Genomic DNA, 72,089 nt, shown 5'->3' on the forward strand with positions numbered 1-72,089 from the left:
CCACATGATCTACTGGGGCCCATTTGAAAATAAAAGTAGATGCTATTATTAATTACATTGGGGCAATAGCTGGGCAAACCAGAATATGTAGTCACTCTAACAATAGAGGAAGTAAAGGACCTTCAGTAAGTATATAGGACTTCAGGAGTGGGGAGAAAACGCTTATTTTAGGTAAAAATTTGAAGTAACAATGGAAATGAAATAGAAAATTTCTTGGAAGTAGCCAAAGATGAGGCACTGCAGGTCAGAATAAAAAAAAAAAAAAAATAGAACCAAGGTATCAGAATTAGTTGCCTTGTAATTACACTTGGAACCTGAGACTAGGAAGAGAAAAAAAAAAGTGGGCCTTTGATAATGATGTATCCACATTTAAAAAACAAGAATTTAATACACAGCCAAAGACACAAATAAGATAACTTGGTATCACAGAAGGCAAGAGAGAAGATTCCAAGGAGGACAAAACAGTTACCTATATCAGAAATTGTTGAGAAGAAAGGGAGCTTAGATAGGGCTGCTGAATTTGGATTTAGTGGGGACTAGGTGAGATGATTAGAAAATGAGGAAATGAAATGAGAGAAGAAAAATTAAATAAAGATTGTTAGGTCAAGTGAAGGATGGTGCTTTATTCAAACTTCTTGCTATTTCTTGCCCCTAAAAGATCCTTTAAGGGTATGAATCAAACATTTTTATAGGATTATGGATAGTCAGTGTCAAAAGAGACCTTAAAGGCAATCAACCCAGTCCATTGTTTGGACAAAGTTCTCAATCTCCTGATACTGTAACCCACGCTTCAACATCTCAAGTAGTGAAGGGACACTCACTCTCTCAATAAGGTAGAGAGCATCTCTAGTTGTTAGAAAGTTATTGAAATGAAGCAAATATCTGCCTTCCTGCCATGGCTCCCCTCCTTTCGCCCCTCACCTTCACTAGTTCCATATTTCTACTTGCAGAGTGAAACAAAATCTAATTCATTTACTTGAAAATTCTTCAAACATTTAAAAACATTGATTCTTCTCCTTTTCTCCTAGTCCAAACCTTCCTCTTATCTTATTTCTTTGTAATAAACAAATTGCCCCTTCTTGCCTTTAACATTTTTTTTTTTTTGCCAGATATTTGTGTGTAAGTGAGGGTCAATGTTCTTTGGCAACTGCTTCACAATGAAAATCAAAAGGAATCTAATGACATTTTTAAGGTTTAGTGTTCTAATTGGTATGATTTTCCATCTCTGCATAGTATCTACTGAAGGCCTGTCTGAGAATTTTTTTTCATGTCTCCTTGAAGGCTCACTGAGATCCCTAAGATGGATTCTTGTAGTTTCATAGCAACTCTTTACTGAAAACCTTGGAGAAAGAGGAATCATGAATGATTTATATATTCTTAGAAAGAGGCCATCTTAGCTGAGATAGAATTTAAGTCAATTGGGAAAATGAAGGATCGAGAATATCTGAATAAAATAAAAGGGAGATGGAGAGACTAAGGAAAATGATGGTAGACTAAAACAGAACATATTTTAAGAAATATAGCCTCAAACACTTAAATAAGTAGTAGGAATCTTAAGAGTTCTGTTAATCTAACCCATTCCAAGTGGAAGCACTTTAGGTAGAGTAACATTCTTGGCCTGTCTCAACACAACATCCCTCACTCATTTTGCCTCAAGAGGAAAAGTACATGAGCTGTTTTGTGAATTTGAGAAGATAAACCGAATAAGTTCTCCTCAGCCCCTTCTGAGCTCTCTTTCTTGGAGGCAGCCTGTCTGTAGGATGCATATATTCTTGTCTGCTCACACCTGCTCACAAAGGCAGGCTGTCCTCTTGTCAGAAGGCGTGAGAATGCCAGCTCATTGCAGCCTCCTCCTTCTTCTCCTTCTCCTTCTCCTCTTCCCTGCTTGCTCCTCCTCCTCATTGTTATAATGATAATAATAGCCAATGTTTATTGACAACTTGCTAAGTGCCAGGCATTGTCTTGAGTGGTAGTCATGCATTAACTCATCTGAAGTCACATTTGCTAATCATCTTCATCAGTAATAGAGATGACCCTTTTTCTCCATTTATATGATATCTGTCTATCTCAACATTGATTCCAAACTCGGAAGGAGCAGAGCAGGTACCATTTACTGCCCTCTCCCTGAAATCCCAATACTTTCCCTCCCTGGTTAAGCATGCTCCAAGAATTTAAGGAATTAAATTCTCTCCCACAGCAGTTTCACAAGTTCCATTGTTAAAGAGCTCCAGGTAGAAAGTTATTGCGCATTAAACTCCTTTTTCTTGAAACTAGCCTGTTCTCATTCTGGTTCTTCTCTCTGAGTGGTCTAATTCTTCTTCCATGTGGCATTTTTTCAAATATCTGAAAATAACTATCATTTCTATGTGACTTTTGATCATGGACAAGTCACTCAGCTTGTTAAAGTGGAAACTCACTAGTGTATTGGATTGTTGGGAAAGTGAACAAGATAATTTCTAAGGTCTTTTTTTCCCATAAAATTCTCTGTATCTAAGTTTCCTTTTCTTTAGTTATCTATTACATGACACATGCTCCTTACATGCCCTTTCCACTGCTCTCCTCTGAACACAACCAAGTCTGTCGATGTCTTTTTTTTTTAATTTATTTAAATATTGTTGGTATACAATATTATATTAGTTCAGGTGTATAATGTAGCAATTCAAAATTCATATACCTTATAATGTAATCACCACACTAAGTCTAATAATAATTATCTGTCACTGTAACAAGTCATTACAATAGTATTAGCTATATCCCTCTTAGTCTTTTTCACTGATCTCCCCACCCCTGCCCCTCTAGCAACCATCAGTTGAGAAAGATAAATACCATATGATTTCGCGCTTATGTGGACTCTAAAAAATCAAAACAAAACAAAAAACAAGAAACAAAAACAGACTCATAGAAACAGAAATCAAACTGTCAATGTCTTTTAAAATTTGCTTCTCAAGACTGAACTCTGTTTCAGATGTAAAATACACCTATGCAGACAAGAGTGGACTTATCTTCCATGATATGAAAAATATACAATCTTTTTCATTTTTTGTTGGACTTCAGGTCCACAGAAATGAATTGATAGTTAATTATATTCCTCAATTCATGGCATATAATTATAACTAGTCCATGTACTACATTTTTATTATTTTATCTTTATTTTATTCTTATATTTTTCCCCTTCATACCACATCCTGTTCTCTTTCTGGGCATTAATGGAAGTGTATTCTGCTGTTTTTCCAGAAAGAAAGTTTTTTATATAAAGGTCTCTCTTTAGCCTGAAGGTGCTTTTCTTTCGGTTTCCAGTAGGTGGCGTCTAAGCCTCTTGGATCTCTCTTTTTAAAAGCTTTTTAAAGCCTTTTAAAGCCTTAATAATGCCTCTTTTTTTTTTTCTTGTAGATGTTTAATCATGTTCACTACCCTCAATCTTAGTCCTTGTCAGTGTTAGCGGAAGTTTCAGTAGTGTTTGCTCAGATTCCCCTTGGGGCTCCACGGTGTTCTGTCTTGTAGGATATGGTGGGGAAGGGCCCTCTTGGTTGGGCTTTGGGAGCTGTGTCTCAGCCTCAGTTGTAAAAATCAACTGTTGTTTCTCTACTGTCCCGCTACTCTGCTTTCTGCCCTGATGATTGGGTCCTGCCGCGGGCCGCATGGAGCTCACAACTCTCCCAGGCAGGGCTATCTCCCAGGCAGGGCTATTCAAGGTATGCGCTGCCCCTTCTCCCATCCCCCTCCTCCTACAGGGAGGTCTGGCAGCTGCGAGAGGCAACTTCTTTATTTCTCCCAGTCCACTGCCGGACACTTGGTGTTCTGTCCTGTGGTAGCTCTTATGCACAGATCCCACATTCAGATGTGCTGGTGTGAAGTTTGGGTGTTTTTTGCTGAGTTTTAGATGTTTGGTTTATTGTTGTTTCAAGGGGAGATATCTGGGAACGTCTCTCACTCTGCCATGTTTCTCCAAACTCCTCTATTTTCTTCCAAATATTAATCATAACTAATTTTAATCTCTATGTCCTAACGTATATCTGCAGGGTCTGCTTCTGAAGTCTACTTTTTCTCTTGATTATCACTCATATTTTTATCTGTCTGGAATTTTTAAAATTTAATGCTGTACATTGTATATAAAAGAACCAGAGTCTTCAAATTATGTTTGATTCAATACTGTACATTGTATATTAAAGAACCAGGGAGGTTTCAAATTATGTTAACAGAGAGGGTTCCCCCCATTTTCTGTTAGGTAGATAGGCTAAGAGGTTGATCACATCAATGCAATCAGAAAGTTAGCTTTTTTGGGCTGGGTTTCCATTTAAAAAGACTTAATCTGCCTCTGCTTCACCCTGTCACTTGGATATGGTCCTCGTGGGCCTTCGATTAAGGGGCTTTCAGTCATCCATATCCTCAAATCTGAAAAACAGAATTGCAGGACTATAAAAGATTTCACTCTGCTTTTAGCTGTCAGTCTTGCTCCTCACTGTCCTGTGTACTCCTGGAACCAAGAAAAATCCTGCTGAGAAAATCAGCCATGTTTAGAGACTGTCTCAGATTTACAATTTTCCCTAGATTTTCACAAAGATCCTTAGTGTCCCTTCCACCCCCAACCTGGGCCAAGCTCAGTATTCAGTTCATGAAAAGAATCAGCCAATCTCTCACTCCACCCCCAGTGGTAAAAATGGCTGATGATTGTCAGCTCGCCTCAGAACAGTTCTGCCTCTCTGTAATTTAAGGTCATAGTGTTCCATTGTTTCCACAGCTTTCTGATTCCTGTAAAAATAGGACTTTTGTAATTCATCTGGCCTTTTAAAATTTGCTTTGGTAGGAGCATTGACCTGCTGCAAATTGTTACAACCCACTTGGAAGTGGAAGATCTACACTTTGTAATATCTTGACTTTTCTTGTTTCTCGAGGTAAGCATTTATCACTATGAACTTCTCTCTTAGAACTGCTTTTACTGCATCGCACAAATTTTGATGTATTTCCATTTTCATTTATCTCAGGGTATTTTTAAATTTCGACATAGCTCTTTATTCCAGCAAGGGCAGGCACCACCTCACAGGGCGGCAGTGTTATCTAGCAAGGGCATGGCACCATCTCACATAGTGGCAGTACTCCCGCAAGGGCATGGCCCCCCTCACAGGATGGCAGTTCTCCAGCAAAGGCACAGCCCACCTCACAGAGTGGTAGTGTTATCCAGCAAGGGCACGGCACCACCTCGCAGGACGGCAGTGTTATCTAGCAAGGGCACAGCACACCCCCTGCATGGCAGCAGCGCCTTTTATACACTGGTTAAACAGTAGTCGCATACTGCCAGATAATGGGAGCTCACGCACAAGAACTGAGTACATGGTTAAATAAGGGAAGAAGTGCTGAGTTTTCTTCTGCTTGGAAGTTAGCTACAGTATGGGAGGGAGCCTGATTGTGGTTATCTTTTTTCTCTGCATACTCTACTCCTCCAGGGTTCCTCCCAAACACCTATTGGAGACAATACATGATGACTACAGCGGGGCAGAACTCTGTACCTATATGCCACAACAACAATATAGGGAACACCATGCCACTAGGAGGCAGGCTCCACCTCCTGGGAGAGCTAAGACCCAGAGCCAAGCAGACATTAGACCTGCATATGTGGCTGCACAGGGCTATATAAACAATAATTCGGTGGTCTACTGCCATAAGGGCATACAATGCCCTTTGAGCTTTTGGAAGAGGTCCCATATAATCTATCTGCCACGTAGCTAATGGGACCCTTCCCATTGTTACTTGTGAATGCTTCTGCTTCATTAAGCAAGGATGCTGCGTATCCCAGCTGCATACTGGACACTTGGCACAGGCATCTGTGACATCTTCCCACTTCAGGGGAAGGTTCCACTCTTGCTTCACTGTCTACACAGTTTTAGCACCCATGTGCTGCAATCGTCTGTGGAGCCAGTGCACCACATCAGTGGCAGGAGCCTTTTCTAGCTATCGCACATGCAAGAGGGCATCTTCCTCATTATTTCCTGGAGTTACCAAGGGGACATGACCTGTAACATGATAGACAGTAATATCCTTTTCCTGTTCTATCTCCCATACATCTCATCATATGACTCTATGGCCCACTGGCCAGATTTGCCATTTTCATGTAGGCAACCACAATGTTAGGCCTTTGAACACCATCCAGCTGTTAGTACAAATAGTCAAGGGGCCATCTTCACGGGCTATAACTATCTACACAGCCCATAGCTCACCCCATTGGCTGCTTTGGCCCGTACCTGTATCATACTAAATGTGGTCAGTAGCTTGTTACACACCTATAGCTACCTACTTGGCTCCCTGTGCCCTACTGGACCCATCTGTATACCATACATCAGCAGGTATGGGTGGCTTATCTTCTTTGTAGGAACTTCAGCATCTGGTATATTGTCAGCGGTAAACTCAACTGGGCCTAAAAGCGTCTGTAATTCCATGGCCAGAGGGCTAGCAGCTATGACACACTGTTCTTCCTGATAGGCACTCTATTTCATCAGAGTAGATGTTTGGGCTACCTCTGTTTTGGGAGCCTGTATCCATGTGTGTAACCAACCTCATATAGGTAAGTAGTGCACACCTGCACTTTGGCCATGCCAATCACTGTCTTAGTAGCCTACAAGGGTGCACACACAACTGCTAATTGTTTCTCTATTAGGGAGTACCAGCTCTCTGTACTTTTCTACAACTAGGACCAAAAACCCACTGAGGTCCTAGTTCATTCTGAACGTTGCCATAGGCCCCAGATATATACTTCTGCTATTACACACACGTCCAGTTCAAAGGGTTTACCTGGATCTGTTATCTGTAAGATTTGGGCTTGCTGCACTGCCCGCTTGGTGGCAGTAAACGTCTTCGCTATCATTTTATCTTAGTCCTAAGTAGCTCCCTTCTTGATCAAGCCATACAATGGGTGTGCTAGCTGTGCTAGGTGGGACACAAACACTCTCCAGTACACCAAAGGCCCACATAACTCAGCAATTCCTTAACGGCAGTGGGTCATGGATATGTTTGTATCTTATCAATTATAGCATCAGAGATAACTTTCATCTTATTAGACAACACCCAAGAATTTGACAGATAAGCCAGGTCCCTAAACCTTGGTTGGATTTACTGCCCAGCCACATGTTTTTAGATGCAGCAACAGTGCCGGTGCCACTTGTTCTAGATCCATAAGGGAAGCAGAGGTTAACATGACATCATCAATATAATGAAACATTTCTACCATTGCCAGTTGGTTCCAGGTTGCCAAATCCTGAGCTACCAGCCCATGGCAAATTGTTGGGCTATGTAAGTAGCCTTGGGGTAGTACCACAAAAGTCCATCGTCTTCCTTCCTATGTGAAGGCAAATTGATCCTGACTTTCAGAAGCCAAATCTATGGAGAAAGAAGCTTTAGCCAAATCCAAAACATAGTGGTACATTCCCAGCTTTGTAGTCAGTTGATCCATTAGATCATGGATGGATAGTACTGCTGCATGCAGTGGGGGAGTCACTTTATTCAATTCCCGATAGTCTACAGTCATTCTCTACAAGCCATTAGGCTTCTTCTCTGGCCACACAGGGGCATTATATGGACTATGGGTGGGGAGCACAATCTGAGCTTTCTCTACTTCCTGAATCGTAACCCTGATTTCATCAAGTCTACCAGGCAAGCGATATTGCTTAACATTGACAATGCGCCTTGGTTCTGGCACTTTCTGTGGCGGGTGATGAGTACATCCCCACACTTCAGTCTTTACCACCCAGACTCGCAGGTGAAATTCATCAGCAGAAGTCTGCAGATTGAGCCCTTGCAATACATCCACCCATAGGATATATTCTGGCACCAGAGAAATATATACTTTATATGGATGTGGGGGCAAATGTCCTATTCCAAGAGGCAAAGTTACAGCTTTGGCCCCAGTAGTCTTTCCCCCACAGCCATCTACATAGGCAGCTAGTCCAGAGAATCTGTCTGGATTTCCATAGATAAAACTGCGGTCAGCCCCAGTATCCACAAGAACTAGGACTCTTTGCACCTTGTTTGGAGATCAGTGGATTGCTAATTCTACATGCAGCCTCAGATCCCTGCCTATCCCCTCCAAACGGGCACCTCAGCCTTCTCCCTAATCATATAGGATCAACAGAGAGTCCTAGGGTTTCAAAAAGTCCTTCAAGGCCATAGGCCTGGCTCTTTCAGTGGGAGGTTTCTGCCCATGCCTAAATTGCTGCTTAGGTTTCAACTGCTTTTACAACTCTAGCAACACTGCATTAGACTGGTGGTCTAGCTTGTCTTTATCAATTCCTACAGCTCACACATCGGTCTACATTTGCATTCAGGTCACCTGGACAGGACCCTGCCCCAAATTTCTTTTTCTTCTTGCCCCTTTGGGGTCTGGGTGTTATTTCGCAGACACTTTTGCCCCCTCTACATCCCCCAGAACAGCCATTGCTGTAGTCACTTCATGTATACGTTTCCCCACATTGGGAGCCAGGATAGCAGCCAACGAGCTAAAAACAGTAGAGAGGGTGGTTCCTAACATTAGGTCCCACATGCCAGTCATAAATCATTCATCATCCAGTCCCTGTGTATTCAAATTAAACATAGCCTGTCTCATGCCCAGTTCATGAATAATCTGCACTAATTTAGCATATGTTTGCCATTTACTCACATGCTCTGGGAGTCCCCTGACTCTGGGGGTGACTCCGAGGGTGGACGTCTTTAGAGCTCAGCTTTCAGTCGTTGCACCCTTGTGTCCAAGGCATCTGCCTTTTGCTGCAGTTTCTCTACCTGTGCGGTCTCTGCTAGAGCTTCATATTCTGCTTCAAAGCTGTTAAAAGCACCCAGCCCACTCTGCCAACTGTGGCTCAGGTTTTTTCTGGCAGCTGCACCTCCAAGGAGCGGAGGGCCTTCTCAATATTTATCAGAGACCTATAGACTTCCTCCCATGGCTCATGTGGGGTCCCAGTCATCAATACCACCACCACAGGATACCACATACTCTCTGGGAGCCACAGGTCTCTCCTGTCCTCCAGTGGGGCAGATAGCTCCCTTACCTGAGAATCCTGCTGTGACTATGCCAAGTGTGTTGCTACAGGTTCGAGGTTCTGAGATAAGGAGTATGAGACTGAGGCAGCTGGAATAAAATGCAGGAGGCTGTAGGCAACTACAACATAGCTCTTGATTCCAGCAGGGGCACAGACTGCCTCACAGGGCAGCAGTTCTCCAGCAAGGGCATGGCACACCTCCAGCATGGCAGTAGCGCCTCTTATACACTGGTTAAACAGTAAAATAGTGGCACACTGCCAGATAATGGGAGCCTGTGCACATGTACTGGGCACAAGGTTACATAAATGCACTGAGTTTTCTTCCGCTGGTGAGTTAGCTACAGGCGTGGGATGGAACCTGATTACTTTTCTTACTTTTTCAGCACACTCCTCACAGAGGCAGAGAGTGAGAGGGACAGGAGAGAGATAGAATAAAGGCACTGAGAGGGACCCTGAGTGTTCAGGGAATTCAGTTTATAAGTCATCCTTTAGTTCTCATTTTCTTTGATATGGACATACAATGAGGAAGGGAAAGAGTATATAGTGTGTAAAGGTAAGTGTATGTAGAGTGCAAGGCCTGCTGGCAGTTTCCACCCTTAAATCCAGGGTTCCTCCATGGTTTTAGCCATAGGGAATGACACTGGGTTCCTGTTTCCCCTTCACAGATGTAGAGAATGGATTGTTAACAATTCCAGCAGAAATCTTCCTTTGTTCCGAAGGTGTCCTTCTGGCCTAGATACAGGGCTGACGCAGTCTCTGATTGTGGCTTGATCAACATTTTAGTTTTCTTGACTCCTCCCTACATTATTCCCACCTCAGAGATTTTATTCCCTTATTTTTAAGGGGATGTTGAGACAAGAAGGTCTGTCTTCTACAACTTCTTCAAAACTGAGATAGGGTTGTAGTCTCTACCTACTAGGAATAAAAGTCTCTGGAAGCCTATCCTAAGGGCCCCAGAGGCCGAGAGCATGAGATCGTTGCAGCATGTAGAAGTGGTAGGAAGCCTTGCAGCCTAGAAGATATAAATTTAGCAAAAAGATGGAAAAGACAAAAGTCAAAATTAATAGTAGAGGTAATTGACGATGAACTTACTTTTTTATGGAAGTTTGTTAATTCAAGGTAAAGAAGCTAGTGAAAGGAAATTGAATCATTTTGAAGAGTAGTGGTATAGACACTAAGCTAAAAGAATAATTATTCAGAAAAGTTCTCTGATTCCCTAGGACATGCGGACTTATCTATTCTCCAGAACAAGAGCTTAAGATCTTCCACAGGTTCAAAGAAATAGGTCACAATTCCCATTTCATTTTCTGGAAGAACCTGTGAGGACTCATAAGAAACTGGTTTAATTCAAGACAAATGTACCCTGCAGTTCCTTGTAAATTGACAGCAGTTGGGGAACTTAACAAAACTTGGTAGGGCCCTCTCTGTTTGCATTGATGGCTGACTTTCAATAGATCACAGGGAGGGAGCTGCTCTGCTCATAGGAAACTCTGACATAGAAGTGGGTCATCTAGAATGGTTTAGCCTTAGGTTTCCCACAAACACGTTTTGTGTGATGGGCAAGGGGACTGCCCCCTTTTTTGGCTGTGTCCCAGTTTCCTTGGATGAGGGACTCTCTGCACCAGACCCTGGTCCTGATATGTGGCAGAGAATTCATTGCTAGTCTCAGTCTCACAATGGGAAAAGTAAATTGGGTTAAGTTAGGCTGGCTATTTATTCCTGTCACTGTGCAGTTAGCATTGGAGAGAGGCCCATAGGATGGGTCATGACAGAGTGGGTAGCTCAAGTATGTAGTAAAAATTCAGTGTTTTTTCTCTTCCTTGTCAAGGGTGACCTGAGGCTCTCACATAAAATTCTTAATCTTTTAGCAGGAAATGAAAAGAGACATCTCTTACAGAGTTCTTAATCTTTTTAGTAAACCTAGTTAAGTTTTCTTCTCTCCTTTCTTTAGGTAAAAGGCCCTCTCCTTCAAATCCCAATAATTGCATGGAAACTGGTGATTCCTTAGATCCTCCGGCTATTGATAAGGGTCATCAGCCCATTGTTAGCAGAAATAGTTTTAAGCCAGACAAGGCCCTTAGAGTCTGGGAGGGGAGGCCAAAGGTCTTTTTTTTCTCTTTAAGAAATATAATAATTAAGCCTGTTTCCCTTTACTCACTTAATAAGCAAATCAATAATAGAAATTAAAAGATATATGATTTAAATAACAAGTTTGTATCTTTTTCTTGTCTAGGGATGAGGTGGCACTTCAGCAGGAAACCCAAGACCCCACCCTGACTGAGGCAGAAAGGGAAAGAGCTCCATGAAACCCCAGTAGGCAGGCACTACAAATCTCTTCAGCAGGAAGCAGATATGGAAGAGACCTCCTGTCCCTCAACATCCATACTAATAATAAGGGAGTTCATGGCTCTTAGAAAAGAGTTAGGCAGGAAAGCTAGTTAGGGGGTTTCTGGTCTACCCGCAAAGACACTGAAGTCATTCTATTTGAGAAGAGGTCCTCCTTAATCCGCCCACAATTAAGCAAGCCAGAAGGCATTTTTAGGCTAAAAGTAACTTCTACAAAGAAACAAGTAAGCAGAGAATTATGTACCAGTTTAAGCCAGTCACTCGCATCTGCACAATGAAGACCATAATAACCTCAAACTCACCTTCATTATACTATAATGCACATACCCAGAAGTTCATTAATATTATTATAACAGACTGAATTCTGGGAACAGACATGTGCAGAAAGTAAATGATGATTTACTGAGTCCCATCCATTTTAGTTATCTATTAAGGAAGCCCATGCCTCTAAGAAAGGTAACCATGCACAGTAAGTAGGGATAAAAACCCCAAAGGCTTTGTTTCTGGGCCCTTGAGCTACCTTTTGTAAAAGTGGAAATTCTCCAGTTTCAGGGAGGTGGTATCTCCAGGCGCCAGTGTTATGGCGCAAACGATTCTGAGACCCACGGAGCCAATTGAGATTAATTATGAGCCTTTATGAGCCTTTATTAGCCGGCGGGGACTGACTCTCTACCACGCAGGGCTAGAGGAGATCAGCCCCGAGCTTTCAGAGCAGGCAGCTAATAAAGCTGAAGACCATATCCTGGTGGTCTCCTGAACAAGCCAGCAGATTACAGAAGTGGAAGTTGGCTTTTAGCATATCTTTGCCCGGAACAACACCCTTAATTAACAAGTAAATGGATTACAGAAACAGACATTGGCCATCTACATATTTTATACAATACACTTCCTAAACCACACACAAGCAAGTAGGACAACTTCTGCTATCTAAAGATATTTCTTCCCTGTAGCTGACTTAGCTAGTTTGCTCACATGAAAATTTTCCACCCTTAACACCAGCCCCAGGAGAAGCGCAACATTCCAAGGTGCAGATGATAAAACTGTCTACTAGGCTCTGTTTGATCTGAGAGTTCCCCGGAAGGGCAACATTTATCTTTGTACAAAACATTACCGGCTAACTTCTGCTTCTTGTAATCTGCTTATTCAAGGATGTAGTAGTATAAGCTGCCTCCTCGGGAAGCTCGGGGCTGATCTCCTCTAACTCTGCGAGGTAGAGAGTCAGTCACCAGCCAGCTAATAAAGGTTCATAATTAATCTCAATTGGCTCCGTGGGTCTTAGAACCATTTGCACCATAATACTTTCTCTTGCTCGGGCCCATTTCCATGGAAGTGTACTGTTGCTTTACTCTTTTTTCCAGTAAAGCTGTTCTTTTTGCTGCTGTACTTTGGTGTCTTGTTCAATTCTTTGTCTGAGACATCAAGAGCCTGGACAACAGGTTGGGAGGTAAATAGATACCCAACTCACCGGTAACACATAGAGCAATGTTTTCCCCACTTGTTAGCTCGCACTCACTTCCTTTTGTCATGCAGCTATAAAAAGGAACTAGAATTTTCAAGTAAAACTGACTCTGCTAGAAGGGTGCTAGACTCCGGAAGAAGATGGCTTGGATCTTGCTCCTTTGCCTGCAAACTTGTGAGTTCTGACTCTTGTCAATCCCCTCCTAGTTTTCTATTAAGTTTGGAAATTGTCCTTAAGGGAGACCTTGAAATGCCTTTTGATCTGTTTTAACAGAAATATCTTCAGTATCAAAAGGAATCCAATTGTCTGAGGAGAGACTTAAGATCCAAACCTGGTTTTTAGCTTTAGAGTTTATATTTTTGAATTTTGTCTGTGTTCAGTTCTCTGAACAACTGAGACAAATCCTTCTGCTCAGGAGTCATCACTTGGTAGACCTACCCAGAAAGCACAACAAAAGAATAAATAAATAATACAAAACCTTGGATAACTTAAAAACAATTTTTTTAGTATTAGAATGTGTTGCATAGTTTTTGACAGAGATATGACCTTCCAATTTCATTTCATTTCTCTATCAGACTGACTATAATTATCATTGTAAAAACTTCATCTCTCTTTTATTTTTAAAGACCATTCAGAGCTATTATTTTTCTTCTATCTTCCAAAAGCTCTCTAAAATAAATGAGGAAGGGGTTATTATTCCTATTTTACAAATATGTTAGGTCTCAAAAAAATGAAGATCTTGAACTGAAACTTTGTTTTTCTTATGGCTTAACAGTAAATTATAAAGAACAGATAAATATTGTTTGTTGTTAGTACAAAGAGAACTAGGTAACACTAACATAAATCCGCGAGTGTTTTGTAGTTGCATATATTATTTCATTAAATCCAAAAATTGCCTTGTTTATTTAAAAATTGACTATGTTTCACATTTCTAAATCTACTTATATTATCTCTTACCAGCTCTAAACATGCACAAGCACATTCTTGGCATGAGTTAGAATACAGAGAATCTAGTAGGTTAGGATTTTCTGAAAAGGTAGAATAAATGCACTTTGGTCTCTCTGGTTTCCTTGACTATTAAAGTTGTGGCTTTTTCAATTTGAGCTTTATGGAGATTGCAACCACTAGGCAGGCCAAGCTTTTAGAGCCTGTGCTAGTCACCCTGACATGGCAGATAGAAAATGCAAGTAGATGGAGAAAAGAGTTGGACAGAAACAAAGTGGAAATCTAAGGATGTCCCCGATCTTCCAGAGAAGGGTGGCATTTGCTATCACTTAGTTTGCAAAACATTCTACAATTTTTATATTCTCATGTGACCCATACTGAAACCATGGAAATAAACAAGATAAATATTATTAATCCCATTATGCAAAAAAGTACAAACTAAGATTCAGGTTAAACAATTCACCTGAAATTCTACAACCTAAAAGTAGTAGAGCTGAAAACGGACATTGGTTCTCCTAATCTCAAGGCTACAGCTCTTTCTTCTCTACTCTCTGACTTCCTCATTAAGTTTTCAAATCCTTGATGCTCTTCAAAGGGCCAACACATGTTAAAGTAAAAAGACAGCTGTATGGCACACTTGCCTCATCTACTAAACCTGAAATCAAAGTTGTCAAGTCAACTATCAGCAAATCATTCGTCCACTAGCTTTATGACTTTGGGAAAGTTGTATGAGCTTGACATGTTGTTCTGATTTCAAAATCGGGAAACTTTTTTTATTCCAGCAGTTGATACATAGTACAATAGGATTGTTTTGAGAATCAAATGATAATTCATGTATAACACTTGCATATAGTTAGTGCTTAATAAATACTAGCTAAAGCTGTTATTTTTCACATTCACTTTTCATGTGGTATCAAGAAGAGCCAGGGTTTTATGGCACAGAGATCCTGGGCAAGTCTTCTCTATTTGGGATGATCCAAAGAACGTGAGCAGGAGAAAAGGTGATGGGCATTTGAGCTCAGGAGTGAGCTGTTGGGGTTCTGGAAGGGGAAACCAGGGGTGGAATATTCACTTTGTTAGGTACTCTAAAATCAGGTGAGGGTTCATTTTTATAGAAGTAAAACCAGACGTACTTTCACATACCATTTGCCTTTGCTGAATAGATCTGTTTACCACTTAAAGGTTATTCCACAGACATCTCCTGAGCGCAAAAATACATCCTAAATTTTTCCTGCTGCTGATATTTCTGGCAAAGGTGGTCCCTTATGTTTAGCACTAGGCTATGAATCAACAGTGATTTCATGCACTTCCCTGAAACTCAGAGAAGTTGAAACAGCTGAGAAGCAGTGGAGAAAAATTAGAAATCCCCATTTCCCTTGAAATCACTAAAATAAGAGAAGTCTGAGTATGTGAACTCATGCTTCCATGTTGGAAATTTTTTCTCTAGGAACCAAGACTCATAGCCTTATGGTCTGATCTCAACTTTCTCATCATGACTTGTGAACCCTATGACTCTGACTGTCCCTCCAAGTATCCTACTAGCCACCCACCCTGCGGGGTGGAAGACAGGAAAGTACATCACTTTTGCTCCATGTCCATTTCCCTATCCATGTTTTCTCATGCAATTTTAATTCTTTTTCTCTACATCTTTCTTGCTTCAGTTTCTTCAACCTCTCCCCTTCCTCCCTTCTCCTATCTCCCATCAATAATAGTAATAATTAATCATTTATGAAGCAATGTCTGGCATTACTCTAAGTAGTCTACATTTATTTTTTAATCCTTACAATACCCTATGAGATGAATACTATTAACATCTTGGGTTTACAGGTAAAAGCACTGAGACACAGAAAACTGGAGGTCATTTAGCCAAAAAGTAGAGAAGGTTGGATTTGACCTCCAGTGTCTTTAGACTTAACCACTGGGTAACACTGCCTTTACCCACTTTGAGGCTGAAGTGGAATAAAATACTGTCCCTATTATTAATTATTATCATATTTGGGGATTTGTCAGTGAAGAGTGGTGATTTAGTCCCAGCAAAACAGAATTATTCAGGGAAACACTGGGCCTGTCTCTACATCCACCTATAGAGGAGAGTGGGGGTTGGAGGAGAGTAGGGGTTGGTGGGCAGGCCTTCAACAATAACAAAAGTTTAGGCAGTCCAGCAAGGCAGAATATCTAAGGAAATGATCATATCTAGATATGGTTCGAGTACCATTCCCATCAATATGATTTGGGTTGACCTGAATTAGCTTCTAAAAACAAACAAGTGTTCAATATCAACAAGCTTTTGATGTCCTTTTTAATATAGAGCACAGTCATGGGGCATTCCAGCAGTTGATACTTAAAAGTCTAACAGGTGATTGGGCCCATCTGAATGTGAATAAGTAGGCCCCAACTATCATCCTGGAGGTTAGAGTCAGGATTTCGTGCCTGGAGAAGAGTCCTGGCAAGGGCCATTTGCCACTGTTCCAAATGCAGAGAAGAGACTTTAAGATGAACACAAAGCCTCTTTTCTAGGAAGAGATCCGAGCAGACACTCAGAAAGGGCTCAAAAGCAGAAGCCAAGTTATAGAAATGGAAAAATATATTCTGTGTGGAGAAAATTGGATATCAGTTCCAAAATCCAGTTTCCAAATAGAGGCTGGGAAGCTGCATCCTTGTGATAATCCAGTCGTAGGGAGTAGAGACCCATCACATCAGCCTGATGTGCTGAAACAGCGCTGGAGATCAATATGATGGCTGACAAAGTAGCCAGAGTGCCTTCACAATAGGAGCCCAAAAGTCAATTCCTGGCCGCTCAGGCTACTCGAGTATTTCCTGAATCAAACTTTTCTGTCTTGAACTCTCAGAGAAGTATAAATCTGCAAGTTTTGGGGTAACTAGGCTCGTCTATATGGAAACTGAAAAAGAAAGAGGTATGAGCAGTTAGGGGACTGATGGTGATGGAGCTTGTACTCATATTTTCTTTGTTATAGTTCATTTTTGATTATATGCTAAGAGAGGAGAGTGGTAATAAAACAACAGTTGACCAGGATCTTATCTCTGTTTTGAGAATGTATGTGTGTGGTTGTTTGTTTGTTTTGAAGAAGCAGATTCAAGTCAACCTAAATCTCAGTAAATATGATATAAAGTTAAAAATGCAGCAGAATAACTATAGTATGGGCGGGGCCAGGACAAGTAAGGCTTAGTAGATGATGGCAGATTATGAAAGGAGACTTGGGAGCTCCCCTAACCCCAAGTGTACTTTGTCTTTGTTTTTAATAGACTCTATGGAGAATTATTAGGTTTTAGGTCAAAATGCCAGCTTCACTGTCAGAAATATTTTATATTTCAAATTCTCTTTGGGTTCCACCAATACTTATTTAGTAAGTTTCTCTTGCTCAGCTCTGAAGATTTTCTCTCTAGCCAGTTAAAATCCTCCTATCCCATCAATATTTCTAACCCTGATGAAGTTTCTGTTCTTCCCAAATGCTTTTATTTTTCTCATAATCTCTATTGGCTTCTCCTAATCAGTGGTTTGGGGCAGCTACTTTATCACTAAATGTTCATATGTAAAGTCCAGCCATACGTATGGGTTCATCAAGGGAAACAGGAATTGTTACCTAAAACACAGAAAGGTAGGTTAGGATGGAAAAGGTGCCCAGCTTTCCTCCCAGGAGAGGAAGGCCACCTCTAATAAACAGCCTGTTAACAGTACTCTCTGTCCAAGCTGGTGACATCCTTCCCCTTGTGCTCCCTCACCATAACTACCTAAGGGGCACAATGAATGTACTTTTCCATTTAAGCCCACACCCCAAGGTTTCAGCATTTTCTTGCATTTGCTTCTCCTCGAGAACTACTGCCTTTCTTCTAACCTTCCCTTCTGTGGTCTGGCATATGGTAGGAAACCACACTCACTTAGAGAGGTTATAAATGTGGGTCACCTCTTCTTGACTGGATTCCTAAGGATGCTCAGCAATTCTTTCTCTTTGTCCCTTAATCAATCTCTGGTAGACTCCCCAGGGCATTTCCTCACAATTTTTACATTCATCAAAATAATAATAACAACTACCATATATATGTGCTGGGCATTGTGCTAAGTGCTTTATTTTCATAATTGCATTAATAGTTATCCACATTTTAGAAGTGAGGAATCTGAAGATCAGAGAATTTTAATAATTTTCTCAAGATAATACAGCCAGGTTCAAATATATCAAGATTCAAAACCTGTGCTCTCAATCTTTTTACTTCCTAGCTAGCCCTACCCTTACCTCTTCACTTCTTACCAAATAGTCTCAACTGCTACATTACTGAAGAGATGAAGACCATCAAGCATGACTGTCTTCTATTTTATCCACTCAACTCCAAAATGTCCACTATGTATCAAGCACCTTGTATCTTCTTTTACAATGCTCTATGAGGCAGGCATTATTATATTACATCTTATAGTAAAGTAAGACAAAGTCCTCAGTAAATGTCAAGGACTGAACCTGGCTCAAACCTGTGTTCCCTTCACCTCACCAAGAAGCTTTTCTTCTGTCCCACTACAACAACACTTCAAAATACCCTTTTCCTTTTACTTATCCTTTCCTTTTCCCCTTCCACTTCAGATGAAAACATGGCCCTCTTCTGATGAGAAACCTACACCTCCCACTGCCCACCACTTCCCTTCCATCTTTAGTTCCATGACAGGCATTAGTGGCCTTTGCATACTTCATCGTGCTGGATCTGGAGATTTGAAGGCAGGGTCACTGGACTCAAGTCACTCACAGTGCCCAGAACTAGACACATGGATTCATGACTACCACACAGTTTGGCAAGTGCTACAAGAGAGGAATGTAGAGCTACAGAGGGCCCATGAGTAGGAGCACCTAATCTAAAGAAGGGCAGGCCAACCAGGGAAAGCTCTATCTACTCTCCCTCTATAACACTCCTTTCCCACCAGTATCTCTATTTTTAAAAAACCAAATCAATTAGTTTTACTTTACCTTCTCACTACTGTTCTATTTGATCACCTTTCTTTCACTGTCAAGCTTCTCTACTTCCTTACCACCTATTCCTTCCTCGATCATCTATACTCTGTTCTCCATTTGAACCATCTTACTGGCACTATATTCTCAAAGGCCATCAATAACCTCCTAGACAAATCTATGGAGCCATTTTCAGTTTTTATCCCATTGAACACTCTGATCCCATTGAATCATTAGAAATCAGTAATAATCCCCTTTCCAAGATTCTTTCTCCTCTTGGGTTCCATGATATTGTCCACAATTGGCACCTCTCTTGCCATTCGGTCTACTCATTTTTTTAAATCTTTTTTGATAGTGCCTCTTTTATAACTGTGAGCACTGTTCACAGGCTCAGCCTTGGATTTCAGCATTACTCTTCCTGAATGACCCTCCTCTCTTTCAATCACCACTCTGTGGATGATTCATAAACCACTTAGATTTCATTTTGATAACAAATGACCAAGACTTAAAAATAAGAACAGCTTAAAGAAGAAAGAAGTTTATTTCTTGTTCATGTAAAAAAAAAAAATCCAGAATTGGCAGTTCCAATTGGTGAAATAGTTCACAAAGTCATCAGAGATCCATACTTTTTCAATCTCCTGCTCTGTCATTCTCAGTACTTGGCTTCATCTTCTTGATCAAAATGTCTGTCTGAGATCAAGCTGTCATGGCATTCAGCCTGAAAGGAGCAAGAAAGAGACAAAGAATGCAAAGTGAGCCTTCCTAAAGACATAGAAGTCATATAAAACATTTCCACTGTCATCCCATTGACCTAAACTTAGTCACATGACCAAACTTAGCTAGTAGAAAGCTGGGCAAGGTAGTCTTTATTCTGGGTGACTATATGCCCCGCTACAAATTTGGGATTCTGTTACTAAGAATGAAGGAGAGAAAAAATATTGGAAAACAACTAGAAGATTCTGCCACAGCCCTTAAACAATACTTCAAGACCATTCTCTCTTCCCATCATCCATCCTTCCAACCGTTTGCTTAGATGGCTCACCATCATCTCAAATTCAATATTATAACATTAAACTTTTTTCTATTTTTGGTTTTCTTCTAAAATAAATTGAATCGGTTTTCCACTAACATGAAATAGACACTTAAAATATATTGTTGAACAAATGAATTCTGTTAGATGCCTTCTTATCCCTTGCCTTTTTTTGTGCTCTCAAATTTAGCCCTTCCTTTCCATTCCCATTATCATCCTCCAGTTAATGCCCAGATGACTGTGACAACCTTTGAAATGGCCTCTCAAGCCCAATTTCTCTTTCTTCTTATACCTCCCACACATCATTGCCATATTACTATAGCCCTAAAACATTATTTTAATCTCCATCCTCAGAAACCTTAATAGCTCTCTTCTGTCTGTAGTATAGACCTCAAACTCAAGACTGTCCCAAATCTAAACTATATCTCTTTAAATCTCCGGCCCTATCTCTCTCTATTATGCAAACCTATATTCATTTAAACTACATCACACGTTCTCCTGCTTTTAAACTTATATTCAGGACCTGAGGCACCCATTCTTTCCTTTTCGATCCAGTAAAATTCTACTTGCTCTTCAAGATCCCCCTCAAATTCTACTTATCTTCAGGAAGTTTTTTCTAACCTCTACAGCTCAAAGTGATCTTTCCCTTCTTTGAATTCCTACTGCTATTATTGTCTCTACCATTCACTTGAATTTATCATTTACTACCTCATATTGCAAAGAAGAGTTATGTGTATGTGTGTGTTATTTTTCTAACCAGATATATGAAATCTCTGAAAAAGATAAGGAACCTATCTTAGTCATAGACTTAGATAGTGCATTTCATGGTAATGTCCTCAAGACATTTTTATGTCACGTTCTCTCTGAAACTGAATTTTCCTAAGGTCCCCTCCAACACTAATATAATGTTTAAGTCCATTTAGCACCTAGAAAAATAAATATTGGGATCGGTTGATATAGAGATTCTTTAAAAAAAAAAAAACTGAAGTTTTTAAGAGAAAAATAAAATCCACCAAGTGTAGTGGTACCTAAAACTATCCCCTGGGCTTTATTTGAATTAGTTCTTAATAATGGCTCTTTATATAATCTTATTAAGATGATAATAAAAAAGGTGATGAGGGTGATTCTATCCTCATGATGATCATTATCTACCTCAGAAATAACTTTTATCTTGCCTTGATGGTTAACAAAGCATTTCCATTCATATTATATGATTTGTTGATCACTAATTAGATAGGGCAAATTTTATAGCTATTATTTCCATTCTATGAATGAAGAAACTGAGATTCCAAAAGTTTTGTGATTATATTAAGGTTGTCCAACTCATTAGTATAAGTACTAGCACCTACATCTTCAGCCTCCCTATCTTTCTACTTCATGCTATGGTTTTGCTGCCTCTATCATACCACAATTGGAACTTTTGAAGGTGGCAGGATCTTTATCTTATGCCTGTACAAACCCTGTGTTTTTCTCAGCAAGCCTGGAATTCTCATCAACAACATCAGCACAAACAGCAGCAGGACTTCCTCCAGCTTATTCTATCTACCACCCCCTCTACCTCATCATCCTTTGATACTTCAGCATCACTTCCTGAATAACTTGCTGTGGAAAATAAAACAGACTTCAAAAGCCACATCACCCACCAATCATTTTGTGGCTGCACAACTGCTCTAATACTAAGAAGATCTTTGCCACCTTAGCAAACTGCCTACACACTTACTGAGGTTTGATGAGAAAACCCAGAAGAATTATGAGTCTATGAAACCAACTTCTTACACTGACCTGAATCCAGAAAGTAGAATGGCAAGTAGGCACAAAGGCCTGACTTCAAAACAAAGCCTTAAGACAGACATAGGAGATCTGGCACCAAGAGCAGCTGTATGATTTGCAGAAGCCAGTACAACATGAAAGTGCGGGATTCCTTGTTCAAATAATGTTAAGAATTTCAAGTGCACAGTACTTTAATGGCACAGTACATTAAACTAGGTCCAGGGTCCTTCTGAGCTCAAATCTCTGTGCAACTGTATGTCACATACCCTGTCTGGGACATCCAGGAATTCAGGCTGGCACATTCCACATGCCCTTCTTTCAAACCTCATCAGCCCAGTGGAACAGTTTATGTGGAGAGAATTAATGTTCAAGAGAATAGATTTTGGTAAACTACGACTCCTGCCACTCAAGGCAACCTTAATCTCTCCCTTTGTTCCCTAACAGTGTGTTCCTTCTGCTCTTACCACATACCATTCATCACATTGCATTACTTTTCACTTGTATATACACGTGTCTTCCTCAGGACTGCAACCATGTCCTATTCATCCCTGAGTCTCTAACACAGCATCTGGCACATAGTTAGCATTTAATAAATGTTCGTAGATAAGGATCCTTAGTCTCCCTTTCCCCGCAGGACCCTGTTACATCTACCTCTGTACTTAGCTCACACTGACTAGGTCATCAGGCCTTTTCTGGAACAGTCCTCCTAAGGGAAAATCTTGATTGGTCTGAAAGGAAAGTAGTTTATGTTCATAGCTCCTGGACTCATTCAAAAGCTACTGGGCTGGAGGGCAAATGTGGCCTTAGTGAGACAGCACCAGTAGGTTAAAAATTCCCTTTGCTTTACTGACATTTCAAAATAACATGTATTAATTATCCTTATTCTTGCCCTCTTTATACCAAACCCCGGATAAATTTTATAATTAACCTGAACCCATTTATGTGGAAAATTTGTGTCCAGTTCTTTTGGGCTTACATGTAGCCACGACTCATCAAAATGGCATTGTTGTGGTTTATGGCTGATATCCTTACTGATGGGTCAGTGCTTGTATCTGTTGGTTATTATATTGCCTTTTATTTTACAAATTATATATTAAATCAACTCATCTTCATTAAGTAATGGAGGAGAAGAAAATAAACCTTTATTTTTTCCCATGCTAGATTTTTTAAAAACATTCATCCTTCAGCTTTTCTACAAAGAGTACCTAAGTTCCCAGAACAAATCAAGACCCCTTGCTATTCTCTCTCAAAGCACCATAATAGTATTATATTTTGTATCTAACCGGTTGTTGTTATCTGATCCATATTGGTCACTTTCTTTAACTGTTAAGTTCTGGAGGGCAGGGACTATATTCATTTTTATTCACCATTGTATTCCCGTCTTCTTACATCATGCTCAGAAGAGTAGATGCTCAACAAACATTTGTATTATAAATTAATATATACTTGCCAGTATATCTGGAATGAAGCTGATCTTGAATAAAAACATGTATTCATTCATAAGTGTATGAGTGAATAAATAAACTTTACTTCAGAAGTTTTTCTAAGAGATTTTAGACAGCACATAAGTGAATTCTACTTATTCATTTGTCTCAGAAATATTTACTAACCACCTACTATCTGTCAGATACTCTTCCAGATACTGCGGATATAGTAGTGAACAAAAAGTCCTCCCCAAATCACCAACTTAGGGAGTATTTTCTCCACAGCTTCTAAAGCACTCTCTACCTATATTTTCCAGGAATAGAGGCATAAATTTCTTTTCGCAAAGACCATAGTAGCCATCCCAGGCTCTTGACCCAGCTCTTCTACAACTTGGCAGTATGATCTTGGGAAAGAAAGACATTTAATAAATCAGATCTCATGGAGGCTTATGGTCTTCATCTCTTAAACCCTTTCTAGCTCTCAGAGTCTGTCAGTCTATAGATGAACATGTTTTTAATGAAATGGATCACTAGGAAACTTAGTTTTTTAATGAGAATCCTTTAGAAAATTTAGCTATCATAACATTAAATATATCTAGAGTAGAATGCCAAAAGAAATGGCATCCTCAGGAAACTGGATGATCTGCATCCATGTGAGCTCCTCAGGGAGACTTAAGCTTGGGAGATAGGGAAGTCTAACAAGTACAAAGCAAAATGGCTACGATTTTCTATTTATGATCTCAGGTCTGGCAGCAGCTGAAAGCAACACAGACATCACCATGGTGAATGGGATTCTGGGGGAGCCAGTTACTTTCCCCTTAAATATCCAAGGATCTCAGGAAATTGACAACATTGCTTGGATGAGTTCCAAAACAACTTTTGCTCTTGTACAACCAGGAGACTCAGGAAGAGCACCCCACGTTATTTTGACCCACGAAAATTATAATGGGCGAATAAATGTCTCACATCAGAACTACAACCTGGAAATCAGCAATCTGAGGATGGAAGATGAGGGGATCTACAAAGCCAACATAAATACAAAAGTCTCTGGGAAGGTACTCACCACCACCAGGAGCTACAACCTTCAAGTCTACTGTAAGTTGTGGGAAGATAGAGGGCTTGATTTTTTATTTTTACTTTGCAAATTTGCTATTAAAGAACACTTATATTTCTGACAATTGGATACCCTAAATCTTTTTATATTTATAAATACTGATGTAACTATATTAATACTTATAAAGAGGATGTGGCTTTGTTTTTAGCTATGAAATCTTCCATCAGCAGTGTGTCCCATGGCCTTGTTTTTCTCTTCTATAAAAGGTGAATGATTAATCATACTATTCACCTCCCATAGGTATTGTGAGAGTCAAGTGAGACAATGTATGCAAAGTACTTTAAAAAATAAAAACTTTTTTTATTTCAAAATAATTAGAGATGCATAGAAAGGTGTAAAGACATACACAGGGAGGTTCTATGTGCACTGTACCCAGCCTCTACTGAGGGTAACATCTTACATAACTACAGTACAATATCAAAACCAGGAAATTGACATTGGTAAAATAAATAGAGCTTATTTAGATTTCACCAGTTATACAGGCACTCATTTGTGTGTGAGTGTATGTGTTGCTCTGCACAATTTATTCACATATGTAGCTTTGTATAACCACCACCACAGTCAAATACTTAACTGTACCATTGCCAGGAGTCCCTCATCCCTTTAAAGTCACCCATTACCACCCCCTTTCCCCAAACTTCCAGGAGACATTGATCCATTTTTCATATCTATAGTTATGTTATTTCACAAATGTTACATAGATGGAATCATGTACTAAGCATGCTTTTGAGAAAGGCTTTTTTCACTTGATGTAATTTCTTTGAGAGTTATGCTAATTGTTGCAAGTATCAATAGTTTATATCTTTTTATTGCTGGGTAGCAGTCCATGGTATTGAAGTACTAGTTAGTTTAACCATTCACCTATTGAGAGATATCTTAGTTGTTCCCAGTTTGGGGCTATTGCAAATCAATCTGCTATGAATATTTGCATACAAGTTTCTGCTTGAAATAAGTTGTTGTTTCTCTGAGATAAATGCCCAAGAATGAAATGATATGGTTAATCCATTTTTCTTTTTTTAAAAAATTTTATCATGATAAAATATACATAACAAAACACTTGATATTTTAACCATTTTTAAATGTACAGTTTAGTGGCATTAATATATTCAAATTTTGGGCAAACATCATCACTATTCATCTCAGAGCTCCCCCCCTTAAATAGATTCTATATTTTAGAGCAGTTTAATGTTCTTAGAAAAATTGAATAGAAAGCACAGGGAGTCCCATATGCACTCTGCCCCACACATGCACAACCTTCTCTATTATCAACATCTCCCACCAGAGTGTTACATATTTTTCAATTGATAATGTACATTGATGCATCATTATCACCCAAAGTCCATAGTTTACATCAGGGTTCACTCTTGGTATTGTAGAGTCTATGAATTTTAACAAGTATATAGTGACATGTATTCAGCATTATAGTATCATATGGAATAGTTTCACTACCCTAAAAATCTTCTGTGCTCTGCTTATTCATCCCTCCTCCCACCCGCTCCACCACCCCTGGCCACCATTACCTCTGGAAACCACTGATCTTTTTACTATATCCATGGTTTTTGCCTTTTTCAGACTGACATGTAGCTGGAATAGTACAGTATATATAGCCCTTTCAGTTTGGCTTCTTAAACTTAGTAATATGCATTGAAGTTATCTCCATGTCCTTTCATGGCTTGATAGCTCTCTGTAGAACTCAGAACTTTTAAGAGTCATTTTTAGTTTTAAAAGAATTGCCTAACTATTTACATTCCCACCAGCAATGTATGACTGATCCAGTTTCTCCACATCCTCACTAGCGTTTAGTGTTATTTTATTTTGGCCATTCTGATTGGTATGTAGTAATATCTCATTTTGGTTTTAATTTGAATTTCTCTAAAGCTAATGCAAAGTACTTATAAAGGGTAAAATATTAGAACTAGCATCATCATTAAAATTTTCATGATTCACTGGGAGATGTGTGTTGTGTGTTATGCAATGCTATTCCAAGTGTTGTCTGTAGCCTGGCTGCATCAGCATCAGCATCAGCATCACCTGGGAACTAGTTGGAAATGCAAATTCTTAGGTCCCACCCCTTACCTTTGGTGTCAAAGCCCAGAAACTGTATTAACGCTCTCTCTGGACTATTCCTATGTGTGCTCAGGTTTGAGAAACACTAATTTAGAACTGCTCTGTCCAATATGGTAGCTACTAGCCACATATGGCTCTTGAGTATTTCAGATGTGGTGAGTTCAAATTAAGATGTACTATAAGTGTAAAATACACACCATATTTCAAAGTCTTCACACAAAAAGAACGTAAAATACTTCATTAATAATTTTTATATTGGTTATAGATTAAGATAACATTTTGGCTAGATTCAGGTAAATAAAATACATTATTGAAATTTTTATCACCTGTTTATTTTTATTATTTTAATGTGGCTATTAGAAAATTTTAAATTATATAAGTGATTCACTTTTTATTTCTATTGGGCAGCACTAATTTCTAGTATAGAAAGTATTTGAGCCATGTCTCAAGGATTTTTACTGTCCATCTGCCCCACAGCACAAAAACTACAGAAATGTGGCTAATCCATGTTGTGATAGGTACAATTCAGGTGCATAGTTAATCCACTAAATTCAAGTTCCATAAAGTCAGGGCCCTTGTATATGAAGCTCATCAGTGTATTCCCAGCACTTACATTGTCAGGCACATAGCGGATGCTCCAGAAGTGTTTGTTAAATGAACGAATGAATGAATCACAATAGTCCCAGGTCCTACACGGTGCCTGACAATTGTAAGTGCTCAATTAATACAGCTTGATTGAAGCAGGTAGTATCTGAATGCAAGGCATAGTAGAAAGAGCGTTAATGTTGAAATGAGACCTCTTGCCAGTTGTGTGACCTTCAGCAAATTGTTTACCCTCTCTGGACCTAAATTTCCTCATCTATAAAATGTAGATTATAATAGGTGGGATTAAACAATAGTGTTAGTTGAGATCTCATGCCTTAAAGTAGATGCTCATTAACTAGTAGTCATTATTAATTTTTTAACCCTTATCTCCCTCTGAATAGAGTGTGAGTGACATAGTCAAAGAACAAGTGTGAACCTTTTAGAAAATATTTGGCTCATTTGAGAAATTTGGTTGAGAAAATAAAGAGGGCATTCAATTCTAAGATGTCTGTTTTCATCTCTTTACACATTTAGTTTTACCCACTCAGTCTTTGGGAGGTGTTGTGTTATCTGCAATTGGGGCAGACCACTGTAAAGTCTTAGAGAAAGCTGTATTGCCCATACAACAAAATCTGTACTTTTTGGGTAGTTAGCTGAGAAGATAAAGAGAAGAGAACTGCATTTATTGAACACTATCTATGTGTCTGGCATTCTACCACCTAATTTTCAAAAATATATAAAGATTATACATATTTAGGCAATATACGCAGAAACAGAGCTAAAGATAAAACAGTGAAAGGCAACTCTCCATTCTCAGGGTTAGTCACTATTGTCAGTTTATTTTGTCTCATTCATAGATAATTAACACACATGCAATTGTAGACAGATGATGGATGGATGGATGATAGATCGATAGATTAGATAGATAGATAGATAGATAGATAGATAGATAGATAGATGATAGATAGATAGATAGATAGATAGATAGATAGATAGATAGATAGATAGGTATTAGATATATAATAGCTCATTTAGTCCTCACAACAACCCTAGCAGGAGAACACTGTTAGCCTCATGTTGTAATTGAGAGAACTAAAGCTCAGTGAAACTGTATACCTTCTCCACCATTCCATAGAAAGTAATGGAGTCTGGATTCTGAACCAGGTCTCCAATGGCTTCCACACTCTTTGGGTTGAGAAAATGAAATCCTCTCTGCCACAACTCTGACCTCTGCCCAGCAGCTTTGAGCAGGTAACATCTCTGTTCCTGCTGAGAAAAATGAGATGGGATCCTATTTTTCACTTCTACTCATCACCTTGACACTCCCTCCAAAGCTTTCTAAAATAAGTAAATACCAAGCAGAGATTTAAACATTCTTGCAAATCAAGTTTCTAAAAAACAAAAACAAAAAACAGAGACACATACACAATTTGGTTCATTTTACCCTATACATATTCATATCTCTCACTGTTATAGCTAATCAAGTTCTTTTCTACAAACTTGTTTAGTTTTCTTGCCAAGTTATCGCTAATTCTAATCTGGAATAGATAGATCCCTCTAAGAGATATTTAGAACTAGGGTTTCTGGTTAAGTTAGAATTGAAAACCTTTACGGCTTCTTATTTCTCATGTTCTCCTTCTTTACAAGCACAGACAAATGATTCCTATATTTACACTGCTGAATATATTGCCTTTATAAATGTCACATTAATTAGAAAGTTAAATGCCAGGTCCTTCTGACTCTTCAATTCCCTTCTTCATACAACTATAGTAAAAGGAACAAATCCCATCACAACAGCTTTGACAAGAATGAACTAAATTTAGGAACTCTGAATGTAGTCATTTTCTTATCTCCTGATAAAAGAAAAGATCTTCCCTTTCCTTCTGCTACCTCCAGATCTAGCTATTACCTCAATTTAAATATAATTATTCTTTTCTAACCTTGTTCTAGCCTATGACTTTTACAGTTTATCTTTTGATTTCTTTAGTGAAAATATTTTTCAAAATGAACTTTCTAAGAGGTTTTGTGCTGGCTGGAAAATTATTGCTTGGCTATTGCCCATGGGAACATAGGCTATCACCCATGGGAACGTAACATTCTAACAATAAGTTCTATAACCCCGCTTGCACACCCGACCTGTGGGTTGACAGGTAGTGAGTAAGAGAAAAATAGACTTTTGTGTTTAAGACAGAATGAGGAATGGAATTTAGAGCTTAAAAACCCTGTACCTCTACATTTCGGGGCTGCTTAATTTGGGGTCTGCATACCCCTGGCAGACCCAGCTGGCTGAATAAAGACCCAGTTGTTCTCACTGGTTTCTGGTGGTCCATGTGTCTTTTGGGGGCTGGCAGCTACAACAGTTTTAACTTTTCACCATGAGCACTTTAAAACAAAACAAAAATGATAAAAAAAACACACATATACCAGAAAACAAGGCCAAAAACTTTTTAAAATATTGTCTCATTCAGGGGTGTGCTGATATATGTTCAACTGGTTCTTGATGGTGTGTTTGTGTGTGCATATACATTATACACATAATACTTTTTATTGACATAATGGATGTATGGCATACTTTTATAAATGTCAATAAAAGTCTTTTTTGAGCTTTAAACAAACTTTTATTACACAAAGGTTATCGCATAATTACATATTTTTCTACTTTGTACATAATTATTCTTACTCTCCAGAAAAAGGCTGCTTCTTAACTTCTCGTCAGATGATGGCAAACACGAAAATCCTAATTTTAACAAAATGCTAGTAAAAACGCCTTAATGATTTAAGGTAAAAGCAGTACATTGGTACATGGCTCTTGCACTTGTACATTAGGAATATACGAATGTCTTTTTATTCAAAAATACAAACTAAATGATTTGTAGGCATGGACAGTGATAGCAATAAACCATTATAAGTTGTCAACTGAAACCAGTAACTGATGGTTATAGTGATTTTCTTAAACATCAGCCAGCCCTTTCTTCAGCCATTTTCTTCAACCGACTTCTCTGAAAACATAGATGAGAAGCACTGCCTTGAGCTTCCTGTCACGGTTCTCATTAATAACAGTAAAGCACTATTCTAAGAATTAGAACATGCCACTTCCCATACCACCTCCCATTCTACTCATCCCCAGGTGTTCTGCACATTCAGAGAAACTTGTCTAGTAACAAACTGTAGAAATGATCCCTGAAAGTATGGTCTTCACAGTAGTCTTTATTGTAAATTCAATGTAGCCAGTTGTTCTCACAGAATGCTTTCATCGACTTTTGCTAAACATTTACATCCCTATCCAACCTACGGTTGCAATTGATGAATGACCCAACATGAATATTGTTTGATATTTTCATTTAAGTTAGCTAATAAGAAAAAAGTGATTCAATAAAGACATATATTGGAACTTCACTTGTTTGTCAATGATGTGAGCAACTTCTTTGCTGAATTGGAGAGTGGTTTTCAAATACTAGGAGAATATTTCCTAGTCTGTTTTTTTGTTGTTTTGTTTTTTGGAGGGGTTGTTTTTTATATTATTATTGTTATTATTTATGATTTTGCTATTCACAACGTAATGGCTATGAACAGAATGAACTTTTAAGTTTAATCTGCTTTTGTAGCCTTTCCTCCGTTGCTTTCTTAAGTCCAGAGAGACAATCAACAAGGCAGTAAATCAAGCCCCAGTTTGTAGCGTTTGACAATTCCCATGGTGTAAATACTCCCACTATGGCTGATTCCTTAAAATTAACTTTATTGAGGTAACATTGGTTAATAACATTATATAAATTTGTTATATATCTTTATAATACATCTGTATACACTATTGCATGCCAAAATCTAGTTTCCTTCTGTTACGTATTTAAACCCCTTTACTTTCTTCCCACCCCTTTCCTCTCTGGTAATCACCATTCTGTTTTCTGTGTCTATGAGTTTGCTTCTGTTTCTGACAGTTTATTTGTTACTTTTTGTTTTATATTCCACATAGGAGTGAAATCATATGGTTTTTGTCCTTTTCAGTCTGACTTACTTCACTTAGCATTATATCTTCAAGATCCATTCATGTTGTTACAAATGGCTGAGTTTAAGACATGCAGAGTTGGAAAGACTTTGTACATTACTACAAATAACAGATACATAAATGTAAATAACTTCTAGAGCATAGATAATGGTAAATTGTCAAAAAAATTAGAAAGTAATGAGTTTAGGATATTTATTAGCTTTGTTTTCATATAGTTTATTTTACTGTAAGTTTTTATACTTTGATTTTTCACAATGGCTTCATTAACAAACATCTTGAAAATGTTTTGAAAATTTAACATTTGGCCCTCACAAACTGGTATAGGCCAACCCTAGCTTACCACTGACTAATGTGTTTTCCCCTCACAGGTAGACTTGGAAAGCCGAAAATTACTCAGAGTTTCATGACATCTGTGAATAGTACCTGTAATGTCACACTGACATGCTCTGTGGAAAAAGAAGAAAAGAATGTAATATACAGTTGGAGTCCTCTGAGAGAAGAAGGTAGTGTCCTTCAGCTCTTCCAGACTCCTGACAACCAAGAGCTGACTTACACATGTACAGCCTGGAACCCTGTCAGCAACAATTCTGACTCCATCTCTGCCCAGCAGCTCTGTGCAGGTATCCAGCTCTGTCCATCTTTCCTGGAATCTCGTAAATTACTTCAAAGAGCTATAATGAATGTGGGCCTCATTCTTCAGAGTAATATGGCTCCCTTATGCCAGGACTGGTCCCCAGGAGTATCTTCTCCTAGGAAACCCTGGAAATGAATCCAAAGCCTTCTGAGAGATGTTCTGAGTGTTTTTTTTTTTTTCAGTGTGTTCTGAGGTAACACCCACTTGGTTCCTTGATTCAGTTTCTTATCCTGACTTTTAATAGCAGAAAGTACAGTTTCCCTTGAAGATTTGGCACTCCTGTGTAAGACACCCAATTTTGATAGTGCCCCTTGAATGTGGGCAAGCTTACCCAGGATCTTGAACCTATTTCCTGAGTTGTCTCACTGCATCTTCTATTTCCAGATATTGCAATGGGCCTCCAAACTCATCACGCTGGGTTACTGAGTGGCCTAGCTGTGGTCTCTCTGTTTACAATCATTCTGCCTTCAGTGCTTTTGTTTCTTTTGTGCAAGAGAGAACAAGGTAAGATTTTCCCAATGTGGAAATGCACCTTCCTTCTCCTTGGGACTGAAGTCATTTATCCAAGTTGATATAGAGGGGTCCTTTGTTCCAAAGAATCAACATTTCTATAATCCCCACTTTACCACTTCACGATCTCCCAGAATGATGGCCCTGAGAACTGTATGACATCAAGCTGAATGGTCTTCAAAATCTGTTTATGGGATCACCAGTATCTGATGGGCCCAGAGCTTGGGTTCAAATTTAGCACTGCCATTAACAAGCTGTGCTTCATTAGACATATGTCTTTACCTCTCTGGCTCAATGTTCTCACATGTGAAATAAGGTTTAGACCAGAGGGCCTCCAGGGTCACTTTCAAGTCCTCTGTATTTGACTATGACTTTTGGAGTCATTGAGGTACACGTACTAATTTTGTATTTTATGGTTAGCACTAGATCCTTCTGGATCCTTCTGTACTTGTGCCATTCTCAATTCATAAAATCTGATCTTAGCACTCAGGGAGATCATGACACCCTCCTATTTCTCCTAACCCCATGTTCAACTAGCTGAAAAACCAAGACCCTCACATGAGAAGACAAGTAGTCATGCAAAACAGTCATTGCTAAGTGCCAGAGACACTAAGAATACCCTGGGTGGAATTGGGGAGACTCTCTTTAACCTAATGTGGACTGTAGAGTAGAAAAGAATCCCCACTGAGTTCTGGGTAAGGCTTGAGCTAGGTGCCTCCCATACTACATGCAATCCTTAGAAAAGGGAGAAATATTCCAAACATCCATCTCAAGAGGATAGGAACCATTTAACCTCTTAGGGCTTCATTTCTTCATCTTAAAAAGAAAATGTTAGACTAGATCATCTCTAAAACTTCATTCACCTTTTGCATACTGTGGTTTTATGTTTGTGACACAGATGCTACCTCAAAGAAAACAATATACGCATATGCAATGGCTTCAAGAGACATCCAGCCAGAAGAGTCCCGAATCTATGATGAAATCTCCCCATTCAAGGTGAGCTGATCCCACTCATGAATGACCACCAGCACCTCCAGGACAAGGAGTAATGGACAGCAGGTCTTTGTTTCCTGTTTCTTCGCAACAGCCAAGATGCTAGAGGTCCAACTAGAAAATACCATATCAGGAAAATGATGTCACAATTCTCTCTTGTGAGGTCAGAATGTGGCAAATTTTTACCCTATGGCAGCCTCCAAGGCTGAAGCCCTAACCTTCCAAGCAGGGGCCTGGCTCAGGGTTAGATGAGAGCCCTGACTAGGAGTGAAGCTCCCTGTGTAGGAGACAAAGAAAAAGGGAGCCCCTTGTGTGAGGTGAGGGCTGTTCTGTGGCCACCAGCCAGTAAACAGGTTGCTAAGGGAGCTTCAAGGGCACAGAAATGAGAAAGGGACCCTTGAACTTGACTTTCTGGTCTGGCTACAGCAGCAGCTTACTTTCCTCAGGTTCAGAGTCACTCTGTACCACACCCTTTCCTCCCACCAGCCTTTTATGTGCTTGCCCTTTTTTAACCTCCACCCTGAATCAAGATTCTCCATGTTATCACCTTCCTCCGTACCTCTACCAGCCTGCTCCCCTGAAGTCTACAAGAAGTGAAGGGGGAAACAGGTCTGCCTGGTGAATCTAGCATTGTACTCGGGCTGATAAGGCAGCTGGGTGCACAGAAACACAAAAAGCTAAAACTCTGACTGAGCAAGACTCAGTCTCAACCATGCAGAACCCTCCTTCTTCACTCCTGAGATTTTTGCCCACCCCACTCCCACCTATTTTTTATCCTCTCCAAAGCTGGATGGAAGCAGAGCCGAGTCCTGGAGAGAAGGCCACCTAGTAAAAATGGGACCAGGGAGGGGTGATGGGCAGGGGCAGAAGTAAGAAGGGGGACTTATAACATTTTGCCTGGGCTCCCTCACTGAGGGGAAGATGGGTGTTTTATAGGTGCACCCCATGAAGGAGAAGCCAGTAAACACAATTTATTCCATAGTGCAGTACTCTGATAAGGTAAATACTTTCTGGTTTTTTTTTTTTTTTATCCGTGTTGTCCTATATGTTCCAGTCATTCTGCTGTACCCTGTTCATCTAACGGGGGGCCAGCTGGTTCCTTTGGGACTCTAGACCTCAGGATCGATTGCTAAAGGCTTTGGTCTGTAGGTACTTCCACATACATACAGAGCCCTGTTCCTTAGGTCCATGGCCATATATGGCTAGCCTGCCTGAGGTGCTCATCCCACCCTTTAAGTGCAGGAGTCCCTAAGCCCCTGAACTGTAATGTGGAAACTCCAGCCTCGGCAACACCCAGGGCCACTGCTAGCTCAGTGTGAAAATAAGAAAAGAGGTGGCTCCTTATGAGCAGACACAGGCCCACACCAGGTACACAGACTGGCAAGTAAAACACAGGCTGAACTTCAGTTCCTGTTTGCTCCTTCAGCTGACCTTTATGGTATGCAACCTGCACAAACATTTGTAGTGGTCTAGTGATACACATCCCTCTGCTTCAGCGTCCTACTCTGGAATGTGCAGGGAGATGGTAAGCCCTGTCTTTTAATGGGAGTTTCAGTGAGGGGTAATCTGATGATGGATTGTCGCTGTCTGAGGGCCCTTATTTCTGCTATAGTCAGAAGGACAGCTTTGGGATCTCTAATATTTATGCCAAGATCTGAAAGAGAGTGGGAGGAAGCAGAGTAGATAAAGTTGGAAAGGACTAGATTTGAAGAATTAATCAGGGCGTTCAGGACTGAGACATCTCAAAGTTAATTCTCTAAACAAGTTGGATGACAATTGTTAATTGGTCAGTACATAATTTAAAACTTAAGACTCCTCAAGCCAGTAGGAAGGTTATCTGCAGTACTCTAAGTAACTAAAGCACATGAGATGGTAGTGAAGGTGACCATCACTGTGTATAAACAAAGGTACAATTATTAGGGTACAGAAGGAACTGAGGTTTGACTAGGAACAAGGAGGGCAGGTAGCTTAAGTCTGGATGTTGCCTCAAGCCTATAATCAAAATCAATGCAAGTACTCTTATTCCCTCCTGTTTTTCTCTGGACAAAGCAGTTTATGATCCAAGGGCTTCCAGGGGTAGCTGAAGCAGAAGTGAGGGACTCAGCAAAGGGCAAGGCCCTGCTACTCCAGTTATCACCAGCACCAGGGAAATCTAAGGCATCTCCCTGTGCCATTTGCACAACTCTCCTGGGTACCTTAGGGAATTCCCCAGCAGCACCTTCCAGTTTATATGTCCTCCGTCTCCCTCTTGAACACAGATAGAAAAAACCAGCACTCGGGACAGCAAACCTCCTGGGACTTCAAGCTATGAATTTGTGATCTAGGCTGCCAGACGACAGCATTCTCTCCATGGAAACTGGAGTACAACCACAGTTAATGGCAGATGCCCCAGACCCAGATTTTCTTTGTCCAGATCTCACCTGAAGAATGCAAATCACCACATCCCAACATGTAAGCAAAGCAGGAAACCCTCTGCTGCTGGGCATAGCTTATGACTGTTTAGACAGATGGACACGTACCCTTTCTGAAATGACTGCCTTCTGGACGAATGATAAAGCAGGTCTTCCAACACAGTGTTTTCCAATCTTCTTTACATCACAGCACATGTAGAAAATATTTTCATGGCACAATGGGGTAAATAATCAAGATTGCTCATGTCCAGAGGCTGCATGTGGCTGGAGGCTTCTCATGACTGCAGGTGATGACCCTTCTCAGCAATTCCATACATAAGAGAGGATCAGTATTTTGCACACCTATAATATGCCATGGCACATCATCTAGAATGCTCTTCTCACATTCAATATATGTAAGTAGACCTGGTTTTTTGGCTTTCGCCAGTCCATACAGCACCTTGGACAAATTAGGTAAAGGCACCCTTTTCCTGAGGCAGATGTAGCCCCTCACCCAAGGGCATGGTTTGGCGAGTAGAGTGTGGGCTGCATTTCAGTCTCCACTTGCCCCTTTGCCCAGAAATCTTCATTCAGGGTACAACTGGCTGGACTAATGCAACCATACATGACCGTGCGGCATGGGAAGTCATCAGAGTTGTGGCTGTCAGCAGTGCACACTCTTCAAACGGTATGTTGGAAAATGGTCTTTCTGTAGGAACTAGACTACTGGAGCATTTTTTTCTCAGGCTCTACTTCAGAAGCCTCATAAGATTTTCTTTCTGGCCAAGTTTTTCTTCTGTATTACTCTGTGATGGTTAATTTTATGTGTCAACTTAATGGGCCATGGAGTGTCCAGATATTTCATTAAACATTACTCAGAGTATGTCTATGAGGGTGTTTCTGGATAAGATTAATATTTGAATTGGTAGACTGAGTAAAGCAGATCAATCTCCTTACTGGGTGGATATCACCAAACTCACTGAAAGCCTGAATAGAACAAAAAGGTGAGTAAGAGAGAATTCATTCTCTCTCTCTCTCTCTCTGCCTATCTTTGAGCTGGGACATTAATCTTCTCCTGCCTTCAGACTTGGACTTGAACTGGAACTTAACTTATACCATCAGCACTTCTGGCTCTTAGGCCTTTGGAATCAGACTGGAACTATATATCATCATCTCTCCAGCTTGCTAACTCCAAATCTTGAGATTTCTCCATTTCTGTAACCACATGAGCCAATTCATTATTATATTTACTATTGGTTCTGTTTCTCTGCAGAAGCAGGCTAATACATACTCCAAGCAGCCTCAGCAACAAGAAGCCATGCCCAGTACCCCATTCTCCAAAAGGAATTGACAAGCTACATTTCTGGTGCTTTTAGAGAACTGAATGTAACCCGACAATCAAAACAAGAGACCTTGACAGAAGTGAAGTCATTCTCCAGCAGGAACTTGGGAGATGATGTTATAGATGGTGAAACTGGGCTCAACCCATTTCCTAAGCCTCTGCTCAGAGAGTTGTGGAGTTTAAGCTGAGGTTAGATGACCACCTCCCTCCCCTGCCCAGCTAAGCAGAATATTCAAGTGAATATTTGAAGAATTGCTTCCCTTATGTGTTAGCAAACATAACCAGTTAAATTCTAAATCCCCACAAACATCCTATGCTGTACAGGAGAAATAAACTGCACTTTGGCAGAGTGAGGGTGTTAGTCCCCATGAATGGGTTCCACTCATGGACATCCACCATTAGCACTGTGTTGGGGCTAAAGACCCCCTAAGTATGAAATAAACATAATGTCTGTCTTGTGCTAGCTGAGGAACCAGTTCCAGCACAGATACTACATGAACCACATGCTGCCAGGAGGGGAACAAGCTGGCACAGTCAAAACCTTATGGGAGAGGTGAGGCTAAAGCTGGGCTTTGTAGAATGGATGGAATTTGGCAAAGAATGAAGAAGACAGGACATCCACGTGAGGAAAGCATGAACAACAACAACAACAACAAACAGGCTTGGATCCATGTGGTGTATCTGGGGTACCTCCCTAGATACACCATGCATGTTCACAGTCCCTTGCCTATGTGTGGCATAGCACCTCAGCAAGAATATGTGCTCCTACTCTCCCCTATCCATTTGCACATTCTTCAATGCCCAGCTCAAATATTACCTCCTTTATGAGGCTTTTCCTGGTCTCATCAGTCAAATTAATTCTGGCTCTTTTTTCCACTTCTTTTTTCTCTTGTTGGTCCTTCAATCACTATAACTCATTTCATTCTGCCTTATAGTATAGACAATTATTTGTTTCCCTCTACATTGTACATTACTAAAGGGCAAGATCCATGACTTTATGATTGTGAAGAGGTGATCATAAGAGGTAATAGCTCTATTCACCTCTTCCTCCACCAGCAGCCAATATAGTGCCTTGTACCTAATTGTGAGCAATAAATGCTCACAAGAGAATTGGAAGTGACAAGCCAACTCATATAGAAGGTACATATCAGAAATATCAATAGATAAAAGCCAGTAAATATAATGGAATAAAATTATGGCAAATATTAAATATCAGGATGCTAACAGCAGAGGCTACTCCCAGTATAAGGACATTCTGGAGAGAGAAGAATTTCAGAGTTAAACCAACTAAGAAATCAACTGAAGCAAAGAACCAGGTGTGAGAAGATGAAAGGCAGCCACCCTAGGGAGGCATGCAAAGGAAAAAATAAAGAGACTTGGTGATAAAGGATAGAGAAATTCCAAGATGACACTGAACAAGCAAGCTGAGTTTCTCCTAAAATAAAAACCCTTAGGTGAATTGAGGGATTGAACATCCTCCTTCTCTAAACTGTCCCTGTCTTCTCCTGGTGTGTTCACTCAAATTCCTAGTCTCCTAATGCCCCAGTGAAAAATGTGTGTGTTGAGGGGAAAGAAAGAAAGAAAGAGGAGAGAAGAAACAGAAGCAAGTGTTTTAGGTCTTCCAGGAAAACAAACCTGAGATGGAATTAGCGCACAGGAATTCTTAAAGTTGCCTTCAGGACTCAAGACTGCCATGTTGTTATTATTATTTTTGTTACATTCTTGTCTCTTACTCTCTTTATAAAATCTTTTGATTTATGAAGATGTAAGCTACTCACCCCATTCCCCAGGGCTCAGATTCTCCTTCTGTAAAATGAGTGAGATCTTATTTTCCCCTTCACAACTTTCCAGATGAACTAGATTGTGACCAACAGATCTATAAAATCAAAATATTCTTTCAATGGAACAAGATCTTCAATCAGACCAAAGATGTGTCAGTTTTGTCTAAATGCGCTTGAAGCTGAAATTTCCGGAGCAGGGCCCTCTAGTGGAAAGTGATGGTAAGCCAGGACAGTCCCTCTGCAAGTCAGCGTGGGCTTAACAGGTAACTGAGAAAATTGAAATGTTGCAGCTCATGCTTCTCAGAAAAAGAAGTCAAGCTGATTTTAAAAAAATCTACAGAACACTCTAAACTACTTGGCTGGGTCACCTCTGGAAACTGGGCATGGGAAAGAAGGAGCCTGGCTGGTATAGGCTGTGTTAACACAGAACAGTTCTTAGGTTCTGCCAGGAGAAAAGAAATGGCTGGGCTATATTTTCTCCCAGATCCAGTGCTTTTCTTCTGTTTGAATTTTCCCTGAATTTCTCTTGGTTTGCATGATTTTCCCAAGAATTATCAGTGACAGTCTCTATGAGATGTGACATGAAGCTTGAAGAAGGAACCCTAGAAAGAAGTATAAGGAGGGTCAGAAATGTGGGCTCTGATGCTAGAGTGCCTGGGTTTGAATCCTGGTTTCTTAACTATGTGACCTTTGCTAAGTTTATTTTAACTTCTCCGTGCCCAGTTTGCCCATCTGCAAAATAGGGATAATAATAGTTCTTTGTAAGGATTAAATAAGGTGTTACATGCCTGCATGTGGAAAAGCCCTGGATCATTGTATTAGCTGTTCTTATAGGCCTGATACCTTCATAAGATACTAAAACAGACTTACAAAATAAGGCTTTTAAAACAGAAATGTATCTGATATTATGCTAAATTATAATGTTGTCTATCAAACTTTTAACTCTCAATCCCCCTAACTCAATGTCTGTTTCTTATCACACTACAATCTAATTATCTACTATATATGTTTCCCTAGCTAGACTGAGATAGGAAAATTGGGCATTTAAATCATGTTTTTGCTATCCATCTCCCTCTAGACAAAAGCTTTGTTTTATTCGTCTTTGTACTCATGGCACCCCATCACAAAAGCCAATGCCTCACAGAGCTTAATAAATATTCGTTGAATAAGAGCTAAACTCAAGGACCTTGGACTTAAAGAGGATTTTATGAATTTAACTTCAAAGGCAAGGGAAGTAAAAGCAAAAATAAATGAATAGGACTACATCAAATTAAAAAGTTTCTGCTCAGCAAAAGAAATCGTCAACAAGGTAAAGAGACAACCGTCCGAATGGGAATATATATTTGCAAGTAATGCCTCCAATAAGGGCCTAATATCCAAAATATACAAAGAACTCATATGACTCAATAACACCATGAAAACAAACAATCCAATCAAAAAATGGCAGAAGACCTGAACAGACACTTCTCCCTAGAAGACATACAAATGGCCAACAAATATATGAAAAGATGCTCAACATTGCTAGCTATTAGGGAAATGCAAATCAAAACCACAATGAGATACCATCTCATACTTGTTAGTATAGCTATAATCAACAGGACAAGTAATAACAAATGTTGGAGAGAATGTGGAGAAAAAGGAACCCTCATACACTGCTGGTGGGACTGCATATTGCTACAGCCACTATGGAAAACAGTATGGAGGTTTCTCAAAAAACTAAGAATTGATTTACCATATGACCCAGCAATCCCTCTACTGGGTATTTACCCCAAAGACTTGAAAACCCATATCTGAAAATATTTGCACACCGATGTTCATAGCAGCATTATTCACAGTGGCCAGGACGTGGAAGAAACCGAAGTATCCTACGATAGATGATTGGCTAAAGAAGTTGTGGTACATATATACAATGGAATATTACTCAGCCATAAGAAGAGATGAAATACTGCCATTTGCGACAACATGGATGGACCTCAAGATAATCATGCTAAGTGAAATATGCCAGACAGAAAAAGTTAAAAATCACATGATATCACTTATATGTGGGATAGAAACCTAAAAGCAACAAATGAACAGGACAAACAAACAGACTCAGGGACATGGACAATGGACTAGTGGTTACCAGAGGGTAGGGGGTGGGGGAGGAGGGGAAATGTAGATGGGATAAAGGGGGTCAGATAAGGGAGGTAGGGAGAGGGTGAAGTGGGTAAAGGGAGTCAAATATGTGGTAGCTGAAGGAAACTGGATTTTGGGTGGTAATCACACAATAGAATATATAGATGTCAATTTATAATGAATACCTGAAAATTATATAATTGTATTAACCAATGTTATCCCAATAAACTAAATAATAAATAAATAAATGAATGAATGAATGAATGAATGAATGAATTTGTTGAACTGAACTTGGATTGTGACCCAGACATAGAAGAGAGGAGTCCTAGAAACCACTTTCAGAGTCTGGATCTAGGGAATTGGAGAGTAGGAAATGTCTGGTCACCCACAGAGCCACCTAGAGGAAAGGGAGAAAAGAACCTGGCTTTTCAATGAGAATGAGGCTGTGGTTCCCTCAGAATTATGGGTGCTGGGCCTTGGTATGTTTTTTGTAAAACCCTAAAGGAGAAGTGACTTGCCAAGAGGTGGTGTGCGAGATAGCAAATGGAAGCATTAGATCTGAAACCACTTCCTTTACTCCTTGCTTATCAAAGAAGCACCAAATCTTCTGTTTTGAGCAACTCTTTGCAAAGTGCTTGGGCTCCCAGTTCCCTTGACATCTCTTTGTCCTTTTCTTGTTGAGCTGAAATTGAATCACCACTCTGAAGAATTCCAGAGCCTCTGTGTAAAAACTGTAAAAGCAGATACTGAAACTACTTGAGAAAATAAAAACAATTTTGGTGGTGTTTCTTCAGTACACTCTGAGGTTCTGGCACATTTCGTTTAATTTAATCTATACATTAGCCCTAGGACTCTCTCTCTCTGACTGAAATACCCAACTCCCGCCCTTTCCCTCACTACCTCCAATACAGACCTTCACCTATTAATGACCACTCATCCCTCAGGGCATAGTTCAAATGTCCCTTCCATATTTTCTCTCATTGTACTACCTCTTTCCTTCATAGCAGTCTTCAAATTTTGTTTTTAAATATTTATTCTGTGATTACTTGATTAGTGTTTCTTTTTGACCACTAGACTGTGAGTTCCATCAGGACATAGACCATGTGTAGTTTGGCTCACCATTAGTATCCAGAATGCCTGACTCTGTGCAAGTTACAGAGGAAATGCTCAATGTACAATATTTTGATTAATTAGTGAAGATGCAAGCATTCGTGCAGACTTTAACTGACTTACCTGAAATGTGACAACACTTTGGCACATATTTCAGTGACAAAGCTATTTATTCCTAAGTATATTTCCTTAATAAGTTTTCAAACTTTGAATATAATAGAAAAATATCGATTTCATTTCCCGTGCAGAAAATATAGTTAAGAGTTAGAAACCATAGAAAAGAGTTAACATTATAAGTCTAAGACTGCTATCCTTTGAAGTCGTGCTTATAAGGTTGGCTCTTGGCTGGTGTCTGGGCACTTGAATTTTGGGAGAGTTAGACCATTTCCTGATAAGAATGGTTCATTGAGCTTAAACTCTTTGTACAAACAATTCAGTTTGTGCTGAATCGCTGCTTTTCTTCTGGGATTCTGGAATTTTGATATATGCTAGACAGACATTACCTATGTTACTGACAATAAAAACTCTGGAATCCTAGGCTCAGGCAAACTTCCTTAATAGAGATTTCACGTGCCTTGTCACAGCACTTTGCTAGAGGAATTAAGGACATCCTGTGTGACTCCACTGGGAGAAGACTCTTGGAAGCTCATATCTAGTTTCTTCTGGATACCATTCCATGTACCAGTCCCTTTTGCTGAATTTGTTTTGTATCTATTCACTGTAATGATCATAGCCATGGATATGACTATATACTGAATCCTATAAGTCCTCCTAGCTAATCACTGAACCTGAAAGTGGTCTTTAAAACCCCTAAAATGCGTCCTGAATGTTATTACAAACTACCTAACTTATCTTCTTTCATCCACCTGTAGCTACAGTAGTCTAACCCACCATCATCTTACATGGACAGTAGCACTTCACTTTCTACAGTCACACCTGCCCCAGTCTAATCCATTCTCTACACCACAGCCAGAGTAATCTTTCCAAAACACAAATATGATAATGCTATTTAGTGGCAGAAAAAACAATGTCTTGCATAAGGTGAAAGTTTGTAACTAGAAAAACTTCAATCAGAGAAAAAAAGTGGAAAAGGTATTCAATGACCTAATTTCTACCACATTTAGTGAAAGAATAATTCCTATCTAATTTTAACTCTTCCAATGCATAGAAAACAGGAAACTTCAAAATTCATGAGCACTATTAATATAACACTGATTCCAAACTAGGTAAGGATGATTCCCTCCAAAAAATACATAGACCAGGATTAGCAAACTACAACCTGTGAACAAATCCTATCTGCCAAGAGTTTCTATGTGGCCCATGGGCTAAGAACAGTTATTACAATTTTAAAAGGTTGAAAAATAGTCCAAAGAAGAATAATATTTGGTTACATGTGAAAATTATATGAAATTCAAATTTCAGTATTCACAAACAAAATTTTATTGAAACACATCCAATACATTCATTCATGTATTGACTATGGCTACTTTCATACCCCAACAGCAAAGTTGAGTAGTTACGATGGAAACTATGTGGCCCACAAAGTCCAAAATATTCACTATTTTAACCTTTACAGAAAAGAATTGTCAACCAAACCACTTATAAATATAAATGTTAAAAATGTTAAATATAAATGTTAAAAATCTTAATTTAAATTTTAGCAAATTGAACCAAGAAATGCATTGAAAGCAAAAAATGTAATTACTTATGTTGTATACCCAGAATACAAGGATTATTTATCTTTAAGAAGTCTTCTATCACAACTTATTATTTAAACACATTTAAGAAGATTAAAAACAAAAACAAAAAACAATAATCTTGACAGATTCCAAAAAATACATTTGAGAAAATTCAATACCCATAACAAATGAGAAAAAAAAATTAGCAAGCTAAAATTAGGTCAATGTTCAGTCAGAAAAACTGAAACTATATTAAATACTACAATTTCAACAAACTGAATATAAGAAATTGAATACAAAACTGATAGAAATTATTTGAGGAGTAAAACAGAGAAGATGAGGGTACTGAGCAATTTATAATTCCAGGAAGTTGTTACCACTCCTAGGGAAATTTGGAACCAATATTGCTGCATTGCAGTATTCCAGGAGTTTATACTCCCACCAAAACATGAGAATTTGGGAGCCTAAAGCTACTCACTATTGCAGATGCTACCATGGGTGCCACACTGCCAAGACTTCTGGAATGACTCCTGGAACTGCATTGCTAGACAAGGAACCCGGGAGCTGCACTCATTTCTCACTATTGCTACCACTGCTAGAGATATTATCAGAAACCAAGATGAAAAACAAAACAAAACATTTTTCTTCCCTTCCTCTCACCTTCCAGTCTTTTACCAGTATCATTCATTGATAAATCTACAAAACAATATCTTTTATAAATATGGATGCAAAATTCCTCAATAAAATACTAGCAAACCAAATTCAGCAGCATTTTAAAATGATTATACAACATGACCAACTGGATTTATTCCTAGAATGAAAGGATGGTTCAACATACAAAAACCAATTAATGTAATAGAGCACTTTAATAGAATAAAGAGGAAAAACACATGATCATCTCAACTGATGCAGAAAAAGCATTTGACAAAGTTTAACAGTTGTCATGATTAAAAACAGTAAAAAAATTAGGAATACAGGAAAATTACCTCAACATAATAAAAGCCATATATTCATCTGCTAGGGTTGCCATAACCTGGGAGGCTTAAACAACAGAAATTTATTTTCTCACAATTTTGAAGGCTATAAGTCTGGGATCAAGGTGTTCACAAGGTTGGTTTCGTTCTTAGGCCTCTCTCTTTGGCTTGTAGGTGGCTATCTTCTCTTTGTGTCTTCACATGATCTTCTCTGTGTGTGTGTCTGTGTTCCAATTTCCTCTTCTTATAAGGACACCAGCCATATTGGATTAGGGTCTGCCTATATGACCATATCTTAACTTAAATAACTCCTTAATGATCTTATCATTTTTTTAACTACAAATCATTTATTTTATTTTTTTTTTAATTTTTGCTGGTGAATAAGCAAATTGTAATATATCTATACAATAGACTACCATTCAGCAATAAAAAAAGAACTACTTAAATATGTAATAATATGAATGAATCTCAAAAGCATTATACAAAGTGAAAGAAACCAGACACAATATGATTCCATGTATAAATTCTAGAAAAGGATAAACTATGATGTAAGAAAGCAAATCAGTAGTTCCCGGAGGCTTGGAGGAGAAAGCTGACTGCAAATTGGCAAGAAGGATGTTTCTGAAGAAACAGAAATTCTATATCATGTTTGTGAATAAATAACTATACACTTGTCAAACTCATAAAATCATACAATTTAAATTTTTTGAAAAAAGGATCATTTATGAGTTCCATCTGAAGAAACTATTAAATTGTCTGATTTTCTTTAAAAAATGCAAATTCTAGCGCACTGAACTTTTAAAATATTACAGTTCTTTAAAAAGAAGCAGACATTCCAGATTACCATAAGCTTTTTGTGAATAAATTCGGTGTAAATAGCCTTCAACATAGTTCTAAAATGAGAATCTATTGTTCTTTTTTTACATTGTGCAATTCTATGAGTTATTTTCAATTATAGTTGGCATACAATAATATATTAGTTTCAGTTGTACAGCATAGTGATTAGAGATCTATATAACTCATGAAGGGATTACCCCACTAAATCTAGTACCCCTCTTACCCCATACATATTTATCAAAACATTATTAACTATTTTCCTTACACTATACTTTATATCTCCATGTCTATTTTGTAACTATCCATGCGTACTTCATAACCCTTTTCTCCATTTTCACCATCCTAACCATCTAGTAGCCCTCAAAATATTCTCTATCTATGAGTGTATTTCCATTTTTGTTGTTGTTGTTTACTTTGTTCTTTAGATTCCACATATATGTGAAATCATGCGATATTTGTCTTTCTTCACTTGACTAATTTCATTCAGTGCAATACTTTCTAGGTCCATCAAGGCAATTTCTTTTCCATCCCCTTCCTTGTAGTTTGTATGTGTCTTTCAATCTGAAGTGAGTGAGTCTCCTGTAGGCAGCATATATAGGGGTCTTGTTTTCTTATCCATTCAGCCACACTATCTTTTGGTTGGAGCATTTCATTCTTTTCCATTTGAGATATCTTTTGATGGGAATGTAGTTATTACCATTCTTTATTCATGTTTTTGATACATGTTTTTTCTTCTTAAAGAAATCCCTCCAACATTTCCTGTAATACTAGCATGGTATTGATAAATTCCTTTAGCTTATTTTTGTCTAGGAAGCTCTTTATCTGTTCTTCAACTCTAAATGATAGCTTTGCTAGATAAAGAATTCTTGGTTGTAGATCACGGCTTTTCATCAGGTTGAATATTTTGTGCCAAGCCCTTCTGTCCTGAAAAGTTTCTTTTGAGAAATCAGCTGCCAGTCTTATGGGTGCTCCCTTGTAGGTAACTAGCTGCTTTTCTATTGCTGCTTTTAAGATTCTTTCTTTGTATTTAATCTTTGGCATTTTAATTATGATGTGTATTGGTGTGGGCCTCTTTGGTTTCCTCTTTCTTGGGACTCTCTGAGCTTCCTGGGGTTGTATGTCTATTCTTTCATGAGGTTCAGGAAGTTTCCATCATTATTTCTTCAAATAGCTCTTCAACGTCTCATCTTCCTTCAGGTACTCCTATGACACGGACATTTTTACATTTAATAGTGTCCCATAGGCTCCTTAAATCATTATTATAGTCTTGGCTTCTTTTTTCTTGCCATTCTGATTGAGTGTCCTAGATGAAACATGGTGGAGTGAGAGATGTCCCCAGATCTCTCCCCTTGAAATAACAATAAGCTGAACATCTAAAACTCAACAAAAAACACCCAAACTGCACACCAGCACATCTGAGCATGGGATCTGCACATAAGAGCTACCAAAGGTCAGAACCTCGAGTGTTAGGCGGTGGACTTGAGAAATAAAGAAGCTGCCTCCTGCAGCCGCCGGAGCTCCTTGCAGGAGGAGGGGGAGGAGTGAAGGTGCAGCGACTTCCCTGATCAACCTGCCTGGAAATGCCAGAACTTCCAGCAGCCAGCAGCAGGGCCCAGTCATCAGGGCAGAAAGCAGAGAAGTGGGATGAGACAGCAGAGAAACTACAGTTAATTTTTACCAGCCCCAGTTCCAAAACCAGGCTGAGCTGCAGCCCCTCAACCCGCAACCCAGAGGGCCCCTCCCCCCCATACTCTCTGAAACCAAACACCGTGGAACCCCAGGGGAATCTGAGCAAAAGCTGCTGAGACTGAAGCTACCTCTTGCAGCCTCTGGAGATCCCTGCAGGAGGAGTGGGAGGAGAGAAGATGTGGTGACTTCCCTGATCAGTCTGCCTGGAAGTGCCAGAACTTCTAGCATCAGCACCAGGGCCCAGTCATCAGGGCAGAAAGCAGAGAAGTGGGGTAGGACTGCAGAGAAACAACAGCTGATTTTTACCGGCCCCAGTTGCAAAACCGAGGCTGAGCCACAGCCCCCAACTCTCAATCAGGAGGGACCCTCCCCCCATATCCTCTGAGTCGGATCACCATGGAGCCCCAGGGGTATCTGAGCAAATGCCATCGAAACTGTTGCTAACACTGACAGGGACTAAAACTGAGAGTAGCAAGTGTGATTAAATATTTACAAGAAAATAAAAAAGACATTTAGGCTTTACATAAAGCAAAAATCCAAGACACCACCTACTGGAAACCAAAAGAAAAGCACCTTCTTTGCAGTAGGCTAAAAAGAGACCTTTATATAATAAATCTTTCTGGAAAAACAACAGAATACACTTCTATTAATGCCCAGGCACAGAAATAGTCTACTAAACATCATGAACAATCAAGGTGACAAAGCATCTAAGAAAGAAAGAGAAAAATTTCTAGAAAATAAGCTTACAGACATAGAATTATGTGTCTTAAATGACAGAGAATTCAAGATGGTACTTCTGAAAAAACTCAATGAGATTCAACACAACTCAAATCAATAATTTCAGGATTTGAAAAAGCAACTATATAAGCAGAGCAAGGAGATTGAAACCCTCAAAAGAAACCAATAGAACTTCTGGAAATGAACACACTGAAAGAGTTGAAAAATGAAATAGCAAGCTTGAGAAATAGAGTTGACCAAATGGAGGAAAGGATCAGTAATATCAAAGACAGAAATCTAGAAATAAATCAGAAGGAAGAATAGAGAAACCAAAGAATAAAAAATAATGAAAGAGAAATTCAAGAACTAGCTGATAGCATCTGGAGAGGAACATAAAAATAATGGGCATTACCGAAAGCAAGGAAAAGGAACAGGGACTAGAAAGCATTTTCATACAAATAGTGGACGAGAATTTCCCAAATCTAAGGAATGAGTTGGAGCTTGGAATTCAAGAAGTCAACAGAACACCAATTATCTCGACTCACAAAGGCCTTCACGAAGACACATTGTACAAAAGTTATCAAAAATCAACAACAAAGACAGAATTCTAGGGGCAGCCAAGGAAAAGAAGACAATAACATATAAAAGAAAACCCATTCGATTATCATCAGACTTCTCAGCGCAAACCTTACAAGCCAGAAAGGAATGGAATCAAATATTTAAACTATTAAGTGAAAGGAACTGCCAGCCTAGAATAAAGTATCCAGCTAAGCTCTTTAGATATGAAGGAGAAATTAAGACCTTTTCAGACATACAAAAATTAAGAGAATTCTTCACTACGAGGCCTGTGCTATAGGAAATACTGAAAGGTGTCAGCTCATCTAAAACAAAATAACAAAACAAAACAAAAATACATAATTAGGAGTAAAGTGACTACCAGGCAAATAGAAGCAACCCTTACTAAGAACAGGGCATTATAAGCTTAAATAATAAGAAGAGAATTGCTATAGCAAGATAGTAATGAATGTTCAGCATACGTAGGGACATATTGAGATAACAATGACTGAAAAGGGGTGTATTCAAAGATCCAAATTTGCAAAAGGGAAAGGAGATAAGGTACATGTAGAAGAAAATGGACAAATATATATATAACTATCCCCTACATATTCGGAATGGTAACCACACCCCAAAGATTCAGAACTGAAGTATATAACATAAAACAAGAAGAACCAGAGGCAAAACCAACAAAAGCCAACCAAAATAAAGAAAATAGAAACACAAGGACAAGGAAGCAATGGAAACACCGAGCTACCAGAAAGCAAAAGATAAAATAGCTATAAGAAGACCTCATATTTCAATAATCACCCTAAATGTAAATGGACTGAACTCACAAATAAAAAGGCACAGAGGTGCAGAATGAATCAAAAACAAAACCCAACCATATGCTGCCTTCAGGAGACACATCTTAGCTCCAAAGACAAATATAGACTCAAAGTGAAAGGGTGGAAAATGATATTTCAAGCAAATGGCATTCAGAGAAAAGTAGGCGTAGCAAAACTAATATCAGATGAAATAGACTTCAAAACAAAAAAGGTAAAGAAAGATATAGAGGGACACTTCATAATGGTCAAAGGAATCATGCATCAAGAAGACATAACACTTTTTAATATCTATGCTCCCAATCAGGGAGCCCCGAAATATGTGAAGCAATAACTAACAGAACTAATGGGAGAAACAGACCAAAACACTATTATAGTAGGGGACCTAAATACCCCACTGCCAGATATGGACAGATCATTCAAACAGAAAATCAATAAGGAAATAACTTCCTTAAATGACACTTTAGTCCAGCTGGACATAATCGACATTTATGGAGCTTTCCATTCCCAAACAGCTGCTTATACATTCTTCTCTATGCACATGGAACATTCTCAAGAATCGACCACAGACTGGGACACAGAGATAGCCTCAACAAATATTCGAGGGTTGAAATCATACCTACCATGTTCTCTGATCATAATGCTCTGAAACTAGAGCTCAACTGCAGAAATAAATCAGGAAGAACCACAAACACATGGAGATTAAACAACATGCTACAGAAGAATAACTGGGTCAAAGAAGAAATAAAAAGGAAGATCAAGAGATACATAGAAACAAATGATAATGATAGTACAACATATCAAAACTTTTGGGACATGGCAAAAGCGGTCATTAGAGGAAAGTTCGTATCATTACAGGCCTATCTCCAAAAACAAGAATGAGCTCAAGTAAACAACCTAATGCTTCATCTTAAAAAACTAGAAAAGGAAGAATAAAAGAGGCCTAAAGTCAGCAGAAGGAAAGAAATCATCGAAATTAGAGCAGAAATAAATCAAACTGAAAGCAAACAAAAAAAAAATGGAAAACATAAATACAACAAGGAGCTGGTTCTTTGAGAAGGTTAATAAAACTGATTGAGTGTTTTTGGCTTCTCCATCCTATATTTTGGTGGTTCAATCCTTTTTATCCACTCTGTTGATTCCTTCTAATATACTCTTCATCTCAGATAATATGTTCTTCATTTCTGACTAGTTCTCTTTTATAATTTCCATTTCCATTTTTATGTTTTTAGCTCTTTTTAAAGTTCTCATTGAATTCATCTACACTTCCTCTGAGTTCTTTGAGCATCTTTATAACCAGTGTTTTGAACTCTGCATCTGTTAGATTGCTTGACTCCATTATATCGGGATCTCTGTTCTGTTCTGTTCTCTCATATGGTCTCTGCTTCTTTGTCTTCCCATTTTGGCTGCCTTTCTATGTCTGTTTCTATGTATTAAGCAAAGCTCCTAAGTCTCTCAATCTTACTAGCATGGCTTTGTGAGTAGATGTCCAGTGGCACTGACCTGAGAGGGGTTCGACTGTGGGCCGAGTTTAGCCTCAGCACATGCCTCCTTGGGGCTACCTGTTAAGATTCAGCAAGCAATCCACAGATGATGTACTTGTAGTTGCCTCAAAAGGCCACACGAGAAACCGAGGCCAGCTGCCACCAGTGTGAGTCTTGGCGCTGCTCAGCAAGGAGCACCTGACTAAGCAAGGACACACCTGGATGTGACTTGGGTGGGGCCAAGAGTTGGGGGAGGTGGAGTTTCAGGGAATCCTCTGGGCAGAGTGACCTTTGTTATCTAGTTTGGTGACATCTCCGCTGTGGTGGCACTGAGTCCAAATACTGGGAGTGGGAAGGGCTCAAGAGAGGAACAATGGATACTGCCGGCACTTCTGCCCAGGAAAGAGCCTCGTCTCTGGCCCTCACTTGGTGTCCCCTTGTAACTCCCTGGCGCTCCCTCCCCCGCCCGTGCAGCACTGGTGCTCAGAGAGATTAGGTCCATCACTACGAACGTCTGCTCGCTGACAGCCCCTTTAAGAGGCATCTGCAGCTACTGCTGCCGTAGCCTCTGTCCCAGTCAACCGCTCAGGACTGGAAAGCCTCACATCTTCGCTCTCTCCTACCCTCTACTCGTTGCAGGTTGATTAATTATTTCTCTCCCTAGTTGTAGTGCTTCTGTTCATCAAGATCCCAGGTGACTTTGATTGCTGTTTGCTCCGTGTGTCTGTCACAACTTTGATTTGTTCACAAGAGGGATAAACAAAGCCTCTATCATCTACACCATTTTTTCCCCTAGTGCCCTAAAGACCTCATCTTTAAATACAGTCACATTCTTAGGTACTCAGGGGATTAGGACTTCGATATATGAATTTTAGGGGGAGGTACATTTCAGCCTATAATTCTGCTCTCTACAACCTCAAAATCCATGTCCTTCTCAAAAACATATTTATTCTTATTCCAACAGCCCCTCCCCAATCTTAACTCATTCAAACATCAACTCTAACTCCAAAATCTCAACTAAATCTCATCTACATCAGGTATGTGGGAAACTCGAGGTATGACTCATCCTGAGGGAAGATTCATCTCCAGCTGTAAGCCTTAAAACCAGAAAAGTTAACACTTCCACAATACAGGGGTGGAATAAACAAAGGATACACATTTCCATTTCAAAAGAGAGAAGTAGAAAAGAACAAATGGTCACAGATCCCAAGAAAGTCCAAAACTCAGCAGGAAAGATTCTATTAGATTTTTTAAGACTTGAGAACAATCTTCTTTGGCTCAATGCTCTGTCCCATGAGTCCACCTGGGTGACCCCTCCTTCTGGGCCCAATTCCATTTCTTCAGCCCTGGTCAATAGCCCCACCACTTTGGACCTAGAGAGAAAACAGCCCTGACCTCTTATCCTGTGCCCTAGGACACATGGTGGCAGTATCAGCCCTACTGACTTCTGAAAATTTGAGGGCCAGGATGTCATATTTTTCCCTTTTCTTGAAGGGCAATGCATATTTGCAGCTGGATAGCTCTATTGCCCTGTCCTATAGAATTTCAGATATCTAATAGCCTTCCTTCATCTAGTCCTATCTCTGTCCTCTTCAGTCCAAGCTGAAGTATTACTACTGGTTATAAGGCCTCAAAAACCTTGTTGGAATCCCATGCAATTCACAGCGATCCAAGCCATTAGATAAGAGGGTTCTCCACAGATTTTGCTGGATAATTCCATCTCTATTCCTGGCTTCTGCTAAAATGACCGATCGGATCCATATGTCACACACCTATAATTCAGTCTACAATGGGCCACAGATTAAATGAACAAACAAACAAAAACAGCTAACATCATACTCAATGGTGAAAGACTAGAAGTTTCCCCCTAAGATCAGAAATAAGACAAGGATGCCACTTTCACGATTTCTATTCATCACAGTATTGGAAGTCCTAGCTAGAACAAGTAGGCAAGATAAAAAAAGTTAAAGGCATTCAAATTAAAAAGGAAGAAGTAAAATTACCTGTGTTCACAGAAGGCAAATTTTGAAAGGTGCCAAGGACTTGAATAGACATTTCTCCAAAGAAGACATACAAATGGCCAATAAACACATGAAAAGATGCTCGACATTCACTAACGAAATGCAAATGAAAACCACAGTAGGATACAACTTAATATCTATTTGGATGGCTATTATCAAAAATATATATATAACAAAATAAAAATGTTGGCAAGGATGTAGAGAAGTTGAAACCCTTAAACCTTGCTGGTGTAAATATAAAAAATAGTACAGCCACTATGGAAAACAGTTCGATGGTTTCTCAAAAAGTTAAACAGAATTACCATATGATACAGCAATTCCACTCATAGGTATATATCCAAAGGAATGGAAAGCAGGGACTCAAACAGATACATGCACTCCAGTGTTTATTGCAGCATTAGTCACAATAAGCAAATGATAGAAACAACCCAAGAATCTATACACAGATGAGTAAAGAAAATGTAATACGTACAGACATTTTTTATTCAGCCATAAAAAATAGAATTGATATGGGCTGTTATTTACAAAATGTGCTCACAGAATTTTTAATTGCTCTTTTCAAAGTATTTCTTTTATGCTACTAAGTTTTGCTGAGGTTTTTACTTTATTTTTTCTTTTTCATTCTCTGGGAAAGAGCCCTTCTCCCTCTAATTCAGATAATTGCCCTGAAACTTGTAACTCAGGTCCTCTGGTTATTAAGAATCACTGAAGCTTAGCATTCCTATCGCATTCTAATCAGTCCATTGTAAGCAAAACTTGTCTTAAGCCAGGCAAAGCCATTATAGTCAAAGGAGATGTGGGTCCCAGGCCTGGTTGGTCCCTGGTCTAGTTGTGATCCAGGCTTACGGCTAAGAATATGACCCCGGATTTAGAATGTTACATTAGTGTAGTAGGGCGACTGTGCCTAACACATGTAAGCATAATTCAGCTTATTGTATCACATATATGTAGCAGAATGCCATTATTGTACTCCGATATATGTGGAGCTCATGCAGTCCCCTAATGGACAGAAGCAGAAGCGTGTCCCCCGCAATAGAAGCGCTCTCCCTGTAATAGAAGAGCGGACCCCACAATAAAGTTGGTGCCTGCCATTTCATTCTCATGTCAGCCTCTCATGCATTCTTCCAACTGGGTGCCTCACCACTGAAACCTTCCCTTCTCAATCAGCTCAGTGCTGATATGTGGCATAGTCCACACAATGAGGTGTGTACAGCCCCCAGAGCTCCAGACAGTCCTCAGGTGGAGGAGACACAGGTGGAGGACATGTGGCCTCTACCTCCCAGTGGTATCCCGTGGCCTCGTATCTGGCTGCATGGACACCCCTGGGGAATTGGGATGGAGTGAAGCCACGTACGGAGGATGTCTGGAAAGCCCTGGAGATGTTGGAGCGAAATGTTCCGATTGCTCACTGGGAGGCAGCAGGTTGGGTGGTCTGGATGTTCCTGACGGTGCTGCAGAAGGCCAGCCTAGAGGTTCGGGATCAGGTTCAGCAGGTGCAGCAGCTACAACACCAGGAAGAAGCGCTGGAAAAATGGCTGGTGGCAGCAGAATGCATGCTGCAGGGCCCTGATGGGTCGCTGCCATCATCCTGGTCTGAGAATCCGCCCGCAACACCACAGCAGGTGCGGCTGGTGATACGGCAGCAGGTTGAAGTGGAACAGCTGTTGGCCCCAGGGCAGGAAAGCTGGTGGCACCCCCAGGATAATAAGCATACCACCTTGATCCAGTACACCCCTGCCGAACTTCGGGACCTGATGAAACAGATGTGGCAGAGAGCTGGGGAGACCGTTCCTGGATAGCTGCTGCAGCTGTGGGATGACGGAGCCAAAGGGACTGAATTATCTCCAGAAGAGCTGGCTCAGCTGGCCTCCGTAAAGGTGATACCGTCCCTCAGGCAACACCTCCAGAATATGGCACGGGATGTAGGCAATCACTCCCTGATTAACTGGCTCATGTCCACTGCACAGACAGTGTGGACTGATCCTGGGGAGTTGCCAGAGACTGAGCAGATGGACCACATACTTAGATCTGGTCCAGATAATTCAGGAAATGGGCATGTGACAGATGATGTTTCACACCCAGTACACTAGCCCCCATGAAGAGGTATTTACAACCCGTATGAAGGACTTGATTTTGACTTCTGGCCAGCCAGTACCTTTGGCACCATGGTGGCACTGCTGGCCTCATACATGGATAGGCAGATCCATGAGGTAACATCCACTATGGCTAGGTTGGGGTATGTGGAAATGAAATGCAAGGAGCGTTCCACCCAAGTGCATGCCGCACCGCCCGCCACACTCCCAGACCAGTCAGTGCCCTGATGGAAATGTGGCTGAAAAGGGGAAGCAGAGCAATGCCCAGCCCTTTTAGCTGTGAGAGTGAGCCACAGGCAAATGCTGTTTGATCTCCTTGAGGCAAGAGTCGCTGCAGAAAAGATGGAACAGCAACCTAACGAAGTGCTGTTGGCACTGTGGAATCAGCTGCACCCTGACCAGCAATTCATTCTTATTCCTGGGAAAACCACAATCCATGAGGTGCAGCTGGTCATTCAATTATCTCCCTGATTAAGGATTCGGCCGGAACACCTGGTTGTAAGGGGAGCCAGTTGACCTGAGGCCAAGTATGGAATTGATTATACATTGGTTCCCCTGCATCGTACAGAGGGTTTAGCCCTCGTGGACATGGGTGCTGACAGCACCCTGCTTTATGGGAATCTGGACAAGTTTCCCCAGGGCCACTGCAACCATAGAAGGCCATGGGGGTTGAATTATTCATGTGTGGCACATCCCTGTGACATTTGGTATCGGCAGATTGCCTCCTCAGACATAACAAGTGTACATATCCCCCGTACAGGAGTACATTTTGGGGATTGACGTTTTGCGAGGCTTGAGTGTGAATGCCACTGCTGGTGAATTCCACCTTCGCATTAGGCTGGTGAAAACTATTATCTGGGGACATTCACACCATGCCCCACTGGTGTTGCCCCAGGCCACCTGGGTAGTGAACACAAAACAGTATCACCTGCCAGGCGGCCATAAGGAAATAAGACATACTATAATGGGGCTAGAAAATGCCGGTATTATTCGTCCTGTTCATAGCCCATACAACTCCCCCATGTGGCCAGTGAAGAAGACTGATGGCTCCTGGAGCATGACGGTTGACTACAAGGAGCTGAATAAGGTTACGCTGCATGCTGTCATGCTGAATGTCACAAACATTATAGTCGCATGAACTTGGACAATACCATTATGTGGTGGACTTGGCAAATGCCTTTTTCTCAATTGCCATAGCCCCAGAAAGTCAAGAACAGTTTGCTTTCACCTGGAAAGGGCGACAGTGGACATTCTTCATCCTTCCCCAGGGCTATCTGCACAGCCCTAGTCTGTGCCATGGTCTTGTGGCTTAAGATTTAGCCATGTGGAAACAACTGCCTGCAGTGCACTTGTATCATTACATTGATGATATAATGCTACCTCTGATTCTCTTACAGAACTAGAAGCAGTGGCGACCAGCCTGCAAGAAGCTCTTGCTGATTGGGGTTAGGCAGTCAATGAGGACAAGGTCCAAGGACCTGGGTTCTCTGTCAAATTCTTGGGAGTTGTCTGCTCAGGTAAAACAAAAGTAATGCCAGAGACAATGATTGATAAAATAAGGCATATCCCCGACCCGAGACTGTGAAGCAGCTCCAAACCTATTTGGGACTGCTGAGGTTTTGGAGAGTGTTCACCCCGCATTTGGCCTCCTTAATACAACCCCTGAACCATCTAGTGTGACGGGGTGCCCAGTGAGATTGGACCCCCAAGACAGGTCTTTAAGGCTACAAAGCAAGCTATAGCACAAGCCCTCCCATTCCTGCTTACGGTGCAGGTGGATGATGTAGGATTTGGGTGGGGCTTGTGACAGAAGTACGGTTCCTGGAAGGTACCAATGGGCTTCTGGTCCCAGTTATGGAAAGGTGCGGAAGCGCAGTATTTTCTGATAGAGAAGCAACTGGCTGCCATATATGTGGCCTTTCTGACCAGTGAGGCCATCAATGGCCCTAATCCTGTAACTGTGCAGTCCATGCACCCTGTGGAGGGGTGGCTGTGATCTTGGGTGAAGACTCCCCATACAGGAATTGCACAGACCCCTACATTGACAAAGTGGGGGGCATACCTGGAGCAGCGGGCACAGTTTTCTGCAAGCTCCCTGTCAGGTCAACTGCTTTCCCTACTGGGATCAGTGCAATTTCAAGCGGAGCTCCTGGCAGAGCCTGCTGAGATGGGAGACATACCAAGTCCCTGTGAAAAGGGTCAGGCTCCCATCCCTGAGGATGCCTGGTATACAGACGACTCATTCCAAGGTTAGCCCTCAATGTGGGCTGCTGTGGCACTGCAGCTGTCCATAGAAACCTTTTGGTATGAAACTGGTGCTGGGTAGTCTAGCCAATGGGCTGAGCTTCATGCTATGTGGTTGGTCCTCATGAATGAAACTGGCCCTGTGCACGTCTGCATCAACAGTTGGACTGTGTATGGAGATCTAACTCTGTGTCACAATGCCTCTGGTGTGCTGAGTAGCACCCAGAGAGATGGCGGGTAAAGAGTACTCTGGGGGTGATGCCCCATGGGGCTAAGCCACTCCAGGAATGGCAAGTGGATTGTGGGCCCAAGGTAGTGCCTACCAGGTCAAATCTCATGCCATGACTCTGAAGGGGTGGAGTGTGAGTCCCAGGCCTGGCTGGTCCCAGGTCTGGCTGTTATTCAGGCTCGCGGCTAGGAACATGACTCTGGATTTAGAATGTCACATTAGTTAGTAGGCACCTACACCTAATATATGTAAGCATAATTCAGCTTATTGTATCATGCATGCGTGGCAGAATGCCACCATTGTACTCTGATATATGTGGAGCTCATGTGGTCCCCTAACAGAGCAGAAGCAGAAGCACACTCCCCGCAACAGAAGGGTGCACCCTGCAATAAAGTTGGTGCCTGCCATTTCATTCTCATGTCAGCTTCTCGTGCATTCTTCCAACTGGGCATCTCACCACCGAAATCTGCCCTTCTTGATCAGCTGGGCACTGACAGGAAGAGGAGACCCTTAACCCAAGACTTTCTTTAAGTAATATACTAACCAAGTCTGTCTTCCTTTACTAAGCTTATTCTTTTCACTTAATAAGAAAATCAATAGTAAGAAAATTAATAGATATGTGATTTAAATAACAAGTTTGCATTTTCCTTTCTTCCTTGTCTAGGAACGGGGTGGCATTTTGGCAGGATACATCCTCTGGAGGACAACCCAAAGCCCCGTACTGACTGAGACGGAGAGGGAAAGAGCTCCAATAGGCAGGGACTACAACCCTCAGCAGGAAGCAGATACCTTCCTTCCCTCAACATCCATACTAGTAAGAAGGGGCTCACAGCTCTTAGGAAAAAAAAAAAGTTAGGAAACTTAGGGGATTTTGGGTCCACCTGCAAAATACTGAGGTCATCCTAGTCTACAAAAGGCCTGCCCAGTCTGCCCACAATTAAGCCTAAAGGCCTTTGGGGGGTAAAAAGTAACTTCCACAAAAAAAAAAAGTTAGGCAAAGAATTAGGTACCAGTTTAAGCCTGTCACTCATACCTGTGCAATGAAGACCATAATAACCTCCAACTCACCTGAGCATCATTATACCATCATTACAATATAATGCATAAGCCCAGCAGTTCATTTATATCATTATAACAGACTGAATTCTGGGAATGAACATGCACAGAAAGTAAACAATGAGTCACTGAATCCCATCCATCTTAGTTATCTATTAAGGAAGCCCATGCCTCTAAGAAAAGTAACCACCCACAGTAAGTAGAAATAAAAACCCCAAAGGCTTTGTTACCAGACCCTTGAGCCACTCTTCTCTTGCTCCACATATCAGATGTCAATTGCAAGTACAGGTTGTCTGTCACCTGGGCTTCTGACCGACAGGTTATAGATCAGAGATTCCCACGATTCCCTCCTTGGGTTTAATTAATTTGCTAGAGCAGCTCACAGAACACAGGGAAATATTTTAGTTAGTGAATTAATGGTTTATTATGGAAGGGTGTAACTCAGGAACCTCTCGATGGAAGAGATGCATAGGGCTAGGTATAGAAAAAGAATGAGGAGCTTCCATGCGCACTCTAAGAACAACACTTTCCCCAAGTTGCCATGTGTTAACCAATCCAGAAGCTCTCTGAACATTGTTCTTTTTGTTTTTTATGAGGGCATCATTTCATAGGCATGATTGATTAACTCATTGGTGACTGATATAACCTCTAGTCCCTCTCCCCTCCTTGGAGGTGAGGAGGTGGGACTAAATGTTCCAACCCTCTAATTGCTTGATTGGTTCCCCTGGCAACCAGCCTCATCCTAAGGTACAGTCTGAAAGTCACCTAATTAACATATATGTCATTGAGGTGGAAAGGGGCTTGTTACAATAACAAGACATACATTTTATCTTTATGGCTCTGAAGAGATTTCAGGAACTAAAAATAAAAAATCAAATAGTAAAACAAAATATGCCCCATTGCTCTAATGGCTCAGGAAATTTCGAAGGTTTTGGGAGCCGTGAGCCAGGAACCATAAACAAAGTCCAAATATACTTGAGAAATACATTTTGGTCATCTGAATGACCAAATATATATTTCTTAGAAATTATAATATCATAGTTAACAAAAACATTTTGGAAATTGATAATGTTAGTGCTTGCACAACACAGTGAATATAATTAATGACACTGAATTGTGTCGGTAAAACATTAAAATTTAGATTATGCAACTGTAATTTGTAATTTAAGTTGTTATATGGCAGCCTGACCCTACCTGGCCATTTCCTGCTCGAATGAGGTTGTTCCTGACTGCCTTTCCCCCATTTCAAGGACTCTCCAGCTAACATGTTTTCTCATAGCTACCACCCCCACCTCAAGGACTCTCCAGCTAATGTCAGTTTTTTCATAGCTTGCCAACCAATTAATGTTCTTCCTTGTATCTATAGCTGTGTAGGAATGACAAGACTGTATAAAACTGCTTGTTATGTTACAATCGGGGCTCAGCCTTTGGATAAGAATCTCCTGAGCCGGTGTCAGCATCAATAAATGCTGTTTCCTGCTTATAGCCTTGGTGTCCCGTCTCTCCTTTCAAGAATCCCACAACATTTCTGGGGGCTTATCCAGGATCTGGAGACTGCGGTTTTTCGCCTCCCTTGTCTTCAGGATCTGGCCCCCAGGATGCAGAGAGAGACACAGACTCCACTTGGCGCGCCAATGGGCCCCTTGCTCATAACGGGAGAAACATCTCTTCCAGTGACCTTGGGCGGCTGCCCCAGAAGCACAACAAAACCCAGAGAGATGTAGGAACCAGCCCAGAAGTACCTCCTGACTGAATGGTAAGGACCCAGGTCCCAGGAACAGCCTGTCCACTAGAGGACAGAAGGGGAGTCTGATCAATGCCTGGGGTCACCCGAGCACTTTATATTTGTTAGAGGAAACTGTGACCTCTCAGGTATATAGGGAGGAGGGTGGAGTGTGTTTGGTGTTTGATTGTGTGAGACTGAGATGTGGCCTAACTATGAAGCGAGAGCTGAGCCCCTATCTGCAGTTCCATGGCAAACCTCATATGGCTTAGAGTGGTGTCACTGGATCTCCATGAGGAGTCTACTCCAGTGATCTGAGTCTACAGTTTATACCTACCCACCAATTACTAAGAGGCGCCTGAAAGTTCCCCATGAGGAGAGTAGCTGGAGACGGGCGAGGTGAACCTCTGAGTGCATATGCGACCATGGGTAGAAGGATAAGTACACAACAGAGTAAACAGACATCTTTAGGTTGCATGCTTAAGAATTTCAAAAAGAGTAATTCAGGATATTATGGAGTTAAACTCACCCACAGAAACTCCACATCCTCTATGAGATCGACTGGCCCACTTTTGGCGTTGGATGGCCAGCAGAGGAAGCGCTTGATAAGGAAATCATTGCAAAGGCTCTCAAGTCATTACCAGTCAACCTGGCCACAGAGACCAATTTCCTTATATTGATTCTTGGAAGGCAATTGTTCTCACCCGACCCCCTTGGTTGAGTCTGCCTAAAGGAAAACTGTAGGGTCCTCCTAGCCCAAGCCTTGGCACACTCCAAGGTCAATTTAAGAAAAATAAGCTTGTGTTGCCAGCACTAGGCCAGACCAGGCTTCATTCTGCTAGGCCCCCAGGAGCCTATGGTCCAAATGATAGTCGAGGGCCGACCTAATGTGTCAGGACTAGCCTGACACATTCCTCCAGTGGTGGAAGAGTTTAAAACCAAGAGCTGAGCCAGTCCACCAAAAACAGTATTTCATCACTCATAAGGTACAAGTGGGGATAGAAAAACAATTAGAGAGACTTCTGAAGTATGGAATTCTTTGTCCCTGCCAATAATCCTGGAATACACCTCTCCTGCTGGTTCAGAAGCCAAGGACCAATAAATACCGGCCGGTCCAAGATCTATGAGCAGTCATTCAGGCAACTGTCACCCTGCACCCTGTTGTCCCCAACCCACATAACCTCCTAGGCCTCATCCCCACTGAGGCAGATTGTTTTACCTGTCTGGACCTCAAGGACACCTTCTTCTGCATTAACCTGGCTCCTCAGAGTCAACCAATCTTTGCCTTCCAAAGGGAAAGCCCTAAAAGCGGAGACACGGGCCAGTTGACATGGATGCGATTGCCTCAAGGATTCAAAAACTCCCCGACCATCTTTGGGACAGCTCTAGCCTTGGATTTAAAGGCCTTCCCGGAAAATCAACACAGCTGTACGTTACTCCAGTGTGTAGATCACCTCCTCTTAGAGAGAAATGCATGGGAACCCATCTACTTCTCAATCTCCTCTGGGAAGCGTGTTATAAGGTCTCTAAAAGGAAGGCTCAAATCTGCCAAGAAAGAGTCAAATACCTCAGCTTCCACCTGTTGCAGGGACAACACCAACTTAGCCGAGAAAGGAAACAAACAGTCTGCTCGACTCCCATCTCTACCACCTGACGACAAGTCCGCGAATTCCTCAAAGCAGCTGGCTTCTGCAGAATCTGGATACCTAATTTCTCCATCTTAGCCAAACCTCTCTATAAAGTCGTAAAGTGGGGAGAACAGGAGCCCCTCCTCTGGGAATCTACAGAACAGAAGGCCTTTGAAGAAATCAAATGAGCATTCACTAACACCCCTGGACTAGGACTCCCAGACTTAACCAAATCTTTCTTTCTGTACATACACAAGAGCACGAGTGTTACAATAGGGATCTTAACCCAACTGCTAGGATCTTAGCACCGTCTCGTGGCTTAGCAATCCAAACAGCTTGACTCTATCGCCCAGAGCTAGCCACCCTGCTTGTGAGCACTCGCAGCCATGGCCCTCCTTGTGTCAGAGGCCAACAAACTGACTATGGGACAAGAACTGACAGTTTGAGTACCACATTCAGTAATAACATTACTGGAATACAAGAGACAGTATTGGCTAACTAATGCCCAGATGGTCAGATACCAAGGAATGCTGTGCGAAAATCCGTGCATCTGCCTAGAGATAGTACAAACCTTGAACCCAGCCACCTTGCTACCCATTGGGCCTGGCCAGCCAGTCCACGATTGCATTGAAGTCATGGATGAAGTGTTTTCCAGCCAACCTGACTTGACAGACCAGCCCCTCAAGGATCCTGATGTAGAAGCTTTGTGAGGGGAGGAGAACGCCTTGCAAAATATGCTGTGGTGACCCTACATTCTACCACTGAGGCAAAACCTTTGCCTAGGGGAACCTCAGCACAAATGGCAGAGCTCATCGCCTTGACCCACGCCCTTCAACTGGCAGTAGGGGAAGAATGTCTTGGCCAATGGGTCCAGGATACACTCGTGGGTTGGAGAAACCCCATGTAAAAGAATGCTGCTTTTAAATCACACAGACCTAAACTGGTAGCCTAAGTCTCCTTCCTGGTATTAGGCCAATAATACTGCAGCTAACTCCTCCTCGTGCCCCTCTCTCAATGAAAACCCAACCATCACAAACTGTACTATAGAAAATGGCATGGTTTCTAACTCTTTCCACACCATCTCGGCTATTGATACATTCTGGGAAAACCTCAATTCCACCAGCCCCAAAAGCTGGGCTCTTCTGGATTTGTGGAAAGTGAGTTTATACCCAACTCCTGACTAACTGGAAGGGAAGTTGCACCATTGGGAGCATTCAGCCTTGCTTCTTCCTTCTACCTGACCAAGGAGGAAATGAGCTAGGTGTTCCTCTATATCAAGATTTAAAAGCCAGAACTAAGAGATCATTTGAAACAGGAGGATAAAAAACGTGGAGAGAAGATAAGTGGCCGTCCCACCATATTATTCTACTATGGCCCTGCAACTTGGGCCCAAAATGGGAGCTGGGGTTACTGAACCCCTATATACATGTTTAACTAGATCATTAGATTACAAGCAGTTCTTGAGATCATAACCAATGAGACTGCAACTGCCTTAGAGCTTCTAGCCAGGCAACAATCCCAGATGTGGTCAGCTATCTACCAAAACTACCTAGCCTTAGATTATCTATTAGCAGAAGAAGGAGGAATGTGCAAAAAGTTTAACCAGACTGATTATTGCCTCAAAATAGATGGCAATGGCAAAGCTGTGACTGCCATAGCTACTAATATTAGGAAAATAGTTCATGTGCCTGTCCAAAGTTGGAAAGGATGGGACCCTAGTAACCTCTTTGGAGGCTGGTTCTCCACTTTCGGTGGCTTTAAGACTTTAATTGGGATAGTACTCCTCCTCTCAGAACCTACCTCCTCCTTCCATGCCTGTTGCCTCTTGTTATCCAGTTAACCACCTCCCTCATAGAAGCAATAGTAGAAAAAAAAACTGCAGCAAAAGTCCTTATGCTATGGAGGTACCAGCCTCTAAATCAAAAGTTAGAAGAAGGAGATGATGCTCTCTGACCCAGTCCTAGGTCCAAGCATCAAAGGGAAGAATGTGGCAGCCTGACTCTGCCTGGCCATTTCCTGCTCAAACGAGTTCATTCCTGACTGCCCTCCCACACCTCAAGGACTCTCCAGCTAACATCAGTTTTTTCATAGTTTGCCAACCAATTAATGTTCTTCCTTATATCTGTAACTGTGTAGGAATGACAAGACTGTATAAAACTGCCTGTTATGCTACAATTGGGGCTCAGCCTTTGGATAAGAATCCCCTGAGCCGGTGCCAGCATCAATAAACTCTGCTTATAGCTTCGATGTCCCATCTCACCTTTTGAGGATCCTGCAACAGTTACACCACAATAAAAAAAATACCAAAAAATGAAAAAGCATATAGATAGAAAGTGAAAATTCTAATTCATATCGCACACTTAAGATTTTTGTACTTTGCTCAGAAAAAAAGTAAATAGAATAATAATAACATAAAATTAGGACTATTAGTGTCAACGCCGAGCTGATCGAGAAGGGAAGGTTTTGGTGGTGAGATGCCCAGTTGAAAGAGTGCATGAGGGGCTGACATGAGAATGAAATAGCAGGCACCAACGTTTATTGCGGGTAGTAAAACTGGGCGTCTCACCACCAAAGTCTTCCTTTCTCAGTCAGCTCTATGCTGACAGTAAGCAGGAAGAAGCTCTTACCGCACTTCTAAGAGGAAGAGGAAGTTCTAATAACAAGCACTGTCAATACAGAATGAACTTGACTGCCGTGAAGTCTCCAGCACCAGTCTCCAGTGCGAAGAGTATGGTCTGGTTGTTCCAGTTTCTCATGCTTGCCTTTCTCATTGGCCCAGGTAAATGCCATGATGACTTCTTGGTTATTGTTCAGCTTGCTAAGTCTAAATCATCTATATATAGGTGTCTGTCTCTCTGCCAAGGGACTGGGTAGAGCTCACAGCCGCTGCTGTTACTAGAGAATGGGGTTCTCCTCTTGACTCATTGTCCAGGCTCTTGATGTCTCAAACAAAGAACTGAGCAAGACATTGAAGCACAGCTGAAAAGAATTGCTTTATTGGAAGGGAAAGTAAAGCAATAGTATATGAGGAGCCGACCTGAGCAAGTGAAAAGTGGCTCAAGGGCTCAACGAACCAGTAACAAAGTCTTTGGTGTTTTTAATCCCTATTTGCTGTATGTGGTTAGTTTTCTTAGAGGAGTGGACTTCCTTGATGAACAACTAAGATGGACCCGACTCAGTGACTCATCATTTGCTTTCTGTGCATGTGAGTTCCCAGAATTCAGTCTGTTATAATGATATTAATGAACTTCTGGGAATATACATCATATTATAATGATGATATAATCATTACACCGTCATTATACCATCATGATGATATAATGGCTTAGGTGAATTGAAGGTCATTATGGTCTTCATCGCGCAGGTGCAAGTGACTGGTTAGTCTAGCACCCGTAATTTTCTGCTTGTTTCCTTGTATGAGTTGCTTTTAGCCCACAAATAACTTTTGGCTTGCTTAATTGTGGGCGGACTGGGGTGGACCCTTTCTAGAATAGGATGACTTCATTGTTGTGCAGGCGTACGGAGACCCCCTATCTAACTTTCCTGCCTAACTCTTTTCTAATAGCTATGAACCCTTTCTTATTAGTATGAATGTAGAGGGACAATAGGTCTCTTCTGCATCTGCTTCCTGCTGAGGAGGGTTGTAGTCCCTGCATATTAGGGTTTCATGGAGCTCTTTTCCTCTCTGTCTCCTTCAGAACGGGGTCTTGGGTATCCTGCTGAAATGCCACCTCTGTCCCTAGACAAAGAAAAAAGAAGATATAAACTTGTTATTTAAATCACATATCTATTAATTTTCTATTATTGATTTGCCTTTTAAGCAAGTAAAGGAGAACAGGCTTGGGTAATATGTTTCTTAAAGAACAAAAAACCTTTGGGTTAAAGGTCCCCTCCCCTCTCTAGACTCTAAGGGCCTTGCCTGGTCTAAAGCCATTTCTGCTTACAACTGGAAGGATAATCCTTATCAATAGCCAGAGGACCCAAGTCACCAGTTTCAGGGTAATCTTCTGGATTTGAGGGAGAGGGCCTTTTTCCCAAAGAAAGGGAGAAAGGAGAAAAACTTAACTGTGTATACTTTAAAACAAAACAATTAAAAGTTTTGTAAGTAGATTTTGTAAAAGATGATGGCCCTTATCACTACCTCTTCTCAATCTAGAATATTAAATGGGTCAGTTAACAACTTCAATTACATCTACATTTAAGGGAACTGTCTGCTATTTCAGAAAGAGGGAAGAGAGAACAGACCCTTAAGGCTATGGTGGTGGAGGGGGGAGGGGAGGAGGGGGAGGCACGTACATACTTAAATGTGTTTGCAGTTGTTCTGAGGCCTAGGAGGAAAGCAGTGATTGCCAGGGTTGGAAATCAGGGAGGCTAGCTCCAGAGTCTGTGCTAACCACTTTACTATGCTCTTTAGTTTACAAACAGCCATATATATTCACATAAATATGTATATAATTACAAAACATGATGTTAACAAAAAAATAAGCAGGTTACCGGGAGAGAGGAAAACAAGAGAATCTGCTTTGGATGAGGTAACACATCTGATATTATTTGGATGAGGGTAGCATCTCATCTATTATCTCATCTGATATTTAATGGATATGAGAATTCAAACAGGGAGGAGTCTAATAAAGAAGCTTTCAAGGCAGAGAGAATCATATGTGCAAAAGAGTTTGTTTGGAGCCATTAAGAAAGGGAAAGAAAAATACTGTGGTAAGAGTGTGGCACAAATAAAATCGATCTTGAAAACAAACATGAAGGAAGACGACTCACACCAGTTCGCACTCTCTCAAGTGGGTCAAACACCATAACTTTCTCCTTTTAGAAAATTTAGCTGGAAATATAGACCATTTTGAGAAATAATCCTAATAGCTATAAAGGAATCAGGCATCATCATGCCCTGGGGAAAATGAATCTCATTTGTCTCACCATTATTCTTTCTATTTGGGAGCTTGTCAAATGTTAATATGCATGCAGATTACTAGAGAATCTCGTTATAATGCTAATTCTGGAATGGTTCTACATATATAACAAGCTCCTAGGTAACCCTAATGTTGCTCCATGGACTACACTTCAAGTAGCAAGGTTCTAGATTTTATGGTACTTAAGTCATAGTGGGGCTGGAAAGAAGGAGAAATGAAAACTAATTCTCTGATTATGTTTGCAATAAGCATATACAGGTATTCTGCTGTCCAGGAGAGAATAGTGGTTGGAAATGGAGACAGAGCCAACACATGGGGGCTAGCCAAATAGTTCTGAGGTTTTGAGGTGAAAACTTGCAGGCTTTCTGCTAAGAGATTGTAATCTAATGACTCCCCTTCCCCTGAGCAGCATTATCTACTTCTTACCAACCATCCACACCTTCAAAGGTTTATTGTTGCTCTCCACAGGCAGAGGGAGTTGTTTTACATTTTGTCATTATCCTCAAAAACGATCGTGCCTTTCCACCTCACAGAATCTGCCATCTGTCCCCACTGTGACCTCTAGCCTTCTATGCTTCTCAGTTTTCGATCCAGATCTAGCCTTAGTTGTGTCTCCATCTGCACTCACTTTTTTTCTTTCTTTTCTATCATTAAGGTGAAATTCACAAAATATAGAATAATAATTTTAAAGTGTACAATTTAGTGGAATTTAGTAAATTCAGTGTTGCGTCACCACCACTTCTATCACTCCAAAACATTTTCATCATCCCAAAAGGAAACCCTTACCCATTACACAATCACTCCACATTTCTCCCTCCCCCAGTCCCCTACAAATACTAGTCTGCTTTCTGTCTCTAGGGGTTTACCTATTCTGGATATTTCATATAAATGAAATCATACGATATGTGACCTTTTGTATCTGACTTCTTTCACTTAATATAATGTTTTTGCAGTTCATTCACGTTGTATCTATCAGAACTTCATTCATTTTTATAGCTGAATATATTCCATTGCATGTATATACCACATTTTATTTATCCATTCATCTATTGATGGACATTTGTATTGTTTCCACCTTTTTGCTTTTATGAATAATGCTGCTATGAAGATTTGTGTAGAAGTATTTGTTTGAGCACTTGTTTTCAATTCTTATGGATATAGGAGTGGAATTACTGGATCATATTATAATTCTATGCTTAATTTTTTTGAGGAATCACTAAATGGTTTTCCACATTGACTGTACCAGTTTACGTTTTCACCAACAATGTATAAGAGTTCTAATTTCTCCACATACTTTCCAACAATTATTTACTGATTATTGTTATTATTATTACCATTTTAGTAGATGTAAAGCTATCTAATTGTAATTTTGATTTTCATCTTCATTATCACCAACAATGCTGAGCGTCTTTTCATGTGTTTATTGGCCATTTGTATACCTTCTTTGGAAATGTCTATTCAGGTCATTTGCCCATTTTTTTTCTTGTTACATTCTTTTTTTTTTTCCTTTATTGAAATATAATAGTCAATTAGTTGTTTGTATTTACATTGTACAATTCAATGGGTATTTTTTTTTCAATTACAGCTGGCACACAATAATATACCAGTTTCAGTTGTATAGCAGTAATCAGAGATCTACATAACTCACAAACTGATCACCCCACTAAATCTGGTACCTCTCTTCCCCTTACATATTCATTACAACATTATTGACTATTTTCCTTATGCTACACTTTATATCTCCATGTCTATTTTATAACTATCCATTTGTACTTCTTAATCCCTTTGCCCTTTTTCGCTGTCCCCTCAACTCCCCTCCCATCTTAGCAGCCCTCAAAATATTCTCTGTATGAGTTTATTTCTGTTTTTGTTGTTGTTTATTTTGTTCTTTAGATTCCACATGTATGTGAAATCATGTAATATTTGTCTTTCTCTATCTGACTCATTTCATTCAGTGCAATACCCTCTAGGTCCATCAAGGCAATATCTTTTTCAATACCCTTCCTTTTAGTCTGTATGTGTCTTTTAATCTGAAGTGAGTCTCTTGTAAGCAGCTTATATAGGGGTCTTGTTTTCTTATCCATTCAGCCGCACTATCTTTTGGTTGGAGCACCTCATTCTTTTCCATTTGAGGTATTTGTTGATAGGAATGTAGTTATTACCATTCTTTATTCATGTTTTTGATACATGATTTTTACTTTTTAAAGAAATCTCTCCTGCAATACTGGTTTGATGTTGATAAATTCCCTTAGCTTATTTTTGTCTGGGAAGCTCTTTATCTGTCCTTCAACTCTAAATGATAGCTTTGCTGGGTAAAGTATTCTTGGTTGTAGATCCTAGGTTTTCATCATGTTGAATGTTTGTGCCAAGCCCTTCTGTCCTGCATAGCTTCTTTTGAGAAATCAGCGGCCAGTCTTTTGGGTGCTCCCTTGTAGATAACTGCTTTTCTCTTGCTGCTTTTAAGATTCTCTCTTTGTATTTAACTTTTGGCATTTTAATTACGATGTGTCTTGGTGTGGAGCCTCTTTGGGTTCCTGGTTTGGGGGTCACTCTGAGCTTCTTGAGGTTTTATGTCTATTTCCTTCACAAGGTTAGGGAAGTTTTCCATCATTATTTCTTCAAATAGCTCTTCAACGTCTTGTTTCTTTTTGTTTTTTGGTACCCCTATGACACAGATGTTTTTACATTTAATAGTGTCCCATAGGATCCTTAAATTATTATTATAATCTTGGCTTCTTTTTTTTTTTTGCCATTCTGATTGAGTGTCCTTAGCTTTCCCATCCTTTATGTAGGTCATTCGATCCTCTTCTTTATTCACTCTCTTTATTCCATTTAATATACTCTTCTCTCAGATAACGTGTTCTTCATTTCTGACTGGTTCCCTTTTATAATTTCATTTCCATTTTAATATTTTTTTTATCTCTTTGTTGAAGTTCTCACTGAATTCGTCTATACTTCCCCTAAGTTCATTGAGAATCTTTACAATCAGCGTTTTGAACTCTGCATCTGTTAGATTACTTGACTCCATTATATCAGGATCTCTGTTCTGTTCTCTCATATGGTCTCTGCTTCTTTGTCTTCCCATTTTGGCTGCCTTTCTGTGTCTGTTTCTATGTACTAAGCAAAGCTCTTAAGTCTCTTGGTCTTATTAGTGTGGCTTTGTGTGGTAGGTGTCCAATGGAACAGTCCTGAGAGGGGATCAGCTGCAGGCCAAATTTAGCCCAAGCCTGTGCCCCTCCAGGGCCTCCAGTTAAGATTCAACAAGCAATCTACAGATGCTGTGCTTAGAGTTGTTTCAAAAGGCCACACCAGAAACCGAGACCAGCTGCCACCAGTGTGAGTCTTGGCTCTGATCAGCAAGGGGCACTTGACTAAGCAAGGACACATCTGGATGTGGCTTGGGTGGGGCCACAATTTAGGGGAGGTGGAGTTTCAGGGAATCCTCTGGGCAAAGCAACCTCTATTATCCAGTTTGATGACCAGTTTGATGACGTCTCTGCTATGGCGGCACTGAGTCTGCACACTGGGATGGAGAGGGCTTAACACAGGAAAAATGGAGACCACCGGCACTTCTGTACAGAGAAAGTCTCGCCTCAGCCCTCATTCTAACAACTCAATGCCCCCCTGTAAGTTAGTCCCTGGTGCCCCCTGCGCAGCCAAACCAGAGCTGGTGCTCAAAGCAAGGAGGTCAATTACTGCCAAAGTCCACTCATGGACACGGCCCCTTTAAGAGGCATGAGCAGCTGCTGCTGCTGCTGCCTCTGCCTCCGTCCCACTCAGCTGCCCCGAACTGAACATTCTCACGTCCTCGCCCCATGCTATGTTCTGCTGTTGTAGGGTGATTTTGTAGATTTCTCCCTAGTTGTATGGCTTGTTCATCTAGATCCCAAGTGATTTTCCTTGCTATTTGCTCTTTGTTTCTTTCAAGACTTTGATTTGGTCACCAGAGGGATGAACAGAGCCTCTATCATCTACGCCATTTTTTCTCTCATTTGCCCATTTTTAATTGGATTATTTATCTTTTTGTTGTTGAGTTGTAGAAGCTATTTTTTTTAATTTTTTTAATTTAAAAAAATTTTATTTTATTTTTGTAATTTTTATTATGGTGACATTGGTTAACGAAATCTAGTAAGTTTCAGGTGTACAATTCAACAGTAAGGCATATATATACATTGCATTGTATGTTAACCACCCATAGATTTCTTCCTGTCACCACATATTTGACCCTTTTTACCCCATCTACCTCCCCTCTCCCCACTCCGGTCTGGTAACCACTAGTCTATTGTTCATGTCCATGAGTCTCTGCTCGTTTGGCTTGTTCATTTATTGCTTTTAGGTTTATATCCCACATATAAGTGATATCATGTGGTTTTCAACTTTTTCTGTCTGGCTTATTTTGCCTAGCATGATTATCTCGAGGTCCATCCATGTTGTCGCAAATGGCAGTATTCATCCCTTGGCTGAGTAATATTTCATTGTATATATGTACCACAGCTTCTTTAGCTAGTCCTCTATCTCTAGGACAGTTCGGTTGCTTCCATTTCATGGCCACTGTGAATAATGCCGCTATGAACATCAGTGCACAAATATCTTTTTAGATATGGGTTTTCAAATCTTTAGAGTAAATACCCAGTAGAGAGATTGCTGCTGGAATATATGGTAGATTAATTCTTAGTTTTTTGAGAAACCTCCATACTGTTTTCCATAGTGGTTGTACCAATTTGCAGTATCACCACAGTGTATGAGGTGATACACTTCATACTTTTCCTCTGCATCTTCTTCAAAACTTGTTTTTACTTGTCCTGTTGATAACGGCTCTTCTAACAGGTGTGAGATAGTATCTCATTGTGGTTTTGATTTGCATTTCCCTAATAGCTAGCAATAATGAGCATCTTGTGATGTTTTGATGGCCATTTGTATGTCTCCTTGAGAGAAGTGTCTGTTCAGGTCCTCTGCTCATTTTTTAACTGGATCGTTTGGGTTTTTTGCTGTTGTTGAGTCATATGAGTTCTTTGCATATTTTGGAAATTAAGCCCTTATCGGAAGCATTGCTTGCAAATATATTTTCCCATTCATATGGTTGTCTCTTTACCTTGTTGATGATTTCTTTTGCTATGCAGAAGCTTTTTAGTTTGATATATTCCCATTCACTTATTTTTGCTCTTACTCCCTTGCCTTGAGGTCAAATTCATAAAATCCTCTTTAAGTCTAAGACCCTTGAGTTTATTTCCTGTGTTTTCCTCTATGCATTTTATTGTTTCTGGTTTTATATCAGGTCCTTAATCCATTTTGAGTTAATTTTGGTTTCTGGTGATAGACAACAGTCTAGGTTTATTCTTTTATAGGTGGCTTTCCTGTTTTCCCAGCACCACTTATTGAAGAGGCTTTCCTTTCTCTACTGTATATTTTTGGCATTTTTGTCAAATATTATTTGCCCATATAAAATGGATTTCTGGACTCTCAATTCTGTTCCACTGATCCGTGTGTCTCTTTTTCTGCAGATAGCATGCCATTTTGATTACTGTCACTTTATGGTAGATTTGAAGTTGGGCTGAGTGATGCCTCCAGGCTCGTTCTTTTTTCTCAGGTTATTTTGGTGATTGGGCCTCTTTTGTACTTCCATATAAATCTGATGATTTTTTGTTCTATTTCTTTAAAAAATGCCGATGGGATTTTGATGGGGATTTCATTAAATCTGTATAATGCCTTAGGTAATTTGGTCATTTTAACTATGTTGATTCTTCCAACCCAAGAACACAGAATATCTTTCCATTTCTTTGTATCTTCTTCAATTTCTTTTAACAGGGTCTAGTAGTTTTCATTATAT

General features: G+C 40.3%; 2 protein-coding genes, 1 long non-coding RNA gene and 1 pseudogene across 7 annotated transcripts in view; 2 read left to right on the top strand and 2 right to left on the bottom strand.

The window, feature by feature from the left end:
- The first annotated feature begins 12,943 nt into the window (after positions 1-12,943).
- Positions 12,944-38,459, top strand: CD84 (CD84 molecule). 4 transcript variants are annotated; one of them, XM_023538306.1, is made up of 7 exons: positions 12,944-12,999; positions 23,841-24,038; positions 31,081-31,332; positions 31,731-31,850; positions 32,755-32,852; positions 33,786-33,848; positions 35,108-35,850. In XM_023538306.1, exons 2-7 carry the CDS (start codon positions 23,945-23,947, stop codon positions 35,171-35,173), a joined length of 693 nt encoding a protein of 230 aa, XP_023394074.1. In that variant the 5' UTR covers positions 12,944-12,999; positions 23,841-23,944; the 3' UTR covers positions 35,174-35,850. The 4 variants fall into 4 exon arrangements, with proteins under 4 accessions (XP_023394074.1, XP_011371361.1, XP_011371360.1 ...); XM_011373059.1 differs by lacking the exon at positions 35,108-35,850 and adding an exon at positions 38,433-38,459 and having other exon boundaries at positions 12,947-12,999; positions 23,688-24,038; XM_011373058.1 differs by having other exon boundaries at positions 12,947-12,999; positions 23,688-24,038.
- LOC111747291 lies at positions 29,812-29,905 on the bottom strand (annotated as a pseudogene).
- Positions 38,460-50,629: 12,170 nt separating the features above from the next.
- On the bottom strand, positions 50,630-69,914 carry LOC111747285. Its single transcript, XR_002783484.1, has 3 exons — positions 69,873-69,914; positions 63,141-63,146; positions 50,630-50,771 (listed from the first exon to the last, which is right to left on the bottom strand). It is a non-coding gene; the product is annotated as an uncharacterized LOC111747285 (long non-coding RNA).
- Positions 64,024-72,089, top strand: part of SLAMF6 (SLAM family member 6) — a 31,072-nt gene continuing 23,006 nt past the window's right edge. For both annotated transcript variants that reach the window (XM_023538308.1, XM_011373057.1), the window contains exon 1: positions 64,024-64,119. In XM_023538308.1, coding sequence (XP_023394076.1) covers positions 64,071-64,119 — 49 coding nt within the window. In that variant the 5' untranslated portion in view covers positions 64,024-64,070. The remainder of the gene's footprint in view (positions 64,120-72,089) is intronic.

Source organism: Pteropus vampyrus, unplaced genomic scaffold (assembly GCF_000151845.1).
Source record: "Pteropus vampyrus isolate Shadow unplaced genomic scaffold, Pvam_2.0 Scaffold217, whole genome shotgun sequence".
NCBI lineage: Eukaryota > Metazoa > Chordata > Mammalia > Chiroptera > Pteropodidae > Pteropus > Pteropus vampyrus.

What these genes read in the sequence shown, in the direction of transcription:
- CD84 (XM_011373058.1), top strand. Translation starts at nt 12,966, where the DNA reads ATGGCTTGGATCTTGCTCCTTTGCCTGCAAACTT. An exon ending in GCTCCTTTGCCTGCAAACTT is followed by an intron (nt 13,000 to 23,687) that starts GTGAGTTCTGAC and finishes TTATGATCTCAG; the next exon opens with GTCTGGCAGCAGCTGAAAGC. An exon ending in TAGTGCAGTACTCTGATAAG is followed by an intron (nt 33,849 to 35,107) that starts GTAAATACTTTC and finishes TCTTGAACACAG; the next exon opens with ATAGAAAAAACCAGCACTCG.